The 72,089-nt window shown below is 34.1% G+C and overlaps 1 long non-coding RNA gene across 1 annotated transcript; it reads right to left on the reverse strand.

The window, feature by feature from the left end:
• Positions 1-22,706: 22,706 nt before the first annotated feature.
• On the reverse strand, positions 22,707-32,375 carry LOC139857796 (uncharacterized). Its single transcript, XR_011762700.1, has 4 exons — positions 32,022-32,375; positions 24,408-24,555; positions 23,282-23,885; positions 22,707-23,146 (listed from the first exon to the last, which is right to left on the reverse strand). It is a non-coding gene; the product is annotated as an uncharacterized lncRNA (long non-coding RNA).
• Between the last annotated feature and the right edge of the window lie 39,714 nt (positions 32,376-72,089).

Here is a 72,089-nt window from a genome sequence, read left to right on the forward strand (position 1 = left end):
TGTTAAAAGTTTGTAGACAACTCCGTGTCCCATTTTAAAAGTTTGTTGACACTACCATGTCAAGTTTCAATCATTTGTAGACAATACCATATCAAGTTTTATCTCATTTGTTCGTAAACCACAGTTTTAAATAACGTTGTATAGTATCTGAAAAACAGTTATCAGAAATATAGTTTAGTTTCCTTGACCACGAGATTTTACAAGTACAACTCCAAGTTGCGAAACGTTTGCATAATCTATGAGCACCTGAATACTAGCAATGACCCGAGTATAGAATCCACTATACCCGCCTTTACCTCATAAAAATTTTATACACTTGTACGAATGTATTATGTTCAAAGTAAATGCACCACAGTTTTTATAGCGGGTGAGGTTGTCAACCTAACGGATCCGTCCATCTAAATTGTGCCTACACCGATGGTATTTAAAGTATTCAAGCTAGAGGCTTTGTGTACAAACTCAATATGCATATATAGTACTCGTGTCAATACAAAAAGCATTTAATAATGTAATTATAACAGCGTGTATTCTCATCCCTGAAAACATGTAAAAAGCGGGACTGTAGACTCACCTTTGAATAAAGCTCCGGAACGTTAACTAGTCGTTGAAACAAAATCACCGTTTTTAATTCATTAAGTAAATAATAAATTAAATTTCTTTCATAAGTTCAATAATTATTAAGAATAATTATTCTAACGTTTTTCGGAGTTCCGTTAACTGAAAAGTTTTCTAGGCGATTAACTTTAATCGTATCGTTTCCAGTTTAATTCGTCATTCAAATTAAGTTCACTAATTAATATAACATATTAATTCAAGTAATCCACTAAGGATCAAGTACGCATTTAATTACTTTAAATACGAAAAAGTTTCACGTAGCCACTGTTAACTATTCTGGAAAAAAAATTGGCGTATGAAAATTGTATGATTTAACTAACGATCGTCAAGTATTTAACGGAAGTTTTAACGAAAAAACTCGGGTTGTTACAATGCATGCTGATAGGAAAACGAAGAATGTTTTTAAGGTGCGAATTGTCGCAAAATACGTTGTGTTGAAGTCAAAATGTTTGATAATTTTAGGATAGGCGTGTCAAGACTCCCGAGTTTCTCAAGATGAACCCCCTTGGTCATGTAAGTTTTTTCCCTAGCATTATTATTATTGTTGTGGCATAAAATCAACAACTTTATCACGTGTGTGTATTTTTATTACAAAGGCACCTCACAAACCATTTACATCGTTAATGTAGTATTCTTTCCTCTCTATAGACTTGTGTTTCAAAGTAATGCGATTGTTCGCTTTGGTGAGTAAGAAATTAATATTAATACTTAATTAGTATTAGTATTTTGTAATAAACACTGAATAATAGTTAATTAGGAGCTTGACCAATAACTATAGTAAAGGTTTTGGTTGGAATTATTTTTAATGGTTGCAATTCAAATTAGTAGATAAATTGCAAATCAATTGTTTAAAATGGGAGAAAGACAAATATGACTATTTAAACGATTGAGATTGAATAGATTTACCTAATTATAATTTATTTTTATGTATAATAAAGTTTAAAAGTTAGATTAGCTTTGGTTGTAGTGCTTACTCTGTATTTTTGGCCAAATTGAACAATGGATAGTGTTTAGCTCGTGTACTCTTGATGTAAACTTCGCGTCTGCTCTAAACAAGATATAAACGTCGGCCCTACAATAAGCTTGTTAGTCGTTATCCTCTTCTACTCTTTATTCTTGCTTGGACTTTGTCTTCCTTCATTATTTTGTAATTTTGTAAAAGATGGCATCTAATTTAATCAACTACTTTCTACACTAGTAAAATACTTCATACAATGTATAAAATTCTAATTAGATAATAATAAGGTTATAAACAAGTGGGTATGTTTGGTTCAAAGGAAGGAGTGAGAATGGAAATGAATGATAATACGAGTGAAATGACTATTTCCATTATATTGTCGTTGCTTGATGACTATTTTCAATTAATAGATGACCACCTTGTAGGTTCTCGTTTCCCAAGTCGTTGCATGAGCGGTCGAAATAAAATTGGATATAAAGACTTAAATTAATATGAAGGATTAGTCGAAGACTTCAAAAAAAGGAGTAATCGGCGATTAATCGGGGATTTATCTCATTTTTTGGAACACTGATTTTTTCTATATATATTTTATTTTTCAAATGAAAGGTTATATGATATGGAAGATCAGGATGTCATGGAGAATATTTGTGAAAACATTGGCAAAAACAAAGAAAAAAAATGTTAAGGATGCATCAATCTTTACTCGACAATAAATTTTCTCACGATAAACACTTTACACACTTTACACACTCTTTAAGTGTTGGAACAGTTTTTTTTTTTTTTTTTTCTCGTTTTGTATAAATGTCTCCATAATCTAACAAATCTCCCACTTGGAGACTTTGAACAAAACTCCAATTATATCAATGAATTAACCAAGAACATTAAACCACCTTCGATTACCGCCAAATACCATTTGGGACACGCACGCTCAACACATTCTTCGGATGAGTAGACTTTCGATAAAAGGTCTTCAATACTACTTGTTAAACTTGTAACACCATTCACATCTCTAGCTGGGGTCTTCTCTCATCAATACATGAGAAGACCAATTGAGGTAATGCAAAACCTCAATTTCTCCGTCGTAACCACCTTAGTAAACATATCGGCAGGATTCTTCGTACCAAGGATTTTCTCCAAGAATAAAGTGCCATCATTTATATGTTGTCGAATAAAATGATACCTTATCTTGATGTGTTTCGTTCGACTATGAAACACTGGAACAGTTTTTTTTCTTCCTCGTTTTGTATAAATGTCTCCATAATCTAACAGCGTAGATGAAGAAAAATCAATCCACTGCTCAATTTGGCCCTGTAGGTTGTTTAGAGAACACAAAAGTTACATTTGTAAGTACTAATATTTCTTTTCATCACAACAAAGAGAGAATAAAAAAACTTGCATATTCTATGGGTGAAGATCCAAAGAGAGGGCTTCCATGGGCAACTGCAACAACCAAAAACACAAAATAAGCACCACAACCAAAATGACAAAGTAAGAACCACAACAAAAACTAAAAAAATAGACAATAAAAAGCTAATTTGTTACTCACCATAGCGAGCAATTGCATTACTCTCAAATACAGGTCCATCGGGAGTCTCAAGGATAGGAAACTGCATCAATGATGTAAATAGTTAAGTTTTAAGAACCACGTAATAAACCTAGGGACGTAGTGGAATTATTTAATGTAGCTTTTGATTTAGTAGACCACAATAATCCTACGAAAAACATACACAGCAAATGGGGTTCATCCTGAGTTTCTCAACACCAGTATGAAAAATATCAGACAATTTGACTTCAACACCAACATATTCTGCAGCAATCAGTGTCTTGTACGCATCCGTATTTCGCCTTCCAGCATGCATAATCTGCAAACATGTGATGGAAATGGAATGGATATAATAAAATAGAACTAAACATATACACGAAAACAATATACAAGACAACTATAAAAACAACCAACTTAGTTAATACTCTATAATTAAAATTTACATCAGATTAAACTCAGACTAGTTAAATAAATAACACAAGTACTCAAATGATGAAAACATTAACATCTGTGTTCAACAATTTAATCTCGTTATTACAAAATGAATTAAACATTATATTATGTGATCTTTATTATTATCTTAATCTTAATTATACATTATACATTTTTATAATTGCATTAACTTTGCATATATGAATTAAACTTAAAGATTAACAGCAATAAAAACTAACCAGCGCCATTGCTTAAAGAAAGATCGCCTTTCAATACCGATATGAATCGTAACCTGATTCTGAATATGAATTGAGATATTTAGATGAAAACCAGTATATATAATAAATATTTAATTTAATCTAATCCGTACCTGATACTGGAGAGTTTAGGGTTTACTTTAACGGCATGTAAGTGGTTGAGTTTAGGGATTATACAAGGCGAGTATACGCTATTAAGTCGGGCTCCTTACCCCCATTACGAAATTATAAGAGCACACCGAGTCGTGGCTTTTTTCGCCGTTGCCACAATCCGACGCCGGGGACGGTGGGAGTGTCGACTTCGTCCGACGTTTTCCCGGTGTTAAAACTCGTCATTCGGCCTCATCATGTGAACGATTTCTCCTATTTTAACTTCAGTGTTAAATCTCAGTGTTATGAATGATACTAAAATTTAGGGGTGAGCATAGTGCGGGTTGGGGCGGTTTTACCCCAAAACCACACCCATAACCATTATTGCGGTTAACTAATTTTCTTAACCATTGGGTGCGGTTAAAAGCGGTTTGGTTAATATGGTTAAATTGGTTAATGATTAATTATAAAACGGTTAATTTGGTTAATCATTTATGAAAAAAATAAATAAATTTAATAAGTTTGTTTCTATACTACATAAATAATATTTTAATATGAGACTAAGTCATTGTCTCATATTTTTAATCGAAAATAAAAGTAGATCAATGTCGTTTTTACACTCTAAATTGATGCAAAAGACCATAAATTAGACAAAACATAAGTTCACGTAAAGTTCTTGATAAATAAACTTTCCTTTAAACTTTATTCTCCCTTCATCCGAAAGTCGCAGATCAAAGTGTCTTTCATTAGTGTGTTTCCATTTGGTATAATTAATATCTATTAACTTTTCCTAACTTAAACGTCAAAATAATGTTACACATTGATTTAAAAGGTTAGATATTTTAACATGTTGATCATCTTCCATAAAAATGATCATATATAAAATACTAAATGGTACGGGTGCGGTTAATTCGGTGCGGGTACCTATTATTTCCGTAACCGACCCACAAAGTGCGGTTAATTCAAAAGTGTTAACCAAACCCGCGGTTATCCATTTGGTTTGGTTAATTTGGTGCGGTTTTATCGGTTAATATAGTTATGGTTCGGTTAATGCGGTTTTTTGCTCACCCCTACTAAAATTGAACACCTAGTTCGGTGTTACGACTCCTCGTACTCTAACAGCTCAATCTATCTTTCTCTCTCTCTTCTCTTCCGCCTATTAAAAGAAATACTACGTAGCTAATTAGTTAATCTCTCTTGAAAATGTTGAATATCACCCGTAATGGTGTGTTTGGTACACAGCTCAGCTTCTTGAAGCTATGGAAGCTTATTGGAGCTTGAGCTTATGATTTTAATAAGTTCTAAGTCATAAGCTTTATTTGGTAGACATAAAAAATGGAACTTATGAAAATCATAAGCTCTTAAAAAATAAGTTAACTCTAGTAGCTTATGAAAAAAAAATAGAGCTTATGAACTGGAAAATAAGCTCCAACTAGTTTATCAAACACTTATAAAAAATAATAAACTCCATTTACCAGCTTTAAATATAAGTTCAAGCTCCATCTTTAGCCTATAAGCTCCGGCTCCAACTATAAGTTCCAGCTTCTGCTAGTTTCATCCAAACACACCATAAATCCATTTTTTTAGTTCTAATCTCGCCATTTAATTTCTTTCTTAGCTAAGAATTTTCTTTTCATTTCTCTGAATATATATATATATATATATATATATATATATATATATATATATATATATATATATATATATATATATATATATATATATATATATATAATAGATCAAATGATCGGTGGTGATATATTGAGCAGATCATACGGATATATTGTAGAAATACTAGGTCACAAACGAACAAAACTCATTAATTGTCGCTTAGTGCGTCCTACACATTGAAAGAGAGCGAGCACTATTGAAATTGCCAAAAAATTACGCATAAAATAAACCACCTAACATTAGCCTATCACACACATATAAACCCGATCCTGTATCCAATCCCGCATCCGTCACTCTTCAAAAACCACATAATCAAAACGTTCACCGGGCATCCCAAGAACATTTGGCCCGAGGTCTGCAAACCAAATAAGTCTCTCGTATCCGATAAACACCAAGTCCACTCCGAACAACAACCCACAGAAGCACTGAGCCCACCAATTAAAAACCAACCCCCGTTCGGGCTGAGAAAAGACCCCGAGAGACCACCCCAGCAAACATCTATTTTCCAACGTCAACCAAGTCAACTTAGTCGGCAACGACACTGAATCCACCCGAGTAGACTCGACGACGGGATAAATTGAATGAACGAACCAGACGAGCAGCAACTAAACAGAACAACACACAGAATCACACCATATAGACACCAGGCCATTTCCACATGTTTTTAAAAATATTTACAAACCCGAAAACCCTTAGCAAGTAACAAAACAGTAGTTTGCTACCGCCGGCAGCCGCCAAGGACAGCCAACCACCACCAGCACCATCGTAGACCCCCGACAACCACTGGCGGTCGCTAACAACATCATCAGCCACGAGAGTCGTTGTCTGTCGTCGGCAGCCACCAATGGCCGCCAGACAGCCCCCAATATCCATCAGCGTTCGTTATCACTGATTTTCGCCACCATCAGCCGCCAAGAGCAATTTTATAATCGCTATCAACCATCCATGGCAACCAGCAGATGCCAACCACCCACAGTAGGCGCTTTCGACGGCCATACCACCAGAGTCATCGGGCTTCAACAAACAAACACAAAAAAACCTTCAGCCAGCCAAAATGAACACAACCTTGTACCTGACTGAAATCTGACCAAGGAGAATGTAGAGTTTCGCAAAGAAACTCGCCACCTACAACCCCCAAAAGACTAAATGATGACGGTGACTGGCGGAGCCAAACAAAGAGGATAATCGATTGAAGATATATTTAGGCAGAAAGCAATAAAATTGAACCACCGCGAGATATCGGTGGTCGGTGAGGAAATCCGGAGATGATTTACAAGGCGTCAATGGTTAATTTAAAAAGAGAAAGCAGCTGGCAGCTCAAAAGAGTTAAGGCACCATCGGTAAAAGATTAGAATGTACTGATGGAATTTTATAAAGTGAAATTCTGGTTAATAATATTAGAACGTACGGAGGGAATTTTAGGGAGAGAAATTGTGGGTAAGAATTCTCTCTCTCATCCTAAAACACACCATTCAAGTTATTGCAGTTCTATCTATTCTTCCACACATAAACTTCTTGTAACCGCAAAATTCTTAAACTTCCTGTAACCGCAAATTTTCTAACCTAATTCCTCTCGCCATTACAATATACAACAATAAAATTATGGGCAAATGGCTCGAAAAGTTAACCTAAGTTACTCAATTTGACAATAAAATTAATATGGTGCTAATGCCCGAAAAGGATTACGATTATAATTCGGCACAAAAAAGAACTACAATTTGGAAAAGTGTGAAATTAGAGATAACATCAAGTTCATTAACGATCGTTAGTCAAAGATACACCGTTAGTCCCCGAAGTTTCTTAAAAGATTGCATCAAACGTCCTCTTTATCATTCTTCATTATCAAATCTTGAAAAAAAAAACCCAGCACCGCTCATCTTCATCACCACCATCATCGAACAACTTCATCATCATCGAACAACTTTTCATCCGGCGAGTTGCAGATGTGTTATTCGTTTTACAGATTCCGGGGAGTTGCGGCGACAGGTGATAGTTGGTGGCGGCTCACATGGAAACCACCTCATAACTCAAAACTTGATAAAAATGCACCAAATTGTGCAGATTGTAGCGGTTTACCATCACCAATCTTTCTCCATTCTTAGATTTCACAAAAGCATGACAAAATCTACCCAAATGCTCGATTTTAGAAACTTTTTTTCTAACACAAAAATGGTGAGATCTCAATCAATGCTTTGAATTATGACCTAAGATTTTGAGGGCAACCTTTCAACATTTTTAGGTTTTCCAGAATCGGTCTAAATCTTCAAAACCCCAAACTCAACAAAAGTCAAAATTGACGTGATTAGTGGCCGAGGTGGTGGTCTTAACGTTTCGACGTGATTAGTGGCGGCAGTAGTGGTTTCCGATGATATGTGGTGGTGGTGGTGGGAATGAAGACATATAGAGGACATTTGGTGCAATATTTTAAGTACCTTCAGGGACCAACCGTGTATTTTTGACTAACGATCGTCAAAGTATTACTCCCAATTTCACACTTTTTCAATTCGTAGTTCTAAGTAGTGTCAAATTAAAAATCGTAATTCTTTGGTATTAAGAAAATCAGTATTAACTTTATTGTTAAATTGAGTAACTTATGTTACTTTTTCGAGTCATTTGCCTTAGAATTATACGGAGCATATTGGGTTCTCAAATACTCCGTATAATTTTTAATAAAATTATATTGGGCCGTGAAATATAATTACTTAACAGGCCGTGACAAAATAATTTTATTATGGGCCTGACTTGACAGATATATACTCGCCTTTCATAATTCTTGCACTCGACCAAACTTACATTTGTCGTTGAAGTAAACTCTAGATTAAGGCTCGCAGCAACAGCATCAGGTAGCGATTAAGTTATACGCCTTATATTACTCGTATAACATTGTATATTATTATTATTATTATAATAATAATAATAATAAACTTAAAAGTTTTAAAACTTACAAAAAATTAGTGGGAAGCCTAGAGACAATCTGGGCCCCCACACCTCTAGCAATAGCAAAACCTATCCTAGTAAAAATATGATTAGCAGCACCGGCACCAATATCTTGCGCCATCGAACTCTTCTGAACCCGCTTTAGCAAAGAAACAGCCTCCTTCTCTAATTTCCCAAGGGAAGAAAATGAGAAAGGAATGAAACCATAACCAATCGCCAGACAACTAGATTCGTACTTGACCCGCTTCCGACGAGCCGCATTAATCACAGCACGTCCAGGGACAAAGTCAGAAAGCCCAGACTGTGTCAAAGGAGAAGACCCTGTCAAGTCAACACAAACATCGCGACCACAATCCCAGGAATAAAGTAACACATCTGCAGGAATAAAGTAACTAATTATTATTATTATTATTATTATTATTATTATTATTATTATTATTATTATTATTATATAATTAGTTATATTAAATATTATATGTATATGTATTATATATATGATTTTCATCTATACATCTTAATTCAGATTCGGTTCAGATCGGTATAAAAAGGCGATCATTTATCCCTTAATCAATGGCGCTGGTTAGTTTTTTTGGCTGTTAATCATTTTGTTTTATGTAGTTTTAGTTCATTTATGCAAAGTTAATGCAGTTATAAATTGTATAATGTATATTTAAGAATTAAGAATTAAGATAATAACAAATAATAAAATCATTATTATTATAAACATATAATAGTATTACTAGTGAAATGATCCGTGGAACCACGAGTTTGTTTAAACGAAACAGTTTAATGATATGTTTTAGGTATTAAGTGAACGTAAATGCTAAAGTCATTTAGTTTAATGACCCGTGGAATCACAGAGTCCGACTAAGAAACTCGTGACTGAACATTTTATCAAACACCTAAAATGCATATTAAACAATCCATATCCAATCATAAGAGATAATATTGGTTGACATTTTATTTTAAAAATGTAAATTAAAATATAAATTTAGAATTGATTTCCTTCTGCCTAGCTTTTAATAATAAAAGTTTGTAGACAACTCCGTGTCCCATTTCAAAAGTTTGTTGACACTACCATGTCAAGTTTCAATCATTTGTAGACAATACCATATCAAGTTTTATCTCATTTGTTCGTAAACCACAGTTTTAAATAACGTTGTATAGTATCTGAAAAACAGTTATCAGAAATATAGTTTAGTTTCCTTGACCACGAGATTTTACAAGTACAACTCCAAGTTGCGAAACGTTTGCATAATCTATGAGCACCTGAATACTAGCAATGACCCGAGTATAGAATCCACTATACCCGCCTTTACCTCATAAAAATTTTATACACTTGTACGAATGTATTATGTTCAAAGTAAATGCACCACAGTTTTTATAGCGGGTGAGGTTGTCAACCTAACGGATCCGTCCATCTAAATTGTGCCTACACCGATGGTATTTAAAGTATTCAAGCTAGAGGCTTTGTGTACAAACTCAATATGCATATATAGTACTCGTGTCAATACAAAAAGCATTTAATAATGTAATTATAACAGCGTGTATTCTCATCCCTGAAAACATGTAAAAAGCGGGACTAAATGTTGTAAATGTTGTAATTTTATATTGGTTAATTGTTAACTATTCGTTAAAACGTCATAATTGTATTAATTCAGAATAAGATTGACTTTTGCAGACTAAAAAACAAACAGTCTTCTGTTTTCAGCTTACAGACCTTCAGATCACATCTTCTCTATAGACGTGGTTCGCAGATTTTCAGACAAAAATATCTTAAAAAACAAACAGCACCTACTGACTCTTTATTTTTTATTTTTGCTTGGACATTTCCTTCCTTTATTCTTTAGTAAAACATATTTAATCAACAACCTTCTACAATGGTAAACTATTCCATACGCTTTATAAAAACAATGTCAGCTTGGTGGCTTGTAATGACTAGTGTTGGATAATTTGAATTCTTACACACTAATTTTGGCCAAGTTCATTGAATCACAGTTAGACTATAACATTGAAAAGGCTTATTCATTTACATTTTTGTTTTTTTTATAAGTAATAACTCTACTTTTATACTCGTATGTGTTGTTTTAAATTAGATATTTACATTGTAATAATTGATTTTCATGGAAGCTTCAACTAATAATAGATATGTGTGTATGATTTGAAGGCTAAGGAGGTTTTTGTTGCTGGCGTGAACAGAGGGCTTGGTGTTCTAAACAGACATCTTGCATCACGTAGTTTTCTAGTTGGTGATTCTGTGACATTGGCTGACATCATCACCACATGCAACTTGCTTCTGGGTTTTGAGTTTTTGACGCCCAAGAGCATCACGTCTGAGTATCCACATGTTGAGAACTACTTTTGGAAGATGATCGATCAGCCAAATTTTAGCAAGATAACTGGTGAAGTCAAGCAAGTAGATGCTTCTATTTCTTTTGCTATTCAAAAGAAACCTCACGTAGCAGAAGAGGTGGAAGCACCAAAGCCCAAGGCATTGAAGCATCAACATCTACGCATGTGTTGAAGGGTGGATATACAACATGTCTATGTCATCAAATATATTGTATATGTATGCGCGCACAATGTGTCTCTGTCTTGAACATATGAAATAAATGCAGATTTAAGGTTGTTTTGTTTGTAAATTTTTTAAAAGTTAGGTATATTGGACACTTATATGTAAGTCTTTAACCGAGTATATCTGTTGAAATTGTTATGAAAAGCTGGGTCAGTCTCCCAGATTCTCGGGGGGTGAAGATGAATATAGTAATTGATCAATATATGTTTAATGTATTTTAATTAGGTTATACAGGCCTTTGAATGTTTGTGCATCTGTACTCAAATTGACTCCGAGTTCATCATTAGTCAAAAACAATTTGAAAGATAGAAGTTTGTGGCAGAAACCAATAGCCATATTATGTTTGTGGTTCATTAAAAGATGGTAGATTTGGTAACCTTATTAAACTTTGACAGGGTTTGATTGGACCTCTACCCAGAGAAGACCTTTTATGTCATTTGATTGCATCTGTTGATCAATTCAGAAATGCAACCGACTTAGGGGTTAAAATAATACCAGGTGGAAATCATTACAGAAATGTAAGTTTAGGTAAATGGTTAAGTTCTGTAAGTGTTTAACGCATCGTTGTGGGTTCGAACTAAAGCAACAACATTTTTTCCTGAGATTTATTTCTACATTATATATATTACTCTAGCAAGTAGCAACCCATTATAACCAAGCATTTGCTGCCTTTTCGGAATTCTTCTTCAAAATCATATGAAGTGCATTATATTTGTAGAGTAACAGAGCCAGCCAATAACATCCTTGCATCATAAGAAGCTATTTGATCTTCGCCATAAAATATAGCAACCAACATAACTGTACCCGACCTTCAACCATCTATTTCAGTTTGTATTCAAGATACAGTATAGATATAGATTTTCCTAGACAAAGGATTCAGCATCAATACAAGCACATAAAATCCATGCAATGTATTTCTTCCCATAAATGTTTTCTTCAGTTGAGTTTTACTTTGTCATCGCATTCAGTAACACCAAAATTTTATAGATGGAAAGAACTTCCCTCTTTAAATGTGTCTTCAAAGAAGTGGATCAAGTTTTTGCCAATCGAAGCCTGAATCTTGTTGCCCTATAAATTAAAATAGAATAGGAATCATATGTGATAAGCGGTTTAAACATCTATGTACTGTTAATTTATAAAATTAAAATATGGAACAGAGTTATCAACCAAAGCGAAATAAATTCTATAAATATTAAAGTGTAAGAAATAGTAATGCAAAATCGGTGAGAAACAGATATACCTTGATGTCGATTAAGATCAATTCAAAAGACATAGCTGTTGGTGAATTTAGTGTCATCCAACGTACTTTTAGTTAGTTGTGATTTACTTGAATGCAGGTGCTAGTTAGCTATAGGTTTGGAGAGTGTGGAGTACACGCCCGTAAGAGTTGGCTACTAACTGTCGCGCAAAATGCGGGGGTCAAGGGGCCTGCGCCCCTTGCGGGGTCCAAGGGGCAGCGCCCCTGGCTGGGGTCCCGCTAGCGGGGCAGCGCCCCGAAACCTCAACCGAAATGACACTATCTGTTACTATACGTTTTATTGAAAGGGTGTCATTCAACAGTTTTTCCCGCCATAAATGAAGGGTTACACCCTTTCATTTTCTAACTGTTTCTATAACAGTTTTGTGAACGAATTATTGTTCATTCTGCATTCATCAACAAACAGAAAACACACACATATTCTCTAACAATTTGATCAGTGATTTCATTGCCAAAAACACTGATTGCGTTCTTGTCCTATCCCTGTAAAGATTTCGTGCAACCAAGGCAATCGTAGGGTCGAGATACTTTATAGAAGACAATGATTACACGATTCAAGAACGAATCCGGCAGTCAATTTATACCCGATTTCTAACTAGGGTTGTGCATGGTCCATACCCGGACCGAACCAGTCAATACCCGGACCGGACCGAAACCCAATTTTTTATGAAAATAGGAACCGAGGACCGGACCATAAAGATATGGTTCGGTTCGGTCCGGTTCAAGCGTCGGTCCAAACGGTTCGGGTCAAAACTCGACCTGTTTATATCCTTTTGAAAATATAATATATATTATTTTATTTTATTTCGATATTTACGACTCACTTCGTATAATTATCAATATATGACATACATAAATGAAAAAACTCAACATATAGATAAAACCAAGGTTGCAAAAGACGTGAGACGGGGTCGAGATGGTCGGGTCCTAAAAAGGTCGAGACGTTCGAGACGGGGGTCGAGACGGACGTTGACCAAAGTTGACTTTTAAATATATAAGTATATAAATGTATATATGTGTTCATATTTTAAAGTCAAAAACTTTAATTGACTAATTTGTACCCATAATCGCTATCACCGTTAATATAATACAGAAAATTCAAACTAAAAAACGACAAATTTAACCAATTTTACCGACTTCCTTGGCTTTTCCGAGTTCTGAGAGACTTTGACCTGATTTTTTTCAACTTTGACCCTTATTAATTTGACCGATGACTGCCATATTAGACGGTTTTCTTCGAGACGGGATGGGCTAGTCATCAAACCATCGTAACGGCTCGAGACGGGGTGTTTTGCAAATGAGGAAGAAAACAAGAAACACAAGAATACAAGATACACGTATACTAACCGTAATATAGTATTAAGAAATCGTAGACTTTAATTCGCAGTTATATTGAAAAAAGAGAAGATATATACTAACTTTAGAGTTTTTAATCAAGTATTGAAGCAAAGAAAATTAATTATAAGGAGTATGTTAATTTATTAAGAAAATAATTCTATGAAGAAAACATGTATATATAAATATTTTTAGGCCACCAACTATACATATTAAGGAATCTATATTTGGTTCAAATTCTACAATGGGATTAAGTTGTTATATATCCACAGAAGACGATTATGTACATATTTATATCGGTTGATTCGGTTCGGTCCAAAACCATGGTTTTTCGGGTATGACCCGGACCGGACCGAAACCCGAACTTATCAAAATATATGGACCAAGGACCGGACCAAATACTCTCGGGTATTTCGGTTTCGGTTCGGTTCCTACTCGATCCTCAGTTTTTTTCGGTTCTACCCGAACCATGAACACCCCTATTTCTAACAATAGCTTGGTTAGAATTGTTGAAATAAGTCTTCTTCGAGTTGATGAAAACCTTCACTTGTACCACCTAAGATTTGCAATTTAAAACAACTGATTTGCAATGTAACCACTAATTTAAATTTCAACCATTGAAAATAATTCCAACCAAAACCTTTTCTATAGTTATTTTTCTCTCTCCTAATTAACTATTACTCAGTATTTTATTTATTACTCCCTTCGTCCCACAATAAATATCCACATTTGACTTTCAAAGTCTTTTTTGTCAACTTTAACCGTAAATATCTTTATTTTTGTTATATAATATTTGATAAGATTTATATGAATAGAATGGGTTTATAAACACGATTTTATATATATAATTTTTATCAAATAATATATAACACAAATGAAGATATTTACGGTCAAAGTTGACAACAACACACTTTGAAAGTCAAATATGGTCACTTATAGTGAGACGCTGGGAATACTAAATACTAATTAATAAATTAATTTGTTACTCACCAAAGCGAGCAATCGCATTACTCTGAAACACAGGTCCATAGAGAATCTCTAGGACAAGATACCGCATCAACGATGTAAATGGTTTGTGAGGTGCCTTTATAATAAAAACACACACGTGATATAGTTGTTTATTTTATGCCATGAGAATAATAACAATGCTAGGGAAAAAACTTGCATGACCAAGGGGGTTCATCTTGAGAAACTCGGGAGACTTGTTTGACACGCCTATCTAAAATCACCAAACATTTTAACTTCAGCACCAGCATATTCTTATTCTGCAGCAATGCGCACCTCATAAACATTCTCCGTTTTCCTATCAGCATGCAAAATCTGCAAACATGTAAAACTCAAACTACTTAGATAAATAACACAAGCGTTTAAATGCATAAAACATCTACATATGGTATGTAAGGAAAAGATAAACCTTTCTCCCTCAATTTCTCCCTCGATTTTGAGAAAGGTTTATCTCTTGCTTACATACCATCTGAAAATGTTTTATGCATTTAAACACTTGTGTTATTTATCTAAATAGTTTGAGTTTTAAATGTTCACAGATTATGCATGTAACACCCCGTCAAAAATCCCTTTAATGGAATGTTAACTCTGGTCCCAGTGCTTGGCTTGACTTCTACATAACAGCAATATTCTACAGCGGAAGCAATTAATACCTGAGAATAAAACACGCAAAACGGATCAACAACAATGTTGAGTGAATCTACAGGTTTTAGGTAAACAATACAGTATGTTTAAGAAATACATTTCGAAAACGGTTATTAGTGGAAGACCACCAAGGTTCAATGTTAAAAGTTTGTAGACAACTCCGTGTCCCATTTCAAAAGTTTGTTGACACTACCATGTCAAGTTTCAATCATTTGTAGACAATACCATATCAAGTTTTATCTCATTTGTTCGTAAACCACAGTTTTAAATAACGTTGTATAGTATCTGAAAAACAGTTATCAGAAATATAGTTTAGTTTCCTTGACCACGAGATTTTACAAGTACAACTCCAAGTTGCGAAACGTTTGCATAATCTATGAGCACCTGAATACTAGCAATGACCCGAGTATAGAATCCACTATACCCGCCTTTACCTCATAAAAATTTTATACACTTGTACGAATGTATTATGTTCAAAGTAAATGCACCACAGTTTTTATAGCGGGTGAGGTTGTCAACCTAACGGATCCGTCCATCTAAATTGTGCCTACACCGATGGTATTTAAAGTATTCAAGCTAGAGGCTTTGTGTACAAACTCAATATGCATATATAGTACTCGTGTCAATACAAAAAGCATTTAATAATGTAATTATAACAGCGTGTATTCTCATCCCTGAAAACATGTAAAAAGCGGGACTAAATGTTGTAAATGTTGTAATTTTATATTGGTTAATTGTTAACTATTCGTTAAAACGTCATAATTGTATTAATTCAGAATAAGATTGACTTTTGCAGACTAAAAAACAAACAGTCTTCTGTTTTCAGCTTACAGACCTTCAGATCACATCTTCTCTATAGACGTGGTTCGCAGATTTTCAGACAAAAATATCTTAAAAAACAAACAGCACCTACTGACTCTTTATTTTTTATTTTTGCTTGGACATTTCCTTCCTTTATTCTTTAGTAAAACATATTTAATCAACAACCTTCTACAATGGTAAACTATTCCATACGCTTTATAAAAACAATGTCAGCTTGGTGGCTTGTAATGACTAGTGTTGGATAATTTGAATTCTTACACACTAATTTTGGCCAAGTTCATTGAATCACAGTTAGACTATAACATTGAAAAGGCTTATTCATTTACATTTTTGTTTTTTTTATAAGTAATAACTCTACTTTTATACTCGTATGTGTTGTTTTAAATTAGATATTTACATTGTAATAATTGATTTTCATGGAAGCTTCAACTAATAATAGATATGTGTGTATGATTTGAAGGCTAAGGAGGTTTTTGTTGCTGGCGTGAACAGAGGGCTTGGTGTTCTAAACAGACATCTTGCATCACGTAGTTTTCTAGTTGGTGATTCTGTGACATTGGCTGACATCATCACCACATGCAACTTGCTTCTGGGTTTTGAGTTTTTGACGCCCAAGAGCATCACGTCTGAGTATCCACATGTTGAGAACTACTTTTGGAAGATGATCGATCAGCCAAATTTTAGCAAGATAACTGGTGAAGTCAAGCAAGTAGATGCTTCTATTTCTTTTGCTATTCAAAAGAAACCTCACGTAGCAGAAGAGGTGGAAGCACCAAAGCCCAAGGCATTGAAGCATCAACATCTACGCATGTGTTGAAGGGTGGATATACAACATGTCTATGTCATCAAATATATTGTATATGTATGCGCGCACAATGTGTCTCTGTCTTGAACATATGAAATAAATGCAGATTTAAGGTTGTTTTGTTTGTAAATTTTTTAAAAGTTAGGTATATTGGACACTTATATGTAAGTCTTTAACCGAGTATATCTGTTGAAATTGTTATGAAAAGCTGGGTCAGTCTCCCAGATTCTCGGGGGGTGAAGATGAATATAGTAATTGATCAATATATGTTTAATGTATTTTAATTAGGTTATACAGGCCTTTGAATGTTTGTGCATCTGTACTCAAATTGACTCCGAGTTCATCATTAGTCAAAAACAATTTGAAAGATAGAAGTTTGTGGCAGAAACCAATAGCCATATTATGTTTGTGGTTCATTAAAAGATGGTAGATTTGGTAACCTTATTAAACTTTGACAGGGTTTGATTGGACCTCTACCCAGAGAAGACCTTTTATGTCATTTGATTGCATCTGTTGATCAATTCAGAAATGCAACCGACTTAGGGGTTAAAATAATACCAGGTGGAAATCATTACAGAAATGTAAGTTTAGGTAAATGGTTAAGTTCTGTAAGTGTTTAACGCATCGTTGTGGGTTCGAACTAAAGCAACAACATTTTTTCCTGAGATTTATTTCTACATTATATATATTACTCTAGCAAGTAGCAACCCATTATAACCAAGCATTTGCTGCCTTTTCGGAATTCTTCTTCAAAATCATATGAAGTGCATTATATTTGTAGAGTAACAGAGCCAGCCAATAACATCCTTGCATCATAAGAAGCTATTTGATCTTCGCCATAAAATATAGCAACCAACATAACTGTACCCGACCTTCAACCATCTATTTCAGTTTGTATTCAAGATACAGTATAGATATAGATTTTCCTAGACAAAGGATTCAGCATCAATACAAGCACATAAAATCCATGCAATGTATTTCTTCCCATAAATGTTTTCTTCAGTTGAGTTTTACTTTGTCATCGCATTCAGTAACACCAAAATTTTATAGATGGAAAGAACTTCCCTCTTTAAATGTGTCTTCAAAGAAGTGGATCAAGTTTTTGCCAATCGAAGCCTGAATCTTGTTGCCCTATAAATTAAAATAGAATAGGAATCATATGTGATAAGCGGTTTAAACATCTATGTACTGTTAATTTATAAAATTAAAATATGGAACAGAGTTATCAACCAAAGCGAAATAAATTCTATAAATATTAAAGTGTAAGAAATAGTAATGCAAAATCGGTGAGAAACAGATATACCTTGATGTCGATTAAGATCAATTCAAAAGACATAGCTGTTGGTGAATTTAGTGTCATCCAACGTACTTTTAGTTAGTTGTGATTTACTTGAATGCAGGTGCTAGTTAGCTATAGGTTTGGAGAGTGTGGAGTACACGCCCGTAAGAGTTGGCTACTAACTGTCGCGCAAAATGCGGGGGTCAAGGGGCCTGCGCCCCTTGCGGGGTCCAAGGGGCAGCGCCCCTGGCTGGGGTCCCGCTAGCGGGGCAGCGCCCCGAAACCTCAACCGAAATGACACTATCTGTTACTATACGTTTTATTGAAAGGGTGTCATTCAACAGTTTTTCCCGCCATAAATGAAGGGTTACACCCTTTCATTTTCTAACTGTTTCTATAACAGTTTTGTGAACGAATTATTGTTCATTCTGCATTCATCAACAAACAGAAAACACACACATATTCTCTAACAATTTGATCAGTGATTTCATTGCCAAAAACACTGATTGCGTTCTTGTCCTATCCCTGTAAAGATTTCGTGCAACCAAGGCAATCGTAGGGTCGAGATACTTTATAGAAGACAATGATTACACGATTCAAGAACGAATCCGGCAGTCAATTTATACCCGATTTCTAACTAGGGTTGTGCATGGTCCATACCCGGACCGAACCAGTCAATACCCGGACCGGACCGAAACCCAATTTTTTATGAAAATAGGAACCGAGGACCGGACCATAAAGATATGGTTCGGTTCGGTCCGGTTCAAGCGTCGGTCCAAACGGTTCGGGTCAAAACTCGACCTGTTTATATCCTTTTGAAAATATAATATATATTATTTTATTTTATTTCGATATTTACGACTCACTTCGTATAATTATCAATATATGACATACATAAATGAAAAAACTCAACATATAGATAAAACCAAGGTTGCAAAAGACGTGAGACGGGGTCGAGATGGTCGGGTCCTAAAAAGGTCGAGACGTTCGAGACGGGGGTCGAGACGGACGTTGACTAAAGTTGACTTTTAAATATATAAGTATATAAATGTATATATGTGTTCATATTTTAAAGTCAAAAACTTTAATTGACTAATTTGTACCCATAATCGCTATCACCGTTAATATAATACAGAAAATTCAAACTAAAATACGACAAATTTAACCAATTTTACCGACTTCCTTGGCTTTTCCGAGTTCTGAGAGACTTTGACCTGATTTTTTTCAACTTTGACCCTTTTTAATTTGACCGATGACTGCCATATTAGACGGTTTTCTTCGAGACGGGATGAGCTAGTCATCAAACCATCGTAACGGCTCGAGACGGGGTGTTTTGCAAATGAGGAAGAAAACAAGAAACACAAGAATACAAGATATACATGTATACTAACCGTAATATAGTATTAAGAAATCGTAGACTTTAATTCGCAGTTATATTGAAAAAAGAGAAGATATATACTAACTTTAGAGTTTTTAATCAAGTATTGAAGCAAAGAAAATTAATTATAAGGAGTATGTTAATTTATTAAGAAAATAATTCTATGAAGAAAACATGTATATATAAATATTTTTAGGCCACCAATTATACATATTAAGGAATCTATATTTGGTTCAAATTCTACAATGGAATTAAGTTGTTATATATCCACAGAAGACGATTATGTACATATTTATATCGGTTGATTCGGTTCGGTCCAAAACCATGGTTTTTCGGGTATGACCCGGACCGGACCGAAACCCGAACTTAACAAAATATATGGACCAAGGACCGGACCAAATACTCTCGGGTATTTCGGTTTCGGTTCGGTTCCTACTCGGTCCTCAGTTTTTTTCGGTTCTACCCGAACCATGAACACCCCTATTTCTAACAATAGCTTGGTTAGAATTGTTGAAATAAGTCTTCTTCCAGTTGATGAAAACTTTCACTTGTACCACCTAAGATTTGCAATTTAAAACAACTGATTTGCAATGTAACCACTAATTTAAATTTCAACCATTGAAAATAATTCCAACCAAAACCTTTTCTATAGTTATTTTTCTCTCTCCTAATTAACTATTACTCAGTTTTTTTGCAATGTAACCAATAAATGTCCACATTTGACTTTCAAAGTCTTTTTTGTCAACTTTAACCGTAAATATCTTTATTTTTGTTATATAATATTTGATAAGATTTATATGAATAGAATGGGTTTATAAACACGATTTTATATATATAATTTTTATCAAATAATATATAACACAAATGAAGATATTTACGGTCAAAGTTGACAACAAAACACTTTGAAAGTCAAATGTAGACACTTATAGTGAGACGCTGGGAACACTAAATACTAATTAATAAATTAATTTGTTACTCACCAAAGCGAGCAATCGCATTACTCTGAAACACAGGTCCATAGAGAATCTCTAAGACAAGATACTGCATCAACGATGTAAATGGTTTGTGAGGTGCCTTTATAATAAAAACACACACGTGATATAGTTGTTTATTTTATGCCACAAGAATAATAACAATGCTAGGGAAAAAACTTGCATGACCAAGGGGGTTCATCTTGAGAAACTCGGGAGACTTGTTTGACACGCCTATCTAAAATCACCAAACATTTTGACTTCAGCACCAGCATATTCTTATTCTGCAGCAATGCGCACCTCATAAACATTCTCCGTTTTCCTATCAGCATGCAAAATCTGCAAACATGTAAAACTCAAACTACTTAGATAAATAACACAAGCGTTTAAATGCATAAAACATCTACATATGGTATGTAAGGAAAAGATAAACCTTTCTCCCTCAATTTCTCCCTCGATTTTGAGAAAGGTTTATCTCTTGCTTACATACCATCTGAAAATGTTTTATGCATTTAAACACTTGTGTTATTTATCTAAATAGTTTGAGTTTTAAATGTTCACAGATTATGCATGCTGATAGGAAAACGAAGAATGTTTTTAAGGTGCGAATTGTCGCAGAATACGTTGTGTTGAAGTCAAAATGTTTGATAATTTTAGGATAGGCGTGTCAAGACTCCCGAGTTTCTCAAGATGAACCCCCTTGGTCATGTAAGTTTTTTCCCTAGCATTATTATTATTGTTGTGGCATAAAATCAACAACTTTATCACGTGTGTGTATTTTTATTACAAAGGCACCTCACAAACCATTTACATCGTTAATGTAGTATTCTTTCCTCGAGACTTCCTATAGACTTGTGTTTCAAAGTAATGCGATTGTTCGCTTTGGTGAGTAAAAAATTAATATTAATAATTAATTAGTATTTTGTAATAAATACCGAGTAATAGTTAATTAGGAGCTTGACCAATAACTATAGTGAAGGTTTTGGTTGGAATTATTTTTAATGGTTGCAATTCAAATTAGTAGATAAATTGCAAATCAATTGTTTAAAATGGGAGAAAGACAAATATGACTATTTAAACGATTGAGATTGAATAGATTTACCTAATTATAATTTATTTTTATGTATAATAAAGTTTAAAAGTTAGATTAGCTTTGGTTGTAGTGCTTACTCTGTATTTTTGGCCAAATTGAACAATGGATAGTGTTTAGCTCGTGTACTCTTGATGTAAACTTCGCGTCTGCTCTAAACAAGATATAAACGCCGGCCCTACAATAAGCTTGTTAGTCGTTATCCTCTTCTACTCTTTATTCTTGCTTGGACTTTGTCTTCCTTCATTATTTTGTAATTTTGTAAAAGATAGCATCTAATTTAATCAACTACTTTTTACACTAGTAAAATACTTCATACAATGTATAAAATTCTAATTAGATAATAATAAGGTTATTATAAACAAGTGGGTATGTTTGGTTCAAAGGAAGGAGTGAGAATGGAAATGAATGATAATACGAGTGAAATGACTATTTCCATTATATTGTCGTTGCTTGATGACTATTTTCAATTAATAGATGACCACCTTGTAGGTTCTCGTTTCCCAAGTCGTTGCATGAGCGGTCGAAATAAAATTGGATATAAAGACTTAAATTAATATGAAGGATTAGTCGAAGACTTCAAAAAAAGGAGTAATCGGCGATTAATCGGGGATTTATCTAATTTTTTGGAACACTGATTTTTTCTATATATATTTTATTTTTCAAATGAAAGGTTATATGATATGGAAGATCAGGATGTCATGGAGAATATTTGTGAAAACATTGGCAAAAACAAAGAAAAAAAATGTTAAGGATGCATCAATCTTTACTCGACAATAAATTTTCTCACGATAAACACTTTACACACTCTTTAAGCACTTATAGCAAACACCTGTGAAAATTTATGGTTATTTTCTTTATAAGCAAATTAACAATGTAAGAGAACAATGATTCCGGCTTGATGTAGGTGTTTTAGACTATTTGTAACAGTACCAAGTGACGGCGTCACTTGGTGATGTAGCAGAGAAGAAACGCCGAAATCCGGCGTAACAGGGTGTCACTTGTGGTGTTTCTTGGCGTCAGTTGGAAAGTGACGGGAGAAGAAACATGGTGTTTCTTGTTTTTTTATTTTTTTATTAATTTAAAAATATTATTTTTATCACCTTTTAATACTTAACCCAATTATATTTTAACACATCATCACAAAAATCCTAACCAACATAAAAAAGAAACATCACCACTACTCCACTAAAAAAAGAAACATGTCATAGTCATCAAAAAAGAACAAAAAACAAGAAACACGAGCAAGAAACGCCAACCACAGTTACAAATGGACTTATGAAATTATTTACATGCCTAATGATTTTTTATTAGGTTTTAGATATAGTACTGTTGTAGTCTAGTTTTCAGAAGCTGGGTAGCTTTTGCATAAGTTTGAGCATTATGCTGTAGTTTGTAAAGTTGTAAGCTCTTAATCTATGGTTGTAATTAGTTAGTACCACTTATTAGTTGGTATAAAAGTGATTCGTTTTCCGGCCATCTGCACAATAATTGGGCAAAATCGATATAATGAAACCAAAAGAAATTTTGAGAAATACTGAACCCTTCACAGAATTTACAAATTAAAGAAACAAAGGCGGCATTGAAAACAAGCACGTGATTTAATTAAGCTTACCTAGGAGCCTATTTTTAAGCTCTGTGGCGATCTGATAATTCTTAAAATTTAGAAGAATCTCACATATTTCTGCAAACCACCGATGCTTTTATCTGCAAGTAATTGCTCAATATCTGCTATTAACAACTAATGGTCAAAATTGTCAAGTAGAGAAAAATGTAAAAAAGAAAAAAAGATAATCAAATACAATAAAATGTCAAGTAGAATCTTATCATCACTAATGAAAAAAAATGTTAATTACGGCAGAGCAAGTTACTGTTAAACAGATTATAATCCTCACCTAACTTTGATAACCTAGAAATCTAATGTTTAAAGCAGGATAAAACACAAACAAAGTCAACCAAGCACATCTAAGTCGCTCAAAATTGGTTAACAACGATTCATTTGGTTATATATAATTGAGATCTTAGTATCGTAACTCATATTATATAGATCTGTTGAGAAAAACTATACAACAAATAAGCCATCCGTTCATATCCGTTTCTTTTTGGAAAGAATCCTCGTAACAACTCAGTTCATAAGAAGGTAGATCTGAATGACTTGCTATGTGTCCAGAAATTTATATTTTCATATCCTTTTCTTTTTTTAAAAATCTCCAAAACAACTAAGTTGAAAAAAAAAAAAACATTGGATCATTTGCTTTGTAGAAAAAGTAAAACGAAAGTTAAAAACCAGTGAAGATGCTAAATCATCATTATTGTAACGGTCACAATGCGACCATTTATAGCAAACTCCTACTCCTACTCCACCCTAACAAAAACTTAGGCCCTATGTTGTGGGTCAGAGCTCAAACATTACCTCAATGGTCAATGGTCAATGGTCAATGGTCAATGGTCAATGGTCAACGAGGTCAGGCTTATGCAACGATGTATGCAGTATGCTAAATGGAAAGGGACAGTACTAGTAAGAGCACAAATGATAATAAAAAATAAAAATAAAAATTAAAGGTTAGCACCATGAAAGATGGGGACCCTTGAGAAATAAGACGGTACAGGACAAAAGAAACAGATCATATGGTAAGTGGTGACAACTCTAATGGATCTTAGGATGGTTGTATGCTATAATCCAAAACACTGTTCAAAAAAGTAAAGGGGTACTGTATAATACAGTAGTAGTACAGTAGTACCCTTAAATAGACGAGGCTGTGTGGGAGAAAAAATTATCAAGTCTGCAAAGCCTTCTGCTTGATCAAGCACAACTCTTTAAACATGGTCCTAGAATTCTCATTGACACTACATCGAACACTCTGTGTGATTCCAAAAAGCTTCGAACACCTTGTATACAAAAAAGGTTAAAAAAATGCATGAAGATATTAAACATAAAAATAACCTACAACACTATACATAAATATCAAATATTAATCTTCAAAGATCGTATATTAATGATTAAACATAATATGTTAAACATACATGTCATGATAGATTCCAATCAGCTCTCATTCATAAATCATACCAAGACTGTCTTTATTGTGTATGGTTGACTATGTGAAGGATCTGATTCGTACATATAACATATTTATGGTTATTAGTAAATTCATAACCAAATCTATAAAAATCCAAAAGGTAACATATCCAAACTTCATACTTCATAGAAACCAAAGAAAAGGGGATTAGAGCCTGCATCCTCACAAGACTGTTACTATTAGTCTTAACAAGTTTAATTGTGTGAAACTTAGGGAAATTGATAAACATATTTTCTACGTATTCCTAATGCATTCACATTACCCAAACGATACTTGAAACCCCCCTATATTGACAAATATAAAGATTCAATCTTTATTGCACCAAGTTTAACTAAACAACAATAAGATGTGAAAAAACCATAAGAAACCCAGATGAAGCAATACAAAAAATAATATTGAGTCATATAGTTTTACCTAACTATGCATGATGCATGAATCCCCTTCATCACATTTTTTACAATTCCCTTCCTTTCTCTGTCTAGTGTCTCTATTCACCAAATAGTATTAGAGTCATGGTGCAGATATAACTAACAACTCTAAGCACAACTATCTAATATTTATCAATGACACACTATAAGCACACTATATGTTAGAGTGTTAGTGCAGGTCTAGCATTGTACGTTGCTGTAGTGACATTTATAAGTACTACAAGAGGGATTCTAGCATTGCACATTCAAGAAAAATTACAACATAATATACAAGTCACAGATTTTGAGGTACTTTAAACTAAACCCATAATGCACATAGTTCCACTTAATACCAGATGTTCAATCCAGCTGCAAACATGAGTAACGGTCTCAAAAAAAAGCAACATCTATGCACACATTCCAGATTTCAAAATTCAAAACACATGATAATTGATAAATGCAAAGCAAACTGGCATTTCTGCGAATGCTGATGCACTGCCTGGTGATTCGCAGAACGTTATAATATTTCCGTTGCAAACAAATGCTAATATAACTGCGGGAAAATCGGTTCAAGAGCCGATTGTTAAAACATCTGCTGAAAACAATGTTAGTGACTCGCAGCCAGAAGTTGCTGCTGAGAAAATGATTGCGCGAAGAAATTTACTTCAAAATCGCAGTGAAATAACCGCTGATGGGAAACGACCAAAAGCTTTGGCTGGAAAATCTAGTTTGCGAACTGACAAAATTGTCAGCACTGCAATCGAGCAAGCTAAGCGAGATGCTAAGCGTAATTGCGAATCTCGCATACCGCGCACTTACTTATGGCCATTGAATGATTCAGGATCACAAGTTGATCGTCTAGTTATCGAGCATAATGATAGCGATAGCGATAACGCAGAAGATCGCATTCATTTGAACTCTGCGTATAAATCAAAAATGGCAAAAACGCCAAGAGAAGATTGCGAATTTTCTGATGATTCGGACAGCGTAGAAGAGTTTGTTAAAAATCCACAAATTAAGCGAAAGCGACCACCAACACCTTTCCCTCGCTATGGGGAAGAGGGCGACATATCTGACGCTGCTCGCAGAGAAAATGCTCAGAACTTTTTAGCGGATGCTTTCAGAAGCATTGCGTCAAAGTCAATGCAACATAAGTTTGATCAGCCAAACTTTTTGCAAGACATGCTTACCAAGTTTTGTGCGGAGAATGCAGATACTCGCACAAAAAAGGCAACAGAAATCACTACTGCTGCAGATAAGTTTGCTCAGCATATTTCTGACTATCCAATCGTTTCTTCGCCGATTGTGCCGGCAACTCTGGGAGTTTATTCGGGTCTAACTGATCCTTTGGATTTTCTGCAACGCTTTGAAGGTGTAGTAAGCACTTATAACTGGGATGAACCAGTCGCCTGTAGAGTATTCCCCATGGCCTTGCAAGGGTCAGCAAGGGAATGGTTTCATAGTTTGCAATCTCGCAGTATCGTTGGTTTTGTAGACTTGCGCGAAAAATTTTTGCTACAGTTTCAAAATCTGTTACCGCAGAAAAAGACGCACATAGAATGTCACGATATTAAGCAAGGCAACAAAGAGACTTTGAACGCATTACTTACGCGGTACATCTATGAATGTCAAAAGATTCCAAGCCTGCATGAAGATCAAAAAATCTCTGGATTTTTGCATGCGATTAACCCACAGCGACATCCTACTCTTGTGCGGAGATTGCGGAGATTGCGAAGAGATGTCCCGCTGACTTTTGCAAAAGTACAACAGGAAACATATGATTATCTCCGCGGGGGAGAGGATAGCAGCATAACCCCTGCGTGTGAATGGGGTAGAGATAAAAGTTGGCGAGATGACAATGACTCTTTTCGCGATGGTAACAATGATAATTACCGCGGATCAGGTTTTCCGCGAAGAAATGGCGGCGGTGGATACCCGCGAAATGACAGGTTTCAAGGCCAAAATGATAACCATGGATATGGCCGCCGTGATCGCTATTCTACGCGAAAGTGGAACAATGAATCATTCAACATCATTCAGATGCTAACAAAAACGCCTAAGGAAATTTTGTTGCAAGAAAGAGTTGCTAAGTCTTTTCCTGATCCGCAGCCTTTGGGAGAAAATAGCAGGCGCGATAGATCAAAATTTTGTGTTTTCCATGATGATTACGGCCATGACACCAATCGTTGCAGAGATTTGGCGGAATTTATTGCAGAAGCGTACGAGCAAGGCAAGCTGGACCATTTAATCGCACAACACACCACGAATGCGGTTATAATGCCTACAGAAGCCAACACCTCGAATGTGTCAGGCGCGGTTGAGCGAAAGGCTCCCGCAGTAAAGAATCTGGGAGTAAAAATGGTGAGCAAAAAAGAAAATCAGCGCGGAATTCAGGTGATCAACGTGGTAGAAGTGCAGGGCGAAGCGTCGATACTGCAAATTTCAGAACAGGTTGTCAGTTGAAAATGTCCTTCTATCGCGTTTCCTCCTGCAAATTTGACCGCTGATGTTGATAAGCCTGTAGTGGTTTCATGTCGCGTTGCAAATACTGGAATAATGATAATGAAGGTTCATGTGGACACTGGTAGCAGTGTCGACGTCATGTATGAACAATGCTTTAGCAAGTTGCCCGCGAACATTCAAGCTTTGATGAAACCTACTGCGGTTTCACTTGCCGGGTTCTCAGGAGAGTCATCCTGGCCCGTTGGTCAGTTGGAGTTACAGATGGAGTTAGTTGATGACAGCGATGAGTCGCTAAGGCGCCAAGCTTTATTGAATCTGTACATAATGCGAAATCAATCGCGGTTCAATATGATACTTGGGCGCACAGCTTTGCGTATGTTTGGTGCTATACCATCTACTATACATGGTATGTTAAAATTTTCTGCCAACAAGGGCATTGGTACGCTAATTTCTGCGGAAGTGGAGCCATTCTGCGCTATGATTATGGCAAATGTGAATTCGGGTGTTGAAGGATGATCAGTTAATCCTGAATAGTGCGAAAATTTATAAAGTTGTAATGAGATATTATGGCAAATTTCATTAATGCGTGATATGTTATGTTTATGTTTCGAATGCGAAATAATAATGAATAAAGCAAAGTTAATTTCAGTGTTAGTAATTGTTTCTTTACAAAGCGAAAACACTGCGTTTGGCCACGCGTAGTGCTTATTTCGCAGAATGCAATTACTTGTTTATTTCAAACACTAAGTTAATGTTTGTTCTGCGGATAATTTAAGTAAGGTGGCATGATTTTCGCAAAACATAGCCTATTTAAATGTTATAATAATACAAGAATGCATTGCGAAATAATTTGTTAAAAACAAAGTGATGAAATTGCCCACTTGTGTTAATTTGAAAATAATTGCGAAAGGATAACATTTCCTAAGTATTTGATTTTGCCAATACTTAGATGCTTCGCAATGCTAAATTTGCCTAAGGATCGTTACGGCGGACTTAATAGATTCATAACGTATAAGTATATACGCATACAGATTGTTTCGCAAAAGTACACATTTATTATGTGCACAATAATAAAAGTTGGAAATTGCAAAGGACAAGTCCGTGTTATGAATATTGATAATAAAGCGCTATATAAATAAAAGAAGTTGCAACTGCGAACTGTGAAAAAGTAATTAATATTAAGCGCGTACGCAACGCGGATTCTTACAACAAACGCAAGTTGTAATTGCGAAAATACATTCAAAAAACAATTAAGGCAAAGCTAAAGTTCTAATGCTTTGATATCCGCAAATGTAACGCCTTCCCGCTGACTGAGTTCCTCAAGAACAGGTATGTTGATTTTCTCAACCTCTTTCTTCGCCCTCTCAAGTATTTCGCGAGCATCATCGGTGGCGATAATTTCTTTCGCCATGTCAGAGGGAAGAGGTTGCGAAAGATCGCCAAGTTGGCATAATAAATCGTGCCACTCGCAGCGAGTGGCGAGCTTTGATGCTTGGGCATATGTTTGAAATTTTTCAGTGACTGGCTCGGAGTCCATCACTTTATCCGCAAATGTCGGTAGATATTTGACTAGTTGTGCGAACTCGTGTTCCGCGACCTCTGCCCTTCTTTTAAGTCGGGCGTTCTCTTCCATCACCTTTTCAAGCCGCGATTCAGCCTTTCGCGCCCTTCTCTCTTGAGCATTGGCAGCTTTCACTGCTTTCTCATACTCGTCTGACATCTCCGTGAAACGCTCCATGTTGTCGACTGTCAGATAAATTGCATTGTAGCAATTATGCAGTCGTTGTCTGGCAGCCTCGGGGTAAGACAATTTGCGATATTGCTCTCTTGTTTCTGCAGGAACAAATTTATAAAGCCTTTGGTGTAGTTTAAAGGCCCGATCTGCTGCGGCAGTTTCTTCCACAGTGGCTTCTCCTTCCTCTTCCTGGTTGGACGCTTCTGCGTCAGATGGAAGTGAGAGATCTTCATTCCCGGGTTCATTAAGAACATCTGTAGGGATTCTCCCTTTGATGTTGTAAAGTGGTGTAGCTTCCGCGGATGACCCTGGAAGAATAGCTATAAACAGATAAGCAAATATAGCATTTTTATGCTAAAGCAAACAATGCGTAATCAAATAAATACTGTGAAATAGCAATTGCTTACTTGCTTCTTGTTCAGAATGAGTGCGCAGACGTTTCTTGCGTGGAGTAGGGTAGTTTCCGCAACCTTACGCTTACCGCGGTCCTCGCCTCCAGCGATGAAGCATGTATTGATGATCGGTTCATCAATAATAATAATGTCGCCGTCGCCATTCTTTAGGCGACGGGCGGGGCTAATCCTGCTTATATCAGCGGACCTCATGACAAGGTCAAGTGCAACCGCTGAAAAAATAAAAGCGCATAGAGTTATGCAAAGCAAAAATATTGCGAAAAATGTAAGTACGTTAATGCACTGCGATAAAGTTAAGCGGCATACCATTTTTTGACTGGTCGACCAAAAGCGCATCATGGTCGCTCCACGACCATTGAATCGACACTTTGCCAATGTACAGTGGTACATTCGAGTAAGGACGCAGAAATATGCCCGCGTTTTTTAATATCTTGAGAGTGTCATTCTCAAGATCATCGAGTACAGGCCTCTCATTGAGGTCGGGATTAAGCTCTGTGCACCACGTTTTCGGTATGTTGCTGTTCACATACGCGGTATCGTTAATATAAAAGAAGGAACTGCGCCAATTCCCAATTGAATCTTTTGGTGAAGTCATTACGCCAAGTTTACTGCGGAAAGAAAACCACCCCACATCATATAGCACCAGGCTATTGCACATACGAAAAACGTTCAGCAGAAGTGGTTGGTTGGTGGCATTGCAAAACATCTCGAACAGCACAATCTTGTTAATCGCGTTGGGATGCAACTGTGCCATAGCGATATTATAGTATTCGCAAACGCTGCGAAAAAAGCGGGTAAGTGGAAATCGAAGGTTGCCTTGAGAAATGGCAGCCTCGTAAACAGAAATCATCCCTTTAAGGGGAGTATCGGCTTGCTGTTCTGCCGCAGGCGCGGTAGGAACAAATTGGGCAAGAGGCGGATACCATTCTTACAGGGTTTGAAGTTTTGCTTCCGTCATATAAGAAACATAGCCTCCGGGAGTATGCATCGAAGAAGATGACGCCATTTGCAAAAAGGAAGAATAATTGGATGACAAAATTGAAGAAATTAAAGGTTGGAATTGTTATTTGCACAGTACGATTGTGATTTGATGAATTAAATTGCAGATGAAATTGAAAGAGAAAGCGTAAAGTTTTTATGCGGATTATTGTGTTATTTATAATTGGGATTAGGGCGAGCAAGTTGAAAGGGTAATCATTGCATTTAAACGGCTAAAATTACTGCGACGTGTAAACGGTAATTTTGTAGCCGTCACAGCGTATTGATTTGACAGATTGGCGAAAAGTTACCGTTGTAATTACGCGTTGGGCTTAATAAAAGCAACGGTAATAAATGGACGGTAAAAATTATAAAATATTGTTTGCGAAATATTTTAAGAAACACTTCTTTATTTTTAGAGTTTATCATGATGCATTAGCTTCGCGAAAATGTATCATAATAAACTGGGGGGACTTGCTCATATACATAGCATTGTATATGTATATTTTATTTGCTAAAAGCCAAAGGCAGAACTACGCGAATTATAAGGCAAAGCTGTGCAATATTCGCTGAAAATGAGTACCGCGGTTATGTTTTCGCATTAATACAAGGAGTGCGGTTTGATCCGCTGAGTTTTCGCGGATAGTTAAGCAACTCGCAGACCGCGGATATTTCGATTCCTATAAATAGGGAGCTTGGCCTCTCATTTATGGGTTGTTGATTCTCTGCCATTTTGCCTAAGCCTTTGTAATTTCCACTTGTGATCTTGCCCAAGGGATTTTTACATTGCGAAAAGGTGAATTAAGCTAATTAACAATCAAGACCGGGTCGGGGAGGTTGATCACTTGATAGTTAAAGTGAAAGACGATCATCGGGCCCAAAATAATCATCAAACATCCCATCCTCCCTTACAATCTTATTGCACTCGATCCGTGATTAATTAGCATCATTAATTATGGATTGATCAATAATCCAATCAAAGATAAACATACATATGCAAAATATACCATATTAGTAAGCTGATCAGCTATATCTAACATAAAAAATTCAATACAAAAATTATCATGTATGTGGTAAAGTATATAAATTCCTGTCCATAAAACAAGTAATAAAATTTACCATATTGCTAACTTTTATAAAGTCAAAATAATTTAACAAAGATATCCATATTCATTTGGTACTACTGTTGACCGGAATTTAATAAAGTAGCAGTAAGAAATTAGCATAATGTAGAATTAATTCAAAAAATCCAATAAGAACCCTAATTCATAAAATTACTTACCGTTGTCTGATTGATTTCATCGAAGGTGTTGAACAAACGTCTACAATATGCCTGATTTCTCCCATCGAAGGAATTTAAAAACCCTTACCATTGTATTAAACATCGAAGGTTTAATTATCGGAATTAGGGCAAGAAACCAACTTAGGTTTTAATATTTCTCCTATCGTAATCAGATTAGTAAACGTATCAAAATTCTTGTTCAGAAGCATCTATTTATTTTGAAAGAAATCAGCGATTTGGTATACCTAAGGGTTTGTACCGGGAAGGTTTTTTATGGTGTGAAAGCTTTTTTTTGGAACAAATTTTGAGCGTGTATTGAGTTGAAAAAAAAGGAGTTTTCATATTTCAGGGTTATTAGTGTAATTGGAGAAGAAGAGTGTACGTTTAGCATACTATACTATAAATAATAATAATATAATTCTCCATTCTCCATAAATAATAGTATTGTCAAAATTATATAAAGAAAGTCAATATTAAAAAATGAATAATTATACTTTGTAATTAATTAAAGAGATTTTACAAATCTAATTATAGTAAGCTTAAACGTAATCCTAAGAGCTACGTTTAGCATTGTCCTAATTTTTTCGAACGGATGAGATTCAACGGTTTTCTTAATCTAATGGTTCATGTTTTGACATCTAGGATTTTTTAAATTTGAGTGATGTAATTATAGTTTTGTAATAATAGATAAAAGGGATATTACCTATATATATATATATATATATATATATATATATATATATATATATATATATATATATATATATCACAATTTTAAATCACAATTTTAAAAATACACTCACACAAATCTCACTTCTCTCTTTTTTTATACAATCAAAAAAATAGTTATAAAATACAATGGCTTATTCATCTTCCGACGACGAGTACAATGGCTTATACAATACTTTTCACGCAAACAATCTAAGGCAAGAAAAGATGTTGAGAGGACTTTTGGTATTTTACAAGGACGTTGGCATATACTACAACAACCTGCAAGGACTTATTCGGTGAAGGCTATTCAAAGGATTATGTATGTGTGTATCGTAATGCATAACATGATAATTGAAGATAATTGATTCAACATTTCTGAACTGGTTCTTAACATGCAAACTACTTGGTACCAGAGATGTGAAGAGTATAAAGCCAGGACGAAGGAATTACATGATCAGGAGGTGCATGAACGTTTACGAGGCGACTAAGTCGAACATCTCTTGGCTATTCCACATGAGGAGGAGGAGGAGGAGGAGGAGGAGTGATTGTTTAGGTTGTTTTAGACCACTCTTATCCATGACACCCGTCATGGAACCACATTGATGCCACATCAGCGCCACCTCAGCAGTTTCTTTCAACCACATTCACTAACATCCATCACACCCCCCACATTGACCCCACTTCCAATATTAATTATTTTTTATTCTTATTTACTATTATTATTATTATTTATTATTATTTATATTTTAAAATAAAAAAAATTAATCTCAAACGGCTATAAATGAACCGTTTTTTTTTTAACGGCTAGTTTTTACACTCTCTATATAAACAACCACTCACAACTCCTCATACACCATTCTTCATCTTCTTCTTTCTCAAACAACTCAAACAAAAAAAATGTTGACTACTCCCCCCATGATTGCTTCGTTCAACGTTTACTACGATGGTAGTTTCGATTCGGAGTACAAAGTGTATGATTACGCTAGCGGAAAAAATGTTACGTTTGCCGAAATCGACATTCGTGACATCGGGTTAGAAATTTTATTAGCTTTCTTGAAGCAAAACGTACCCTTCGAACACAATGATGTTATGTACTTTGAAGACGATTGTCTTCTCGAAATGTTTGCGAAGAGTCTTCGGACTGAAGAAGCTTGGGAGTCGATCAAAGAACTCTCTCATGGCGTTCAAATGTGATTTCTCTGTATTTTGGTTTACGAAGACTACTCTCCTCCTTGTAGTTCTGCTTACTACAGTGATGAGCAATTCTGGTCGGATGTTCCAACATCCCAAGAAGATTAAGTATCATGTAACCGTTTGTGTTTGTGTTTGTGTTTGTCTTTTAAGTTTACTTCAATTCTGTTTGTATTTCAAAAAAATGTAATCGTTTGAAAATGTGTTTTGAATAAAAGTGTTGTTAGAAAAATAAACATTGCATTAAATTTGGCCATTACATTACATTAAACCAAATATATATATATATATATATATATATATATATATATATATATATACACACACACATACACACATATGAATACAGACTGCTAGTTTGAAAAAGAGAAAAAAAAAAGAAAAAAAAGAAAACTAAAAATATGCAACGGATATATCTATTTTTCGGGCCCCACCTCGTGATATATATCGTCGTTGAATGGAATTTTGGTCCACGGTGCTAGCAACGGCGCCCCAACCGCGGTTGCTAGCATCGGTGGCATAGAACCACGGCCCAACGGCGGAGGCAACGATGTTGCCGATGTGGGTGGTCTTAATCTTGAGTTATGCATTGTATTTTTATTTTCTAGTTTAATTTTTAATTATACATTATAACTTTTTTTTATTATTAATGAATTTTATTTTATTTATTTTGTATTAATATATATTTTTTTTTTAAAAATAAATCAGCTTTCAATACTAGTTGTTACCTTACGCTGCCATTTTTATAATATTATTGAATAGCATGGCTAGGGGCTAAGATAACTCAAATGGGTGTTGGACCAATCTTGACATAAAGTAATAGTTAGAGGTTTATTTTGTGAAATTATATCTCAAATGGATTTGAGGAGGTGGAACATGTGAACGCATAACAAGTGGGCTAGCCGTCATTGTTTTCAATTTTGCTTCTTCCTTGACTTTTCTACTTTATTCTAGACTTGACTATCCTAGATGATTCTAGACTTGGTTATCCTAGATTATTCTAGACTAGACTTGATTAACTTAATGGATAAGGTTAATCAACTATAAATAGGGATGTAATAAGGAGATTGTAATAAGAGTTTTTCTATAATTGGAGAAGGATTTCCAATAAGTTCTTGTTCTTAAATTTTACTATTCTGTCTTATAATCTGGTACCAAATTTCTTCAATTGGTATCAGAGCTGAGTTACAAAAGGGATCGTGTTGTTGATCAAAAGGACTAGATCAATCACCAGATTCTAAGACAGAAAAATACGAGCGTCGATCGAAGACTAGATTCATTGGGGATATATTATCAATACCTCGGATGCAATCAAGGATACCATCCATCTTACGTTCCAGTGCCCTATCCTAACTGCGACCAATTATCCCATCTGGTCGCTTAGGATCAAAGCGATTTTTAAGGCACATGGAATCTGGGAATCAATTGAACCTGGAACTGATGTCGATCAGAAAAAGGATAATGCTGCAATCGCTTATCTGTATCAGTCTTTACCTGAAGACTTGATTCTTCAAGTTGCAAGTTGCACCCATGCGAAGGAAATCTGGGATGCAATCAAGACCCGTCACCTTGGAGTTGAACGAGTAATGGAGGCTAGGCTTCAAACTCTTAAAGCTGAATTTGAAGCAGCAAGGATGAAAGATAACGAAAAAATTGATGATTTTGCAGCAAAACTTTCTGGAATTGCCTCAAAATCAGCTGCACTTGGAACCGTCATTGAGGAAACCACGTTGGTGAGAAAAATATTAACTGCCATACCAGAAAAATTCTTAAATATGGCAGCCACTATCGAAAAACTGGTTGATCTCAAAACGGTGAAATTCCAGGAAGTTGTGGGTAGGCTAAAAGCTTACGAAGAACGAACCAGTCTAAAGACTACAAATAACAGCCATGACCAACTTCTATGAAGGATGGGACTCAAGAAAGAAAAGGGAAAACAACTTTGGTTGAGGTCGAGGGAATGGCCAAGACACCCGGGGTAGGGGCCGAGGTCGTGGACAGTTTGGTGGTCGAGGAAGGGGTTCAGGCCGCGGACAAAACTTTTTTGCTGGTAGACAAATAACTGAAAACTTAACTAAAGATCGATCAAAGCTGCAGTGTTTTCGATGTGATGCATTTGGACACTTCTCATCCGATTGTCCAACACGAAAGAAAGAAGAACAAGCAAATTTGACTCAAGCTAGATCAACCGAACTACCAGTGGCTAATGATGACAGACCTGCACTATTGATGTCCGTAGCCAATCAAAGAAGCGAGAAGGAAGTAATTCATCTAAGTGAAAAGAAGGTTTTTCCAGCAAAGTATGAGTCACATGATGGTGGAGAAAACATGTGGTACTTAGATACTGGAGCAACAAACCACATGACAGGAAACAAAGGACTGTTTTCAAAACTTGTGATGGTTAAAGCTAAGGGGTATAAAATACTATTAAATTTTAGCAGGAAATACTATTAAATACGATACAATTTTACACAAGATATTTATTTATTTATAGAATGGATATACTTAAACCTTGCTACAACACTTATAGGCAGTGTACCTAATCGTACAGTAGTGTAGTTTTTAGTAAGTCCGGTTCGTTCCACATGGAAAATCTTTTAATCAAAGCTTAACGCTATATTAGTTTAATTTATAAAAATACGAATATATATATAAGTAATATTATTATTTTAAAGGGGGGGTTTTACCGTTTAATGACCGGTTTGTCGATTTTAAAACTTTAGTCGCGGTTAAAACAAAATGTAAAATATTAAATAAATAAAAGACTTAATTTAAAGCGTAAAGTAAATAACGATAATGAAATTGCGATAAATAAAAGTGCGATAAAATAAACTTGCGATAATTAAAAAGTACGATAATTAAAATTGCAATTAAATATAATAACAATAAATAAAAGTGCGATAATTAGAAGTGCGATTAAATATAAAATAAAGGAAATTAAATATGAAATAAAAGAATTATGCTTATTTAAACTTTCGTAATCATGATGTTTGACGTGTTGATTTTAGTTTTATGCCCATGGGTTAATTGTCCTTTGTCCTGGATTATTTAATATGTCCGTCTAGTTTTTGTCCATAACAGTCCATCAATCATAAATATAAAGTGCGAGTGTCCTCGTCAAATTATTCTTATACCCGAAGTCAAATATTCCAACTAATTGGGGACTTAAACTGTAACAAGGTTTTATTACTTTGTTTAATAATTACACCAGGATGTCGACTGAGTATAACCCAAGGTTTTAATACTTTGTTATCAATTATGCCAAGTGTCCTTGTATATAATTTCACCCCTATTTTAATAATTCTAGTGACTATTAATCCATTCCCGTGTTCGGTTAAATGAACGATTATTCGTACATATAAATACCCTGCCCATCGTATCTGATCGAGTGTATATGGTTATTTATAGGGACGTTCAATTATAAATCTTTATATTAAAATTAACAAACTATCATTTAGTTAAACAAATATAAAGCCCATTAATAGCTCATAGTCTAATTTCCACAAGTGTCGTTCTTTTGTCCAAACTCCAATTATGGTACAAAGCCCAATTACCCAATTTTAATATTTTTAGCCCAAAATCATGATTACTTCGGATTAAATATGCATAATAATAACTTAGCTACGAGACATTAATGTAAAAAGGTTGAACATAACTTACAATGATTAAAAATAGCGTAGCGTTACACGGACAGAATTTCGACTTACACCCTTACAACATTCGCTAACATACCCTTATTATTAGAATTAAAATTAAAATTAAAATTAAAATTAAAATATAAATATAAATATATACTACGTATATAGATAGAGAGATTGATATTATGGATGGAAAAATGGTGCACCAAAGCTCGATTTTTATAGGCCTGTGATCTGGAAAAGGGGCTCATGCGATCGCATGGATTTATGCCTTCCAGGCCATGCGATCGCATGGCCAGCTCGGGAGAGCCACTTTTGGTTGTTTTCTTCTGCCGACGTTTATTTAAATATAATATAATATATATATTAATTTTAAGAATTAATTATATATTATATTATATTCATATGCATAGTTGACTTGTAATTTTTAGTCCGTTGCGTCGAGCGTTGAGAGTTGACTCTGGTCCCGGTTCCGAATTTTCGAACGTCCTTGCGTACAATTTAATATCTTGTACTTTTCGTTTTGAATCTTGTACTCTTGTAATTTTGAGATGTTTCTTATCAATAATTGGAACCTCATTGATTGTATTTTGTACTTTTGAGCTTTTTGGTCGTTTGCGTCTTCAATTCGTCGAATCTGTCTTTTGTCTTCACCTTTTATTATTTAAACGAATATCACTTGTAAATAGGACAATTGCAACTAAAAGCTTGTCTTTCTTGAGGAATAATTCTATGAAATATATGTTCGTTTTTAGCATTATCAAATATTCCCACACTTGAGCGTTGCTTGTCCTCAAGCAATATAGTCTTGAAATACTAGAATCACTTCTTTATTCTTCACACTTTGTACATCAGTGATTTCTTTACGGAGGTATAAACAATGGTAGTAACGATGTGGTTTACAGTCCCACATGACTATAAAATTTAGATCCATTAAGGAAATTGGATCTTTATGAAAACATTTGATCTTTTGAAAATTAAATCTAGTTTTTACCCTAGATAAGTTTTCCGGAATAACCCTTCACCGGTGTTTGCAAAATATTTTTGTGGGCTTGGTGGGTTTCAGATTTGAAAATTTTAGCTCAAAACTTGTGGTTTTGTGTCACCCACTTGCTAACCTTGTATTAGGAAAGCAACACATCCAGTATACTTGCTCCGTATATTACCTTTCGGTAAACTACCGTCCGGTTATAAAGGAAAGCGTTGAACAAGCAACTGTTAAGGCAATGTCCCCTGACATGCTTTTAATTATGGTCTATAACGTGTCGGACGCAATTACTATCCTTTGTAGGAGCAATAGTAAAGCTCACCCTTATGATTTTTTGGTCTGGCACAAGGTCCTGTCTTCGACCATGCTATGCAACCACCGTTCTTACGGTTGACACCCGATTTGGTTCAGATGACCTAATGAATTCCAGGTGAATTCCTAGGATTTTACGTTCAATGGTAATGAACGCATTGAAAATGGGTTTTCAGAAAACAAATCGGTTTATAATTTGATCAAAATATTTTCTCGTTCAAGCTCGAGTTTAGATATCATTGAATTCCATGAGTTTGAATTCTCAATCTTTAAGGTCAATCTCTAGGATTGAGTAATATCAGGCTTAAAAGCTGATTTTTGATCTTTTAAGGAGATTATCTTTTCTTGGGATCTGATTTATTAGTCTTATCAAGCTAATTTACACGGTGCCCCCCATTGTACGAGATAAATCCTTCTCATGGTTAGGATAAATCTGACCACTTGGCGACCCTGTTTTATGCTGAGGTCCGTGGATTTCCTGCTGATTTTAGAGATGACTTTTCTAGATTTTTCATCAACCTACAGCTGGTTTGGACGACAACTTCATGACCTAAATCAAGAAGCTCGTGTCTTTTTCGAAAGACTTTACTTCCTTTTAACGATGGAATTGATTCATCGTGTAGATCCATCTCTTCTTTTCTTTCATCGGGTAAAACAGTTAATTATCGTCCAAAACAAAAGTATTTTCAATTATTTGTACAAAATTATGTGATATGTATTTTGAATAACTCGGTGAAAATTTCCCACACTTGGCTTTTATTTTCCTTTTTATTGTCCTCTATTCCATTTTAAATGAATTTTTAACATTTTGGTTTGTTTCTCAATTTATGTCCTTTCCGAGGTAACAATAATTTCGGTGTTAACACCTAGTTTTATCGTTCATAAATATGTATAAACATGATTTTGAGTTCATTTAATTTAAAATTTTGAAAAATTTTACTAGAATTGGGTAGTCAGTATATAAGACTAGGGCTGTTCTTTATTATCAGAGAGCACTAGATTCTAATACAACTACTACTTTACTAGTATTTCTAATGGTAACCAAGTGTTTAAAGTAAAAAAATTTAAAAAATCCGAAAGAATTTAACCCTTTCCCACACTTAAGATCTTGCAATGCCCTCATTTGCAAGAAATCAGTAACAATTTAAATTTTTGAGGGTGATTAGCGTAGAAATGATTAAATTTTACCAAAGTTTCCAAACATATTGGCGTTTGTTTGCTGAATGATAAATGGTACATATCATTTGTCCATTTCGTCTGTTGTTACATCACATTTATCTTGTCGTCAAAATTAGTAGCTTTTGCTGATTTTAATGCCAGTCTTTGAAAATGCGTTGTTTTACCATGTTTTGTACAATTTACCATATACATACATACAAATATAAACATGCATGGCAATTTGAAATGGGACTTAATATCCCACTTTCAAATCCTAAATGTGAAATATTAGTACACAATAATAATAAAAATGATAAAGATTACATAAGTATATTCAATAACATAAGTTTAAACATGAATAAGTAAAAAGATAAAAACATAAAAATCATATAAATAACCAAATGGAACTAAATCAGTCTGGATATGGTGAAATGTCCCGTTCTTATTGATTAAAAACGTTCCATATTAATTGATTTCGTTGCGAGGTTTTGACCTCTATATGAGACGTTTTTCAAAGACTGCATTCATTTTAAAATAAACCATAACTTTTATTTCATAAATAAAGGTTTAAAAAACTTAACGTAGATTATCAAATAATGATAATCTAAAATATCCTGTTTACACACGACCATTACATAATGGTTTACAATACAAATATGTTACATCGAAATCAGTTTCTTGAATGCAGTTTTTACACAATATCATACAAACATGGACTCCAAATCTTGTCCTTATTTTAGTATGCAACAGCGGAAGCTCTTAGTATTCACCTGAGAATAAACATGCTTTAAACGTCAACAAAAATGTTGGTGAGTTATAGGTTTAACCTATATATATCAAATCGTAACAATAGACCACAAGATTTCATATTTCAATACACATCCCATACATAGAGATAAAAATCATTCATATGGTGAACACCTGGTAACCGACATTAACAAGATGCATATATATAAGAATATCCCCATCATTCCGGGACACCCTTCGGATATGATATAAATTTTGAAGTACTAAAGCATCCGGTACTTTGGATGGGGTTTGTTAGGCCCAATAGATCTATCTTTAGGATTCGCGTCAATTAGGGTGTCTGTTCCCTAATTCTTAGATTACCAGACTTAATAAAAAGGGGCATATTCGATTTCGATAATTCAACCATAGAATGTAGTTTCACGTACTTGTGTCTATTTTGTAAATCATTTATAAAACCTGCATGTATTCTCATCTCAAAAATATTAGATTTTAAAAGTGGGACTATAACTCACTTTCACAGATTTTTACTTCGTCGGGAAGTAAGACTTGGCCACTGGTTGATTCACGAACCTATAACAATGTATACATATATATCAAAGTATGTTCAAAATATATTTACAACACTTTTAATATATTTTGATGTTTTAAGTTTATTAAGTCAGCTGTCCTCGTTAGTAACCTACAACTAGTTGTCCACAGTTAGATGTACAGAAATAAATCGATAAATATTATCTTGAATCAATCCATGACCCAGTGTATACGTATCTCAGTATTGATCACAACTCAAACTATATATATTTTGGAATCAACCTCAACCCTGTATAGCTAACTCCAACATTCACATATAGAGTGTCTATGGTTATTCCGAAATATATATAGATGTGTCGACATGATAGGTCGAAACATTGTATACGTGTCTATGGTATCTCAAGATTACATAAGATACAATACAAGTTGATTAAGTTATGGTTGGAATAGGTTTGTTACCAATTTTCACGTAGCTAAAATGAGAAAAATTATCCAATCTTGTTTTACCCATAACTTCTTCATTTTAAATCCGTTTTGAGTGAATCAAATTGCTATGGTTTCATATTGAACTATATTTTATGAATCGAAATAGAAAAAGTATAGGTTTATAGTCGGAAAAATAAGTTACAAGTCGTTTTTGTAAAGGTAGTCATTTCAGTCGAAAGAACGACGTCTAGATGACAATTTTAGAAAACATACTTCCACTTTGAGTTTAACCATAATTTTTGGATATAGTTTTATGTTCATAATAAAAATCATTTTTCCAGAATAACAACTTTTAAATCAAAGTTTATCATAGTTTTTAATTAACTAACCCAAAACAGCCCGCGGTGTTACTACGACGGCGTAAATCCAGTTTTATGGTGTTTTTCGTGTTTCCGGGTTTTAAATCATTAAGTTAGCATATCATATAGATATAGAACATGTGTTTAGTTTATTTTAAAAGTCAAGTTAGAAGGATTAACTTTTATTTGCGAACAAGTTTAGAATTAACTAAACTATGTTCTAGTGAATACAAGTTTAAACCTTCGAATAAGATAGCTTTATATGTATGAATTGAATGATGTTATGAACATCATTACTACCTCAAGTTCCTTTGATAAACCTACTGGAAATGAAAAAAATAGATCTAGCTTCAAAGGATCCTTGGATGGATTGAAAGTTCTTGAAGCAGAATCATGACACGAAAACAATTTCAAGTAAGATTTTCACTCGAAATAAGATTGTTATAGTTATAGAAATTGAATTAAAGTTTGAATATGATTATTACCTTGTATTAGAAAGATAACCTACTGTAAGTAACAAAGGTTTCTTGATCTTGGATGATTACTTGGAATGGATTTAGAAAACTTGGAAGTAAACTTGCAATCTTGGAAGTATTCTTGATTTTATGAAACTAGAACTTTTGGAATTTATGAAGAACACTTAGAACTTGAAGATAGAACTTGAGAGAGATCAATTAGATGAAGAAAATTGAAGAATTAAAGTGTTTGTAGGTGTTTTTGGTCGTTGGTGTATGGATTAGATATAAAGGATATGTAATTTTATTTTCATGTAAATAAGTCATGAATGATTACTCATATTTTTATAATTTTATGAGATATTTCATGCTAGTTGCCAAATGATGGTTCCCACATGTGTTAGGTGACTCACATGGGCTGCTAAGAGCTGATCATTAGAGTGTATATACCAATAGTACATACATCTAAAGCTGTGTATTGTACGAGTACGAATACGGGTGCATACGAGTAGAATTGTTGATGAAACTGAACGAGGATGTAATTGTAAGCATTTTTGTTAAGTAGAAGTATTTTGATAAGTGTATTGAAGTCTTTAAAAAGTGTATAAATACATATTAAAACACTACATGTATATACATTTTAACTGAGTCGTTAAGTCATCGTTAGTCGTTACATGTAAGTGTTGTTTTGAAACCTTTAGGTTAACGATCTTGTTAAATGTTGTTAACCCAATGTTTATAATATCAAATGAGATTTTAAATTATTATATTATCATGATATTATCATGTATGAATATATCTTAATATGATATATATACATTAAATGTCTTTACAACGATAATCGTTACATATATGTCTCGTTTAAAAATCATTAAGTTAGTAGTCTTGTTTTTACATATGTAGTTCATTGTTAATATACTTAATGATATGTTTACTTATCATAGTATCATGTTAACTATATATATATATCCATATATATGTCATCATATAGTTTTTACAAGTTTTAACGTTCGTGAATCACCGGTCAACTTGGGTGGTCAATTGTCTATATGAAACATATTTCAATTAATCAAGTCTTAACAAGTTTGATTTCTTAACATGTTGGAAACATTTAATCATGTAAATATCAATCTCAATTAATATATATAAACATGGAAAAGTTCGGGTCACTACAGTACCTACCCGTTAAATAAATTTCGTCCCGAAATTTTAAGCTGTTGAAGGTGTTGACGAATCTTCTGGAAATAGATGCGGGTATTTCTTCTTCATCTGATCTTTACGCTCCCAGGTGAACTCGGGTCCTCTACGAGCATTCCATCGAACCTTAACAATTGGTATCTTGTTTTGCTTAAGTCTTTTAATCTCACGATCCATTATTTTGACGGGTTCTTCGATGAATTGAAGTTTTTCGTTGATTTGGATTTCATCTAACGGAATAGTGAGATCTTCTTTAGCAAAACATTTCTTCAAATTCGAGACGTGGAAAGTGTTATGTACAGCCTCGAGTTGTTGAGGTAACTCAAGTCGGTAAGCTACTGGTCCGACACGATCAATAATCTTGAATGGTCCAATATACCTTGAATTTAATTTCCCTCGTTTACCAAATCGAACAACGCCTTTCCAAGGTGCAACTTTAAGCATGACCATCTCTCCAATTTCAAATTCTATATCTTTTCTTTTAATGTCAGCGTAGCTATTTTGTCGACTTTGGGCGGTTTTCAACCGTTGTTGAATTTGGATGATCTTCTCGGTAGTTTCTTGTATAATCTCCGGTCTCGTAATTTGTCTATCCCCCACTTCACTCCAACAAATCGGAGACCTGCACTTTCTACCATAAAGTGCTTCAAACGGCGCCATCTCAATGCTTGAATGGTAGCTGTTGTTGTAGGAAAATTCTGCTAACGGTAGATGTCGATCCCAACTGTTTCCGAAATCAATAACACATGCTCGTAGCATGTCTTCAAGCGTTTGTATCGTCCTTTCGCTCTGCCCATCAGTTTGTGGATGATAGGCAGTACTCATGTCTAGACGAGTTCCTAATGCTTGCTGTAATGTTTGCCAGAATCTTGAAATAAATCTGCCATCCCTATCAGAGATAATAGAGATTGGTGTTCCATATCTGGAGACAACTTCCTTCAAATACAGTCGTGCTAACTTCTCCATCTTGTCATCTTCTCTTATTGGCAGGAAGTGTGCTGATTTGGTGAGACGATCAACTATTACCCAAATAGTATCAAAACCACTTGCAGTCCTTGGCAATTTAGTGATGAAATCCATGGTAATGTTTTCCCATTTCCATTCTGGGATTTCAGGTTGTTGAAGTAGACCTGATGGTTTCTGATGCTCAGCTTTGACCTTAGAACACGTCAAACATTCTCCTACGTATTTAGCAACATCGGCTTTCATACCCGGCCACCAAAAATGTTTCTTGAGATCCTTGTACATCTTCCCCGTTCCAGGATGTATTGAGTATCTGGTTTTATGAGCTTCTCTAAGTACCATTTCTCTCATATCTCCAAATTTTGGTACCCAAATTCTTTCAGCCCTATACCGGGTTCCGTCTTCCCGAATATTAAGATGCTTCTCCGATCCTTTGGGTATTTCATCCTTTAAATTTCCCTCTTTTAAAACTCCTTGTTGCGCCTCCTTTATTTGAGTAGTAAGGTTAGTGTGAATCATTATATTCATAGATTTTACTCGAATGGGTTCTCTGTCCTTTCTGCTCAAGGCGTCGGCTACCACATTTGCCTTCCCCGGGTGGTAACGAATCTCAAAGTCGTAATCATTCAACAATTCAATCCACCTACGCTGCCTCATATTCAGTTGTTTCTGATTAAATATGTGTTGAAGACTTTTGTGGTCGGTATATATAATACTTTTGACCCCATATAAGTAGTGCCTCCAAGTCTTTAATGCAAAAACAACCGCGCCTAATTCCAAATCATGCGTCGTATAATTTTGCTCGTGAATCTTCAATTGTCTAGACGCATAAGCAATCACCTTCGTCCGTTGCATTAATACACAACCGAGACCTTGCTTTGATGCGTCACAATAAATCACAAAATCATCATTCCCTTCAGGCAATGACAATATAGGTGCCGTAGTTAGCTTTTTCTTCAATAATTAAAACGCCTTTTCTTGTTCATCCTTCCATTCAAATTTCTTCCCTTTATGCGTTAATGCAGTCAAGGGTTTTTCTATTTTGGAGAAATCTTGGATGAATCTTCTGTAGTAACCAGCCAATCCTAAAAATTGACGTATATGCTTCGGAGTTTTTGGGGTTTCCCACTTTTCAACGATTTCGATCTTTGCCGGGTCCACCTGGATACCTTCTTTGTTCACTATTGTAGTGACCCGAACTTTTCCATGTTTATATATATTAATTGAGATTGATATTTACATGATTAAATGTTTCCAACATGTTAAGCAATCAAACTTGTTAAGACTTGATTAATTGAAATATGTTTCATATAGACAATTGACCACCCAAGTTGACCGGTGATTCACGAACGTTAAAACTTGTAAAAACTATATGATGACATATATATGGATATATATATATATAAAGTTAACATGATACTATGATAAGTAAACATATCATTAAGTATATTAACAATGAACTACATATGTAAAAACAAGACTACTAACTTAATGATTTTTAAACGAGACATATATGTAACGATTATCGTTGTAAAGACATTTAATGTATATATATCATATTAAGAGATATTCATACATGATAATATCATGATAATATAATAATTTAAAATCTCATTTGATATTATAAACATTGGGTTAACAACATTTAACAAGATCGTTAACCTAAAGGTTTCAAAACAACACTTACATGTAACGACTAACGATGACTTAACGACTCAGTTAAAATGTATATACATGTAGTGTTTTAATATGTATTTATACACTTTTGAAAGACTTCAATACACTTATCAAAATACTTCTACTTAACAAAAATGCTTACAATTACATCCTCGTTCAGTTTCATCAACAATTCTACTCGTATGCACCCGTATTCGTACTCGTACAATACACAGCTTTTAGATGTATGTACTATTGGTATATACACTCCAATGATCAGCTCTTAGCAGCCCATGTGAGTTACCTAACATATGTGGGAACCATCATTTGGCAACTAGCATGAAATATCTCATAAAATTACAAAAATATGAGTAATCATTCATGACTTATTTACATGAAAACAAAATTACATATCCTTTATATCTAATCCATACACCAACGACCAAAAACACCTACAAACACTTTCATTCTTCAATTTTCTTCATCTAATTGATATCTCTCAAGTTCTATCTTCAAGTTCTAAGTGTTCTTCATATATTTTACAAGTTCTAGTTACATAAAATCAAGAATACTTTCAAGTTTGCTAGCTCACTTCCAATCTTGTAAGTTGATCATCCAACCTTAAGAAATCTTTGTTTCTTACAGTAGGTTATCATTCTAATACAAGGTAATAATCATATTCAAACTTTGGTTCAATTTCTATAACTATAACAATCTTATTTCAAGTGATGATCTTACTTGAACTTGTTTTCGTGTCATGATTCTGCTTCAAGAACTTCGAGCCATCCAAGGATCCGTTGAAGCTAGATTTATTTTTCTCTTTTCCAGTAGGTTTATCCAAGGAACTTAAGGTAGTAATGATGTTCATAACATCATTCGATTCATACATATAAAGCTATCTTATTCGAAGGTTTAAACTTGTAATCACTAGAACATAGTTTAGTTAATTCTAAACTTGTTCGCAAACAAAAGTTAATCCTTCTAACTTGACTTTTAAAATCAACTAAACACATGTTCTATATCTATATGATATGCTAACTTAATGATTTAAAACCTGGAAACATGAAAAACACCGTAAAACCGGATTTACGCCGTCGTAGTAACACCGCGGGCTGTTTTGGGTTAGTTAATTAAAAACTATGATAAACTTTGATTTAAAAGTTGTTATTCTGAGAAAATGATTTTTATTATGAACATGAAACTATATACAAAAATTATGGTTAAACTCAAAGTGGAAGTATATTTTCTAAAATGGTCATCTAGACGTCGTTCTTTCGACTGAAATGACTACCTTTACAAAAACGACTTGTAACTTATTTTTCTGACTATAAACCTATACTTTTTCTGTTTAGATTCATAAAATAGAGTTCAATATAAAACCATAGCAATTTGATTCACTCAAAACGGATTTAAAATGAAGAAGTTATGGGTAAAACAAGATTGGATAATTTTTCTCATTTTAGCTACGTGAAAATTGGTAACAAATCTATTCCAACCATAACTTAATCAACTTGTATTGTATATTATGTAATCTTGAGATACCATAGACACGTATACAATGTTTCGACCTATCATGTCGACACATCTATATATATTTCGGAACAACCATAGACACTCTATATGTGAATGTTGGAGTTAGCTATACAGGGTTGAGGTTGATTCCAAAATATATATAGTTTGAGTTGTGATCAATACTGAGATACGTATACACTGGGTCGTGGATTGATTTAAGATAATATTTATCGATTTATTTCTATACATCTAACTGTGGACAACTAGTTGTAGGTTACTAATGAGGACAGCTGACTTAATAAACTTAAAATATCAAAATATATTAAAAGTGTTGTAAATATATTTTGAACATACTTTGATATATATGTATATATTGTTATAGGTTCGTGAATCAACCAGTGGCCAAGTCTTACTTCCCGACGAAGTAAAAATCTGTGAAAGTGAGTTATAGTCCCACTTTTAAAATCTAATATTTTTGGGATGAGAATACATGCATGTTTTATAAATGATTTACAAAATAGACACAAGTACGTGAAACTACATTCTATGGTTGAATTATCAAAATCGAATATGCCCCTTTTTATTAAGTCTGGTAATCTAAGAATTAGGGAACAGACACCCTAATTGACGCGAATCCTAAAGATAGATCTATTGGGCCTAACAAACCCCATCCAAAGTACCGGATGCTTTAGTACTTCGAAATTTATATCATATCCGAAGGGTGTCCCGGAATGATGGGGATATTCTTATATATGCATCTTGTTAATGTCGGTTACCAGGTGTTCACCATATAAATGACTTTTATCTCTATGTATGGGATGTGTATTGAAATATGAAATCTTGTGGTCTATTATTTTGATTTGATATATATAGGTTAAACCTATAACTCACCAACATTTTTGTTGACGTTTTAAGCATGTTTATTCTCAAGTGATTATTAAGAGCTTCCGCTGTCGCATACTTAAATAAGGACGAGATTTGGAGTCCATGTTTGTATGATATTGTGTAAAAACTGCATTCAAGAAACTTATTTTGTTGTAACATATTTGTATTGTAAACCATTATGTAATGGTCATGTGTAAACAGGATATTTTAGATTATCATTATTTGATAATCTACGTAAAGCTTTTTAAACATTTATTGATGAAATAAAGGTTATGGTTTGTTTTAAAATGAATGCAGTCTTTGAAAAACGTCTCATATAGAGGTCAAAACCTCGCAACGAAATCAATTAATATGGAACGTTTTTAATCAATAAGAACGGGACATTTCAACTATGTGACCGAGGAATTGAACTTCTTCCAACCAAAATGCTCACTTTGAAAACTTAGCGTACAGTTTTTCTTTCCTCAATACTTCTAGCACTTTTCTCAAATGTTCTTCGTGCTCTTGATCATTCTTTGAGTAAATAAGTATGTCATCGATGAAAACAATGACAAAATTGTCAAGATATGGCCTACACACTCGGTTCATAAGGTCCATGAACACAGCTGGTGCGTTAGTCAATCCAAACGGCATAACCATAAACTCGTAATGACCATAACGCGTCCTAAAAGCAGTTTTTGGAATATCATCCTCCTTTACTCGCATTTGATGATATCCAGAACGTAAATCGATCTTCGAATAAACCGACAAGCCTTGTAGTTGATCAAATAAGTCGTCAATTCTTGGCAGTGGATAACGGTTTTTGATTGTAAGTTTGTTCAACTCTCTGTAGTCAATACACAACCTAAATGTACCATCCTTCTTCTTGATAAACAAAACAGGTGCTCCCCATGGTGATGTGCTTGGTCGAATGAAACCACGTTCTAATAGTTCTTGCAGTTGGCTTTGCAGTTCTTTCATCTCGGTGGGTGCGAGTCTATAAGGAGCACGAGCTATTGGTGCAGCTCCTGGTACAAGATCTATTTGAAATTCAACAGATCGATGTGGAGGTAGTCCCGGTAATTCTTTCGGAAATACATCGGGAAATTCTTTTGCGACGGGAACATCATTGATGCTCTTTTCTTCAGTTTGTACTTTCTCGACGTGTGCTAGAACAGCATAGCAACCTTTTCTTATTAGTTTTTGTGCCTTCAAATTACTAATAAGATGTAGCTTCATGTTGTCCTTTTCTCCGTACACCATTAGGGGTTCTCCTTCTTCTCTTACAATGCGAATTGCATTTTTATAACATACGATCTCTGCTTTCACCTTCTTCAGCCAGTCCATGCCAACTATTACATCAAAACTCCCTAACTCTACTGGTATCAAATCAATCTTAAATATTTCGCTACCCAGTTTAATTTCTCGATTCCGGCATATATTATCTGCTGAAATTAATTTACCGTTTGCTAATTCGAGTAAAAATTTACTATCCAACGGCGTCAATGGACAACTTAATTTAGCACAAAAATCTCTACTCATATAGCTTCTATCCGCACCCTAATCAAATAAAACGTAAGCAGATTTATTGTCAATAAGAAACATACCCATAACAAGCTCTGGGTCTTCCTGTGCCTCTGCCGCATTAATATTGAAAACTCTTTCGCGGCCTTGTCCATTCGTGTTCTCCTGGTTCGGGCAATTTCTAATAATGTGGCATGGTTTTCCACATTTATAACAAACTACATTGGCATAACTTGCTCCGACACTACTTGCTCCGCCATTACTCGTTCCGACACCATTTGTTCCTTTCGTTCTGTTAACCCCTGGTCCGTAGACCTCACACTTTGTCGTGCTATGACCATTTCTTTTACACTTGTTGCAAAATTTGGTGCAGAACTCCGAGTGATACTTTTCACACCTTTGGCATAGCTGCTTCTGATTGTTGTTGCGGTTGTTATTGTTGTTGGAATGATTGTTGTAGTTGCTGTTGTTGTTGTTGTTATTGTTGTTGTTGTTGTTGTTGTTGTTGTTGTTGTTGTTGTTGTTGGGCAGTTTGTTGTAGTTGCGATTGATGTTGTGATTGTTGGGATAATTGTTGCGATTATTATTGTAATTGCTGTTGTTGTTGTATTGGTGATTCTTATCACTGTTTTCCTCCCACTTTCTTTTGACTTGCTTCACATTGGCCTCTTCAGCCGTCTGTTCTTTAATTCTTTCCTCAATCTGGTTCACTAGTTTGTGAGCCATTCTACATGCCTGTTGTATGGAGGCGGCTCGTATGAACTTATATCTTCTTGGATTCTTTCCGGTAATCCTTTCACAAACGCGTTGATCTTCTCTTCCTCATCTTCGAATGCTCCCGGACACAATAGGCACAATTCTGTGAATCGTCTTTCGTACGTGGTAATATCAAATCCTTGGGTTCATAACCCTCTAAGTTCTGTCTTGAGCTTATTGACCTCGATTCTGGGACGGTACTTCTCGTTCATCAAGTGCTTGAATGCTGACCACGGTAGTGCGTACGCATCATCTTATCCCACTTGCTCTAGATAGGTATTCCACCACGTTAACGCAGAACCTGTGAAGGTATGCATAGCCTACTTCACTTTGTCCTCTTCAGTACACTTACTTATGGCAAACACCGATTCGACCTTCTCGGTCCACCGTTTCAATCCGATCGGTCCTTCGGTTCCATCAAATTCCAAAGGTTTGCAGGCAGTGAATTCTTTGTAGGTGCATCCTACACGATTTCCTGTACTGCTAGATCCAAGGTTATTGTTGGTATGTAGCGCAGCCTGTACTGCGGCTATGTTTGAAGCTAGAAAAGTACCGAATTCCTCTTCATTCATATTCACGGTGTGTCGAGTAGTCGGTGCCATTTCCTTCAAAACAGTCAAATGGAACAAGTTAATCATACAGAATATTAAGAGTAGTTAATAGTATTTCGAAGCATAATATGAACTCATTTATAAAAGCTTTTTCTTCATATTAGCGTTTTATAAGTTTAAATTCGGGTAGTACCTACCCGTTAAGTTCATACTTAGTAGCTAATATACAATTCAACTACTACAATTCTATATGAAAAACTTATTATAATAATATTTCACGTTCAAACTTTTATACAATATTTTACAAACTTACAATACCGCTTATGTTACATAAAGCATGAAATATAGCACACAATAACTTTGATACAAGATAGTTGTGAAGATAATTCTAGCTAGTACACAAGTCATTCAGCAAAGGCAATAAAGACACGTAATTCATACGTCCAGAAACAAGTCATGCATTCTGGTTTTACTAGGACTACTTCCCATCCTTGGTCTTGTGGAACATAACCGTTATGGCCGTTGATAAGACAGCGTGTTGTAACATCGTCAAAGGGACGAGGGTTACGTACTGTCCAACAGTCCCGTAACAATCTAAAAACCTCATTTCTTACCCCAATTACCGACTCCGTTACTTGTGGGAACGTTTTGTTTAATAGTTGTAGCCCGATGTTCTTGTTCTCACTTTGGTGAGAAGCAAACATTACTAACCCGTAAGCATAGCATGCTTCTTTATGTTGCATGTTAGCCGCTTTTTCTAAATCATGAAGTCCTATATTCGGATACATTGAGTCAAAATACTTTCTTAACCCGTTGCGTAAAATAGCATTTGGGTTCCTCGCAATATATGCGTCAAAGTAAACACATCGTAACTTATGGGTTTCCCAATGTGATATCTCCCATCTTTCAAATGAAAGTCTCTTATAAACCAAGACATTCTTGGAACGTTCTTCGAATGTCTTACAAACTGATTTCGCCTTAAATAGTTGTACCGAGGAATTCTGACCGACTCTAGACAAGATTTCATCAATCATGTCTCCAGGTAGGTCTCTTAAAATATTGGGTTGTCTATCCATTTTGTGTTTTTAAACTGTAAAATAGACAAGAGTTAGATTCATAAAAAAAATTACTTATTAATACAAGCAATTTTTACATATATCATAAAGCATAAGCACACTATATTACATATATTACACCACACGAATACAACTATCTTATTCTGACTCGCTCGTTTCTTCTTCTTCGGTTTTGGTTCGTTTTGCCAAGTTTCTAGGGATATATGATGTTCCCTTAATACGAGCCGTCGTTTTCCACATTGGTTTAGAAAAACCTGGTGGTTTAGAGGTTCCCGGGTCATTGTTACAACTTAAGGACTTCGGGGGTTGACGATACATATAAAGTTCATCGGGGTTGAAATTAGATTTCTCTATTTTTATGCCCTTTCCCTTATTATTTTCTTTTGCCTTTTTAAATTCAGTTGGGGTAATTTCTATAACATCATCGGAATTCTCGTCGGAATCCGATTCATTGGAGAATTGGTAATCCTCCCAATATTTTGCTTCCTTGGCGGAAACACCATTGACCATAATTAACCTTGGTCGGTTGGTTGAGGATTTTCTTTTACTTAACCGTTTTATTATTTCCCCCACCGGTTCTATTTCTTCATCCGGTTCCGATTCTTCTTCCGGTTCCGATTCTTCTTCCGGTTCCGACTCTTCTTCCGGTTCCTCTTCGGGAACTTGTGAATCAGTCCACGAATCATTCCAATTTACATTTGACTCTTCATTATTATTAGGTGAGTCAATGGGACTTGTTCTAGAGGTAGACATCTATCACATAATATCAAACGCGTTAAGAGATTAATATATCACATAATATTCACATGTTAAAAATATATAGTTTCCAACAAAATTTGTTAAGCAATCATTTTTCAAGTAAACACGGTCGAAGTCCAGACTCACTAATGCATCCTAACAAACTCGATAAGACACACTAATGCAAAATTCTGGTTCTCTAAGACCAACGCTCGGATACCAACTGAAATGTCCCGTTCTTATTGATTAAAAACGTTCCATATTAATTGATTTCGTTGCGAGGTTTTGACCTCTATATGAGACGTTTTTCAAAGACTGCATTCATTTTTAAACAAACCATAACCTTTATTTCATCAATAAAGGTTTAAAAAGCTTTACGTAGATTATCAAATAATGATAATCTAAAATATCCTATTTACACACGACCATTACATAATGGTTTACAATACAAATATGTTACAAAAAAATAAGTTTCTTGAATGCAGTTTTTACACAATATCATACAAGCATGGACTCCAAATCTTGTCCTTATTTAAGTATGCGACAGCGGAAGCTCTTAATAATCACCTGAGAATGAACATGCTTAAAACGTCAACAAAAATGTTGGTGAGTTATAGGTTTAACCTATATATATCAAATCGTAACAATAGACCACAAGATTTCATATTTCAATACACATCCCATACATAGAGATAAAAATCATTCATATGGTGAACACCTGGTAACCGACATTAACAAGATGCATATATATAAGAATATCCCCATCATTCCGGGACACCCTTCGGATATGATATAAATTTCGAAGTACTAAAGCATCCGGTACTTTGGATGGGGTTTGTTAGGCCCAATAGATCTATCTTTAGGATTCGCGTCAATTAGGGTGTCTGTTCCCTAATTCTTAGATTACCAGACTTAATAAAAAGGGGCATATTCGATTTCGATAATTCAACCATAGAATGTAGTTTCACGTACTTGTGTCTATTTTGTAAATCATTTATAAAACCTGCATGTATTCTCATCCCAAAAATATTAGATTTTAAAAGTGGGACTATAACTCACTTTCACAGATTTTTACTTCGTCGGGAAGTAAGACTTGGCCACTGGTTGATTCACGAACCTATAACAATATATACATATATATCAAAGTATGTTCAAAATATATTTACAACACTTTTAATATATTTTGATGTTTTAAGTTTATTAAGTCAGCTGTCCTCGTTAGTAACCTATAACTAGTTGTCCACAGTTAGATATACAGAAATAAATCGATAAATATTATCTTGAATCAATCCACGACCCAGTGTATACGTATCTCACTCAGTATTGATCACAACTCAAACTATACATATTTTGGAATCAACCTCAACCCTGTATAGCTAACTCCAACATTCACATATAGAGTGTCTATGGTTGTTCCGAAATATATATAGATGTGTCGACATGATAGGTCGAAACATTGTATACGTGTCTATGGTATCTCAAGATTACATAATATACAATACAAGTTGATTAAGTTATGGTTGGAATATATTTGTTACCAATTTTCACGTAGCTAAAATGAGAAAAATTATCAAATCTTGTTTTACCCATAACTTCTTCATTTTAAATCCGTTTTGAGTGAATCAAATTGCTATGGTTTCATATTGAACTCTATTTTATGAATATAAACAGAAAAAGTATAGGTTTATAGTCGGAAAAATAAGTTACAAGTCGTTTTTGTAAAGGTAGTTATTTCAGTCGAAAGAACGACGTCTAGATGACAATTTTAGAAAACATACTTCCACTTTGAGTTTAACCATAATTTTTGGATATAGTTTTATGTTCATAATAAAAATCATTTTCCCAGAATAACAACTTTTAAATCAAAGTTTATCATAATTTTTAATTAACTAACCCAAAACAGCCCGCGGTGTTACTACGACGGCGTAAATCCGGTTTTACGGTGTTTTTCGTATTTTTCAGGTTTTAAATCATTAAGTTAGCATATCATATAGATATAGAACATGTGTTTAGTTTATTTTAAAAGTCAAGTTAGAAGGATTAACTTTTATTTGCGAACAAGTTTAGAATTAACTAAACTATGTTCTAGTGATTACAAGTTTAAACCTTCGAATAAGATAGCTTTATATGTATGAATCGAATGATGTTATGAACATCATTACTACCTCAAGTTCCTTGGATAAACCTACTGAAAATGAGAAAAATGGATCTAGCTTCAAAGGATCCTTGGATGGCTTGAAAGTTCTTGAAGCAGAATCATGACACGAAAACAATTTCAAGTAAGATTTCCACTCGAAATAAGATTGTTATAGTTATAAAAATTGAATTAAAGTTTGAATATGATTATTAACTTGTATTAGAAAGATAACCTACTGTAATTAACAAAGGTTTCTTGATCTTGTATGATTACTTGGAATGGATTTAGAAAACTTGGAAGTAAACTTGCAATCTTGGAAGTATTCTTGATTTTATGAAACTAGAACTTTTGGAATGTATGAAGAACACTTAGAACTTGAAGATAGAAATTGAGAGAGATCAATTAGATGAAGAAAATTGAAGAATGAAAGTGTTTGTAGGTGTTTTTGGTCGTTGGTGTATGGATTAGATATAAAGGATATGTAATTTTGTTTTCATGTAAATAAGTCATGAATGATTACTCATATTTTTGTAATTTTATGAGATATTTCATGCTAGTTGCCAAATGATGGTTCCCACATGTGTTAGGTGACTCACATGGGCTGCTAAGAGCTGATCATTGGAGTGTATATACCAATAGTACATACATCTAAAAGTTGTGTATTGTACGAGTACGAATACGGGTGCATACGAGTATAATTATTGATGAAACTGAACGAGGATGTAATTTTAAGCATTTTTGTTAAGTAGAAGTATTTTTATAAGTGTATTGAAGTCTTTCAAAAGTGTATAAATACATATTAAAACACTACATGTATATACATTTTAACTGAGTCGTTAAGTCATCGTTAGTCGTTACATGTAAGTGTTGTTTTGAAACCTTTAGGTTAACGATCTTGTTAAATGTTGTTAACCCAATATTTATAATATCAAATGAGATTTTAAATTATTATATTATCATGATATTATCATGTATGAATATCTCTTAATATGATATATATACATTAAATGTCTTTACAACGATAATCGTTACATATATGTCTCGTTTAAAAATCATTAAGTTAGTAGTCTTGTTTTTACATATGTAGTTCATTGTTAATATACTTAATGATATGTTTACTTATCATAGTATCATGTTAACTATATATATATCCATATATATGTCATCATATAGTTTTTACAAGTTTTAACGTTCGTGAATCACCGGTCAACTTGGGTGGTCAATTGTCTATATGAAACATATTTCAATTAATCAAGTCTTAACAAGTTTGATTTCTTAACATGTTGGAAACATTTAATCATGTAAATATCAATCTCAATTAATATATATAAACATGGAAAAGTTCGGGTCACTACATATGGGTTCCAGTTCATCTCGTCAGGTGGGTTCCATTGTTGGTTATAGGTGTTCTGATAGGCTTGATTATAGTCATACCGGTTAAAGGGTGGTCGGATATCGGGGCTGTGTGGCGGAAAATGAGCAGGTCGAGTAGGTACGTAATTATTTGGTACCTGATATGATAGCTGGCTCATGATTTGGTGCTGATGAACTAACCAGCTATCGTGTTGGCGTCGCCTATAATCCTCGTATACTCGCTCGGAGTTCCACTGCTCATACATACTATATCTGGCCACGTTCGTCATTGCTTCCTCATCTATACGAACGTGGACGTCAAGAATAGCATCTCGAAAGACATCCCTAATGTCTTCCGCCTCCTCCATTTCCTCGTCTGAGCCTCTCTCTACCTGAGGATGAGATCCCTCATAGGGTACTGCCTGGTTACGTCTACTTTTCAATACCTTAGCACCCACATAAACTTTCAATCCTAAGGGCTCAACCTGTTCTCTACAAAGCTGTAATGGACCCCCTTGGTTCCTATCAACACCTAAATACTCTCCAATGAGAGTAACAAAAATACCTCCTCCTATTATACTCCCGTCCTGCATTCCCTCTACCATTTTAGATAAATAAAAAGCAACACATTAAGGGATATTGACAAAGCTTCTAGGATCCCGAATACACTTTAGGTAGAATAAATCATGTAAGGTAATTTTTTCTTTATTATGACCTCTCTGTGTAATCGAGTTAGCCAAAAATTATGAATAATACGAAGCTCGGCTCTGTCAATATGTGTATAGGAGTGTCCTCCTGCTCGTGTAAAAACATCAAAATGTGACATACGCCTCCAAATGGCGTCAGCGTCAAAGTTACTATCTACCCTTTCACCATAATGAATCAAATTTGTACAATCGGGTAATAGCAACTCACCAGGAGTATATATCTGTAAGGCCCTGGCCATGTCCAGCATGGACATTATGTACATCCTACCGCCAAGGATAAACCTAAGAAATCTTCTATCATCTATTCTAACTATATTTGTATCAAGTGATACGGTACTCATCAACTCAATACATCATTCCTTATATACAGGTCTACGAATTGTGAAAAGACGTTCCCAATCTGTAAAAGAAGAACTGCCATACCTTTGAACTAAAAGCTGTCTAACACGGTCAGCTAGATGGACCGTTTCCAAAGGGGCCCAATCGATTACCCTTGGCACCTCTACATTTTTTGTTACCAATTTGAATTTGTTCCTTTGATATGTCTCGTAATCTCTCCATCTCCTATCAAATCTCAGATTAGGATGCAGAGTGTGCTCAGGAATCGTTGAGAATTCTACTGGCGACCTCATTGGGAATACTATGAATTCATCAACAAACTGTACCGGATCATAATAAGGTACGTGCTGATCAGGCTGTTGTTGTTGTTCCTGTTGTGGTTCTTGTTCGTGTTGCATTTCTGGTTCTGATTCTGGTGCTGGTCGTCTAGATGATGATGCTCCTGAACCTCCAGTATCGGCTTTCTGCAAAACACATTAAACACAAAATTTGTGCATCCAAATATGCATTAGTGTTAGCAAAATAACAACTTAAAACAATCACTATAACATGTTAAATCAAAAGTAAACTTATACACATTTTCACAATTTTTCACAATTCTACACTTTTCAAATAAGCAAATATGAGAATGCATACAAAGTTCATAAGCTTTTAACTCAAATAATATGTCAAAATATTCATTACTAATAATTAAACAAGTCTTAAATGGCAAATATATCAAATTAATCAAGTTCATGAATTTTGGACTTAAAAAGTCCACTTTAATCTCCAAAAATCATGTTTAGGATCAATGTTTGGATCATTTAACTATCTAAACATGTTACACTACTCAATTTAGCAATAATTCATGACAAAAATTGGCCATAACCTGTTTATATCAAAAAGCCCCAAATTGCTCAAGAACACAAACCCTAGATTTCTAAAATTTTTGAAGTTTTTGGCTTCAAATCATGTTAAATAGCATCAATCTAGGTTATACATGCATAAAATACTAACAATTTAACACTAATTACACTGGAAATTAACAAAATTGCAGTAGGTAAAAAATTGGAATTTATCACAAAAACTAGCAAATTTATGAGTTTAGGAGTGTAATTTTTACCATTTTGCTGAAGAATGAGAATCTAGGCATGATTAGAGCAAGAAAAATGACGAATTACGGTGGAAAATTGTGAATTTTAGAGGTGATTTTGGGGTTGGTTCGTGTTTGTGTGTGTTGTGTGGAGAAGACAGACCCGCTGGAAGTTTTGAGTCTGACCTGCATTTGGTCCCCATGCGATCGCATGGGTTCCAAGTGCAAACCCCATGCGATCGCATGGGGTGCCGGCTACAGTGTTTTGCCTTTTTTTTTAATAAATAAAACCTTATACTTTATAAAACATAAAATTAATAAAATTTTAGAAATTTGTTTCTTTTTAGGATGAGGGCGTTTCGGATCGACGTCCTAGTCTGTCCCTCGACAAAATTTTTAAAATTTGTCAAATCAAAGCGCAGTTTTAAAAGTAAAGATTTTTGGATTTTTTAATGTTTTTGGCATACTTTAATTCAATAAAAAATAATGATAATAAAAGTTCTCGTCCCTCCCTCGGGTAAAGCAATTTCGGTTCAACGACCTAGTCTTCAACTCACGACGAATTTTAAAAATCATATTTTTAACTTAGCGAAATAAAGTAAATTTTTGTTTTTAAATTCACACCAAACTTAAATTTAAAATATACATAAAATTAAAAATTCACACCAAACTTAAATAAAAATTCATATTATAAATTCACACCAAACTTATATTATATTTTTATTTTTATACATACAAAATTATATTAAAAAAATTAATTTTTCAAATATTTACAATTTTAAATATATTGATTTTACAAAGTTCAAAATATTAATTTAATATTTATATATTAATTTTAAAAACATGGTAAAAAAATAAAACTAAAAATCTTTTTGGCTTTTATCCCACTTTAATCAATCAAATATTATCAAAAATATGCGCCCCTCTTTTCGGTAAAGTAATTTCGGTTCCATGACCTAATTTAACTCATGACGAATTTTTGAAATATTTTGGGTTGATTGATTAAAGATATTTATACCTTAAGAATAAACGTTAAATTTCGCAGTGATGTAATAAATTTTTGTATGATATCAATAATTTCGGTCGCCAAACCTAATTTTATTCAATACCAATTTAATACTTTATAGCGAACAAATTAGCGTTTATTTTCAAAAGGTTAAAAATAAAAATAAAAAAATTAAAAACTGTACAGACTTACCTGTGAGATAGTATTCTTAGTTATATGATCTATCCCATTCATAAGATAGTCGGTTTAATTGGTTTTCCATAGCTACATAGGCGTAACCTCGAGCATTCAGTGTTTTTTCTTCTAAACATATGAACGGTCCATCTCTGCATAAACTAACAAATTCGGTATTTGAATAGGTTTGATTATTTGAACATTTACCTCCATGTGACCATTTTTCGCATTTGTGACATCTTTCAAGGTGTCGTGCTCTTCTTTTCGCTGCGGATTTTGATTTTCCTTTACCAAATTGTAACTCATTATCTTCGCATCTGGATTCTTTTCTTACTCCGTCCAATCTTTCTCTGATTACTGATACTATTTCACTCGGAAGTGTGTCATTATTACGTTTAGTGATCAAAGTGTGTAGCATTAGACCATGGTTTAGTTCACAGGCAGTCTTCATTTCGTAAAAACCTAAAAAAAAAAAAACAGAATGGGGGGAGAAGACTAGTTCTTTAGGGTCTGCTAGGAAAAGACCATTCGGGTTCCATTTTCGAGAACTACACGAAAACAGACAATATAACTCTAACAGAAATACATAAAATCCTTAAAAGACTTGATTCTCCTCACACTTAGTTAGCTGTGGTATCGAAATTGTGATTAACTTCGTTGTCGACTTCCATCGGACTATTTATGTAATGTTTAACTCTGTGACCATTAACTTTAAATTCAATTTCATTTAAATTTATTAATTCTATCGTTCCGTATAGGAAAACTCTTTTGACTATGAATGGTCCAGACCATCTTGATTTCAATTTTCCAGAAAATAGCTTGAATCGTGAATTGAAAAGAAGAACTCTGTCTCCTTCTTTAAATTCTTTTGAACTTCTGATTCTTTTATCATGCCATTTCTTCGTTCTTTCTTTATAGATTAACGAATTTTCGTATGCTTCATGTCTTAATTCTTCTAATTCGTTTAGTTGACTTAATCGTAGACATCCAGCTTCATGTAAATCAAGATTACATGTCTTCAAAGCCCAAAATGCTTTGTGTTCAATTTCTACTGGAAGATGACATACTTTTTCGTAGACGAGTTTAAAAGGTGTGGTTCCAATTGGAGTTTTGTAGGCTGTTCTAAAAGCCCAGAGTGCATCCTCCAATTTAATGGACCATTCCTTCGGATTTGATCCTACGGTTTTCTCTAGAATACATTTTAAAGCTCGGTTGGTATTTTCAACTTGTCCACTTGTTTGTGGATGATATGCGGTGGAGATTTTATGAGTTACTCCATATCTTTTGAGAACTTTCTCAAGTTGATTATTACAGAAATGAGTACCCCGATCACTTATTAAAGCTTTCGGTGTTCCAAACCTTGCAAAAAGACGTTTTAAAAAGTTGACTACAACTCGTGCATCGTTAGTTGGGAGAGCTTGTGCTTCCGCCCATTTAGATACATAATCAATGGCGACGAGAATATAGAGATTATTATGAGATTTTGGAAATGGACCTATAAAGTCAATACCCCAAATGTCAAATACTTCACATACTTGGATGACATTTTGTGGCATTTCATCACGTTGACTTATTTTTCCGGCCCTTTGACAAGCATCACAGGATTTGCAAAGAAGGTGTGCGTCTTTGTAAATTGTAGGCCAATAGAATCCAGCATCATAAACTTTTCTTGCTGTTAGTTGAGGCCCATAATGCCCTCCTGTTGGTCCTGTGTGACAATGGTTTAAAATTTTACTAGCTTCATCTCCAAATACACATCGGCGTATTATTCCATCTGGACAACTTTTAAACAGATGTGGATCTTCCCAGAAATAGTGTTTTATATCACTGAAGAATTTCTTTCGTTTTTGGTACGATAATCCTTTTTCAAGGAATCCACATACTAAGTAGTTTGCATAGTCTGCAAACCATGGTATTTCATTATAATCTATCTTCAATAGATATTCATCATGAAAGTTGTCTTGTATGGCCGATTCATTTAGAACTTCTAATTCAGGATTTTCAAGACGAGAAAGATGATCAGCGGCGAGATTTTCTGCTCCTCTTTTATCTCGGATTTCAATATCGAATTCTTGTAAGAGTAAGATTCAACGGATTAATCTTGGTTTGGCATCTTGTTTCAAAAATAGGTATCTAAGAGCAGAATGGTCGGTATAGACCACCGTTTTTGCTAGAACGAGATATGAACGAAATTTGTCAAAAGCAAAGACAATAGCAAGGAGTTCTTTTTCAGTAGTTGTATAATTTGTTTGTGCTCCTTTTAACGTCTTACTAGCATAATATATAGGTTGAAATCGTTTTTCAATCCTTTGTCCTAAAACGGCTCCCATTGCAAAATCACTTGCATCGCACATTAGTTCAAACGGTAGATTCCAATTTGGTGTTATCATGATCTGCGCATTAGTGAGTTTCTCTTTAAGAATATTAAAAGATTTGATACATTCATCTGAAAAGATGAATGGAGTATCCTTTTCTAGGAGTTTATTCATAGGAGTGGCAATTTTAGAAAAATCTTTTATGAAACGTCGGTAAAAACCGGCATGCCCTAGAAAACTCCTAACTCCTCTAACATTGGTGGGATGTGGAAGTTTAGCAATTACATCTACTTTAGCTCTATCCACTTCAATTCCTTCTTTTGAAATTTTATGTCCAAGAACGATGCTTTCTTTAACCATGAAATGACATTTCTCCCAATTAAGTACTAGATTTGATTGTTCGCATCTAATAAGCATTCGTTCCAGATTAACTAGACATGATTCAAATGTATCACCGAAGACTGAAAAGTCATCCATGAAAACTTCCATGCATTCTTTTATCATGTCGTGAAAAATCGCCATCATGCACCTTTGAAAGGTTGCAGGGGCGTTGCAAAGTCCAAATGGCATGCGTTTGTAAGCAAAAGTACCATAAGGGCACGTGAATGTGGTTTTCTCTTGATCTTCGGGTGCTATTGGAATTTGAAAGTATCCGGAAAAAGTATCAAGAAAACAATAGTAACTATTTCCGGCTAATCTTTCCAACATTTGATCAATGAAAGGTAAGGGAAAGTGATCTTTTCTGGTGGCGTCATTTAATTTTCTATAATCAATACATATACGCCATCCTGTTACAGTCCTTGTAGGAATAAGCTCATTTTTTTCATTTGTAATGACAGTCATGCCACCCTTCTTAGGCACGCATTGAACTGGGCTTACCCATGGACTATCAGAGATTGGATAAATTAAACCTGCATCTAGCAGTTTAATAATTTCTTTTTTAACTACATCTTGCATATTCGGATTTAGTCTTCGTTGGCGTTGCACATACGTTTTATGACCTTCTTCCATAAGGATTTTATGTGTGCAATACGAAGGACTTATTCCTTTAATATCATGAATCTTCCATGCAATGGCTGGTTTATGAGCTTTCAACACAGAAATGAGTTGTGATTTCTCATTTTCAGTAAGAGAAGACGATATTATTACAGGTAATTCAGATTCACCATGTAAATAAGCGTATTCCAAATGGTTTGGAAGTGGCTTTAACTCTAATTTCGGAGGTTCTTCTATCGATGATTTATATCGATATCTGTCTTCTTCTTTTAGCATTTGAATTTCTTCTGTTGTTGGTTTATATCCATTAGCTATAAGTGTAGCTAACATTTCAGCTTCATTAATTTGTTCAGTTCCTTCTCCTAAAGAACATTCTCCTGTTCCTTGTAATTCTGGAAATTCTTCTAACAATTCTGCATGTGAATCTATAGTTTGAATATAATAACATGTATCATCTGCAGATTGCGGTTGTTGCATTGCTCTATCAACTGAAAAGGTAACACTCTCGTCCTCTATACTTAGGGTCAATTTCTTACCGAACACGTCTATCATTGCTTTAGCCGTGTTTAAGAATGGTCTTCCTAATATGAGAGGAACTTGAGAATCTTCTTCCATGTCCAGAACAACAAAATCTACTGGAAATACTAAAGTACCAACTTTAACTAGCATATTCTTCATTATCCCTCTAGGATATTTTATTGATCGATCGGCTAGTTGTATGCTTATTCTTGTTGGTTTCAATTCTCCAAGGTCTAGTTTAGTGTATAGTGAAAACGGCATTAAATTTATACTAGCACCGAAGTCTGCCAATGCTTCTATTGAACTAAGACTACCCAGAAAACATGGAATTGTGAAACTTCCTGGATCAGATAGTTTTTCTGGTATGTTATTCAACAGCACTGCTGAATAATTAGCATTCATAGTAACAGCCGAGAGTTCTTCCATTTTCTTTCTATTCGAGATTAGATCTTTCAGAAATTTAGCATATCTAGGCATTCCTGAAATCACATCAATGAAAGGAAGATTTACATTTATCTGTTTAAACATATCCAAGAATTTGGATTGCTCAGCTTCAAGTTTCTCTTTTTTCATTTTACTTGGGTAAGGAAGTGGTGGTTGGTATGGTTTAACATAAGGTTTATCCTTAGCTGTGTTATCTTCATTAACCTTTTCAACTATCGGTTCTTTTTCCTTATCTTGTTTAGGTTGTGGTTCTTATGGAGTAGGAATAGCTTCATCAGAAGTTACAAGTATTTCAGGTGGTTTAAGTGTTGTACCACTTCTTGTGGTAATGGCTTTAGGTGCTTCATTCCGGGGGTTTGCATTTGTATCACTAGGTAAACTTCTCGATTTTCTTTCACCTATTAACCTTGCTAGGTTACTTACTTCTTGTTCCAAGTTTTGAATAGAAGCTTGTTGATTTCTAAATGCTTGAGCATTTTGTTCATTGGTTTGTTTTTGAGATGTGAAAAACTGCGTTTGAGTTTCAACTAGCTTCGTCATCATATCTTCTAAATTCAGCTTTTTATCATCGGTTTGTGGTGGTTTGTTTTGAAAATTAGGTCTTTGCTGATTATAAGTATTATTGGATACTTGTTGATTGTTAGGACCTTGTTGGTTGTTGTATGGAATATTTCGGTTATAATTCTGATTTTGATTGTAAATCGGTCTTGGCGGTTGATAATTATTCTGATAATTATTTCCAGGCCTTTGGTTTATGTATGAAATATTCTCTCTTTGTTCCATTGTTAATTCAATACTAAGACAATCTTTTGTCAAATGTGGTCCCCCACACTGCTCACAACTAATTCGTATTGAGTGGATATCTTTAGTCATCTTTTCCATTCGTCTCTCCACAGCATCTATCTTTGCGGAAATGGAATCTAAGTCATGGCTAGAATCGGCTCTAGCTGCTTTAGATGATCTAACGATATCTTTTTCTTGGTGCCACTCATGTGAGTGGGAAGCAGTGTTATCAATAATTTTGTAAGCATCAGTTTCGGTTTTCTTCATAATGGAACCACCAGCTGCAATATCTATGTCTTTCCTTGTAGTGATGTCGCATCCTTGGTAGAATATTTGTACTATTTGACAGGTGTCTAAACCATGTTGCGGACATCCTCTTAATAACTTTCCAAATCTTGTCCACGCCTCATATAGAGTTTCATTCGGTTTCTGTGTGAACGTAACAATTTCTCCTTGAAGTCTTACGGCTTTAGATGCCGGAAAGAATTGTTTAAGAAATTTTTCAACTAAAACGTCCCATGTATCGATCGCCCCTTCAGGTAACGATTCCAACCAATCTTTGGCTTCTCCCTTTAAAGTCCAGGGAAATAACATGAGATATATCTGTTCATCCTCCACTTCTCGGATTTTAAATAGAGTGCAGATCTTATTAAAGGTACGAAGATGTTCATTTGGATCTTCCTTCGGCGCACCACTAAATTGGCATTGATTAGTCACCATATGTAGAATTCGTCCTTTGATTTCATAATCTGGCGCATTAATGTCTGGATGAGTAATTGCGTGACCTTGGCCAGTGCATTTAGCTCTCATTCGGTTTTCCATACTTAAAGGTTCCAGATTTTCCATGATTGAATTTGTTGAATTCGAATCACTAGAGGATTCTGATTTAATGGTTCGTTCCTCAACAATCTCTGTTTGAATGATTGGTGGTTCTGGAGGAAAATTTAATGGTTCAGGATCTATGAATTGTCCCTGAATATTATCTGGATTCTCAATTGTGAGGTCGGGTTCAAAAAATGAATTATCGGAAATTTGAATTGGAGTACTTGGTCGACTGGATGATGATTCTAAAGGAAAATCAACGGCGATAATATTTGCTAGATGTCTTGATCTAGTTACAGGTGGTGAACGTACAAAAGGTGGTGAACGTCTTGCTCGGTGCATTCACTGAATATCCTATTAGTTTTTAAAAGGAAAGAAAAAATTATATAAGTTATACAATTAATAGACTTTTCTAATTGTGCCCACGTTTTGAATAGCCAAAAGATGCAGCAGAGGGGCAGGATTCGTTTGGTCTCAATATAATTGAGGACTGTTTGGCTCCAATAACCCAGTCCACGTACAAATCCAACTATTACTACGAACAAGAAAATTTTGATGTCTATCAATTTAACCACTTAAAATAAATTTTCGTAATTTTAAGAAATTTAGATAAGAAGTAGAATAAAAATCTATGTCCTAAACTAGAATGGCGGGAAATAAGAAAGAAAAAGAGCGCGTCAAAAAAGGTCGAAAAAGAAAAGATCGAAAAATAAAAGGCGTCGAAAAATAAGAAAGAAAAAAAAAATGACTATAAAACTTAAAAAAAAAACTCGACTAACCCAACCTTATTACTATCACTAACTTAAAATTATAATCGCAAATTGAGATTACTAATTGGAATGATAATTGATACATAGGTAAAAGGTGTCTAAAAATATTAAAGCTTACAGGAAAAACTATATCCCAAATGGCAATATCTCAAAAAGGTATTAAAACTTAAAAAGGCGTCGCAGAATTCTAAAGCACTTATATCTTAGTCTAAAGAAAAAGCACTTAAGGGATTTTACGGCAAAGCCTAAAAATCTAGAAATAAAAATAACTATGGCAAAAACTATGAATTAAAAATAAATACGAGCAAAAATTACAAAAGTTACGCTAAAACAATTAAAAAGGGATAAAATATAAAAATATACTAAAAGTTGTAAAAAGTACAATTTTTATAAAAATATTATTTTTATATTATTTATTTTATAAAACTATTAATTTTATATTTTATAAAACTAATTAAACTTAAAAATACAAATTAAATAAATAACTAAATTAAATATTTAACTAATCTAACCTAATTAGGGTTTAAATATAATAATAATAATTATAATTATAAACCGTAATTAATGCAGTACTCAGTCAACTGTGGCGTGTCAGACGGGCTCATGCGATCGCATGAGTCCTAAGTTATCCAGCCATGCGATCGCATGGGCTAGGGTTTCGGGCCACAGAGTGGACTGCTACAGTACCGGACTCGAGTGTTTTTTTTTTTTTTGCTATGTTGAATTTTCTGTTTTATATATTTATGTAATATATTTATATAAATTAAATAAAACTTATATTTTTATAAAATAAAGATAAATAAACTTTTATAGAACTTAAATATTTAACAAACTCTTAAAAATATTTATATTTTTGTTTTCTTTTTATATTTTCGAATATATTAAAACGTATTTTTACAAAAGCGTAAATTTTTTTTTTTATATTAGCGTTGCGCTTCCGGCTTTTAAGCTAGATGGTTCCCCGGCAGCGGCGCCAAAAATACTTGATGGTTAAAGCTAAGGGGTATAAAATACTATTAAATTTTAGCAGATAATACTATTAAATACGATACAATTTTACACAAGATATTTATTTATTTATAGAATGGATATACTTAAACCTTGCTACAACACTTATAGGCAGTGTACCTAATCGTACAGTAGTGTAGTTTTTAGTAAGTCCGGTTCGTTCCACAGGGAAAATCTTTTAATCAAAGCTTAACGCTATATTAGTTTAATTTATAAAAATACGAATATATATATAAGTAATATTATTATTTTAAAGGGGGGTTTTTACCATTTAATGACCGGTTTGTCGATTTTAAAACTTTAGTCGCAGTTAAAACAAAATGTAAAATATTAAATAAAAAAAAGACTTAATTTAAAGCGTAAAGTAAATAACGATAATGAAATTGCGATAAATAAAAGTGCGATAAAATAAACTTGCGATAATTAAAAAGTACGATAATTAAAATTGCAATTAAATATAATAACAATAAATAAAAGTGCGATAATTAGAAGTGCAATTAAATATAAAATAAAGGAAATTAAATATGAAATAAAAGAATTATGCTTATTTAAACTTTCGTAATCATGATGTTTGACGTGTTGATTTTAGTTTTATGCCCATGGGTTAATTGTCCTTTGTCCTGGATTATTTAATATGTTCGTCTGGTTTTTGTCCATAACAGTCCATCAGTCATAAATATAAAGTGCGAGTGTCCTCGTCAAATTATCCTTATACCCGAAGTTAAATATTCCAACTAATTGGGGACTTAAACTGTAACAAGGTTTTATTACTTTGTTTAATAATTACACCAGGATGTCGACTGAGTGTAACCCAAGGTTTTAATACTTTGTTATCAATTATGCCAAGTGTCCTTGTACATAATTTCACCCCTATTTTAATAATTCTAGTGACTATTAATCAATTCCCGTGTCCGGTTAAATGAACGATTATTCGTACATATAAATACCCTGCCCATCGTATTCGATCGAGTGTATATGGTTATTTATAGGGATGTTCAATTGTAAATCTTTATATTAAAATTAACAAACTATCATTTAGTTAAACAAATATAAAGCCCATTAATAGCCCATAGTCTAATTTCCACAAGTGTCGTTCTTTTGTCCAAACCCCAATTATGGTACAAAGCCCAATTACCTAATTTTAATATTTTTAGCCCAACATCATGATTACTTCGGATTAAATAAGCATAATAATAACTTAGCTACAAGACATTAATGTAAAAAGGTTGAACATAACTTACAATGATTAAAAATAGCGTAGCGTTACACGGACAGAATTTCGACTTACACCCTTACAACATTCGCTAACATACCCTTATTATTAGAATTAAAATTAAAATTAAAATTAAAATATAAATATAAATATATACTACGTATATAGATAGAGAGATTGATATTATGGATGGAAAAATGGTGCACCAAAGCTCGATTTTTATAGGCCTGTGATCTGGAAAAGGGGCTCATGCGATCGCATGGATTTATGCCTTCCAGGCCATGCGATCGCATGGCCAGCTGGGGAGAGCCACTTTTGGTTGTTTTCTTCTGCCGACGTTTATTTAAATATAATATAATATATATATATATTAATTTTAAGAATTAATTATATATTATATTATATTCATATGCATAGTTGACTTGTAATTTTTAGTCCGTTGCGTCGAGCGTTGAGAGTTGACTCTGGTTCCGGTTCCGGATTTTCGAACGTCCTTGCGTACAATTTAATATCTTGTACTTTTCATTTTGAATCTTGTACTCTTGTAATTTTGAGACGTTTCTTATCAATAATTAGAACCTCATTGATTGTATTTTGTACTTTTGAGCTTTTTGGTCATTTGCGTCTTCAATTCGTCGAATCTGTCTTTTGTCTTCACCTTTTATTATTTAAACGAATATCACTTGTAAATAGGACAATTGCAACTAAAAGCTTGTATTTCTTGAGGAATAATGCTATGAAATATATGTTCGTTTTTAGCATTATCAACTTGATACGGATATTGGTGGTACAGTGAGATTTGGGGATAACTCGTGTGTGGATATAGAAGGAAGAGGATCTATTCTTTTAGCATGTAAGAATGGTGAACAACGTTTGTTGACCGACATACTTTATATCCCATACTTAAAGACTAACATATTTAGTCTTGGGCAAGCTGAAGAAGGGGGTTGTGTAATCTTGATCAAACATGGTTTCTTATATATGTTTGAGGTAGATGGATCGCTGCTAATGAAGATTCAAAGGTCCCCTAATCGGTTGTATAAAATTAATCTCGAGGTTGGGACACCAATCTGTTTACATGCCAAGATTGATGATCCAGCATGGTTATGTGATAAGGCTAAAAAGGAACATATATTTCATAGCAATATCCCTCCTAAATAATAGGTTTTCATATGTAATTGTATTATATTTTCATTGTAATTGTTTAAATAAATAATTGCGAAGACAAAAGGCGAAAATGAAGATTTGAAGACGCAAATGACCAAAAAGCTCAAATGTACAAGATACAATCCAAGTGGTTCAATTTATTGATAAGAAACGTCTAAAAATGACAAAAGTACAAGTTACGGAACGCAAAGTACAAGATATTAAATTGTACGCAAGGACGTTCGAAAATCCGGAACCGGACATGAGTCAACTATCAACGCCCGACGAAACGGACCAAAATTACAAGTCAGTTATGCACAAGAATATAATATAATATATAAATAATTATATTAATTATTTATATTTTATATTTATATATTTATTATGTCGACAAGCTAGGAGCCAAAAGTTTGTGAGCTGGATATTCAAACTCCACGACTCGCGGAGTTTGAAGGCCAAAAACTCCACGACTCGCGGAGCTGCCAAATTCCAAAATGCCTATAAAAGGTCACGAATTCTGCGAGTAAAAATAACATAATAATAATAATACTCCGTAGTATAATATAAATAAATATAATATATATATATATATATATATATATATATATATATATATATATATATATATATATATATATATATATATATATATATATATATATATATATATATATAATATAGATTAGTGTTATATTAGATTAGTTCGGGTTATGTAAAGGTTATTTTACGGGTTTTAAAGTCGGAGCTCTGTCCGTGTAACACTACGCGATAAATAATCAATGTAAGCTATGTTCTCCTTTTTAAATTAATGTCTCGTACTTAAGTTATTATTATGCTTATTTAAGACGAAGTAATCATGATGTTGGGCTAAAAATATTAAAATTGGGTAATTGGGCTTTGTACCATAATTGGGGTTTGGACAAAAGAACGACACTTGTGGAAATTAGACTATGTGCTATTAATGGGCTTTATATTTGTTTAACTAAATGATAGTTTGTTAATTTTAATATAAAGATTTACAATTGGATGTACCTATAAATAACCATATACACTCGATCGGACACGATGGGCGGGGTATTTATATGTACGAATAATCGTTCATTTAACCGGACACGGGAATGGATTAATAGTCTATGGAATTATTAAAACAGGGGTGAAATTATGTACAAGGACACTTGGCATAATTGATAACAAAGTATTAAAACCTTGGGTTACACGCAGTCGATATCCTGGTGTAATTATTAAACAAAGTATTAAAACCTTGTTACAGTTTAAGTCCCCAATTAGTTGGAATATTTAACTTCGGGTATAAGAATAAATTGACGAGGACACTCGCACTTTAAATTTATGACCGATGGACTGTTATGGACAAAAACCAGACGGACATATTAAATAATCCAGGACAAAGGACAATTAACCCATGGGCATAAAACTAAAATCAACACGTCAACCATCATGGTTACGGAAGTTTAAATAAGCATAATATATTTTATTTCATATTTCCTCGTACTTTTATTTATTGTCATTTTAATTATTGTTATTTATTTTATATTGTTAGTTAAATATCGTCATTTACTTTACGCTTCGCTTAAAATATAAAATCGACAAACCGGTCATTAAACGGTAAACCCTCTTTTATATATTATTATATATAATTATATATATTTTGTACAAATATAGTTGTTTAAAAATATAGTGTGCAATAAGCCCGCTCCCTGTGAAACGAACCGGACTTACTAAAAACTATACTACTCTACGATTAGGTACACTGCCTATAGTGTTGTAGCAAGGTTTAGGTATATCCCATTTGTAAATAAATAATTAAAACTTGTGTAATTTGTAACGTATTTCGTAGTAAAATATAGTACTATCACGTACCCCCAAGCTACGACATCAAGTTTTTGGCGCCGC

This window comes from Rutidosis leptorrhynchoides, chromosome 7 (genome assembly GCF_046630445.1).
Source record: "Rutidosis leptorrhynchoides isolate AG116_Rl617_1_P2 chromosome 7, CSIRO_AGI_Rlap_v1, whole genome shotgun sequence".
NCBI classification, from domain to species: Eukaryota; Viridiplantae; Streptophyta; class Magnoliopsida; order Asterales; family Asteraceae; genus Rutidosis; species Rutidosis leptorrhynchoides.